The sequence below is a fragment of the Balaenoptera physalus genome (assembly GCF_965194825.1).
Source record: "Balaenoptera physalus genome assembly, chromosome: 10".
In the NCBI taxonomy this organism is placed as follows: Eukaryota; Metazoa; Chordata; class Mammalia; order Artiodactyla; family Balaenopteridae; genus Balaenoptera; species Balaenoptera physalus.
This window is the reverse complement of record NC_138889.1, coordinates 96,682,416-96,754,504: the sequence shown is the minus strand read 5'-3', so window position 1 is coordinate 96,754,504 and position 72,089 is coordinate 96,682,416. Positions and strand designations below refer to the sequence as shown.

Here is a 72,089-nt window from a genome sequence, read left to right as displayed (position 1 = left end):
CAGAGAAAGATTAAGGTCCAGCTGGGTCTTAATTGAACTAATGATGATAATAATAGTCAATAGCCATTGAGTGTTTATCAAGTGCTTGATAGCATGTGTGTTACAGTAATAGCTAACCCTTATGGAGTGGCTGCTGTCTGCCAGGATTGGTCCTATATGCCTTACATGCTTTAATTCACAACAACCTTATGTAAGGCAGATACCAGTATTAAGAGATGGAGAAACGAAGGCACAGACATGTTAAGTACCTGCCCAGGGTCACACAGCTGATGAGTAGAAGTTTTGGGGTGTCTATCCTGGTAGTCTGGCTCTGATAGATACACCACCAACTCCTACACCTAATTACCTCTTGGTTAATGTGTTGATTTCTTAGATGGTCTAAGTCGTCTGGAGTCTTGCAGTTCTTTATCAGGCACATTCAACCTCCTAATCCAATTTGTGTCTTGACAGGGGAGCTTCACATACTTATTAATGGTACCTGCTTTATAAGGTTGTTATGAGAATTAAACGAAATAATAGAGGCAAGTGCCTAGGACAGTGCCTGGCCCACAGTAAGTGCTCAGTTAGTATTGGCTCCCTTCCCTTGTACCATTTGAAGATCTTAATCATTTATGTTTCAAGAATGAGTGATCCTTGGTCACTGCAAGTTGCTCTCTGGAGGTCAGTTTTCTCCCTCTGATTGTATCCAAATATTGGAAACAGGGGTGTATTAGTTTCCTGGGGCTGTCATAACAAATTACCACAAACTTGGTGGCTTAACACAACAGAAATTTTTGCTTTCATAGTTCTGGAGGTCAGAAGTCTAAAATCAGGACCATGATCCCTCCAGAGTCTCTAGGGGAGATTTTGTTCCTTGTCTCTTCCAGTTTCTGGAGGCTTGTGGTTGCCTCACTCTAATCTCTGCCTCTCTCTTTTTTTTTTTTTTTAATAAATTTATTTATTTATTTATTTATTTGTGGCTGCATTGGGTCTTCGTTGCTGCGCACGGGCTTTCTCTAGTTGCGGCGAGCAGGGGCTACTCTTCATTGCGGTGCGCAGGCTTCTCATTGCAGTGGCTTCTCTTGTTGCAGAGCACAAGCTCTAGGTGTGCAGGCTTCAGTAGTTGTGGCACGTGAGCTCAGTAGTTGTGGCTTGTGGGCTCTAGAGCACAGGCTCAGTAGTTGTGGCGCACAGGCTTAGTTGCTCCGTGGCGTGTGGGATCTTCCCGTACCAGGAATCGAACCCATGTCCCCTGCATTGGCCGGCGGATTGTTAACCACTGCGCCACCAGGGAAGTCCCTCTGCCTCTCTCTTTACAAGGCTTTCTGCTGTCTATCAAATCTCCCCTGTGTGTCTCCTATAAGGACACAGTATCCTGGGATTTAGGGCCCACCCAGATAATCCAGGATGATCTCATCAGAGGTCGTTAACTTAATTACATCTACAAAAGAGATGTTTTTCCCAAATAAGGTCACATTCACAGTTTCTGGGGATTAGGAAGTGAAAGTATCATTTTGGGGATCACCATTCAATCTACTACAAGGGGTTAAGAACAGATGCTTGGGACCCTGACAGCCCTGGTTCTGGCTGTGCTGCTTACTCAATGGGTAAGAGATTCTCAAGGTGATGGTCTGTAAAAGTGCTTTTTCTTCCTGTATATCAAAGGATAGTTGTTCCTCTTCTTTGTGTCCTAATGCTGAGAAGATGACAACCAAAACTGACCCCCTTTCCCTCAGACTGCAATGGGCTTGTATTAGCCAGGGTTCTCCAGAGAAACAGTACCAACAGAAAATAAATACATTTGGAGAGAGACATTATAAGGAATTGGCTCATGCAGTTATGGAGGCTGGCAAGTCCAAATTTGAAGTGTGGGCTGGCAGGTGGAGACCCAGGAGAGCTGATGGGACAGTTTCAGTTTGAAGGCAGTCTGCTGGAGATTTCTTTCTTACTTGTGGGAGGACTGGGTTTTCTGTTCTATTCAGACCTTCAACTGATTGGATTAGGCCCACCCACATTTTAGAGGGCAATCTGCCTTATTCTACTGATTAAAATGTAAATCTAATTCAAAAAACACCCTTGTGGAAATGCCCAGAATAAAGTTTGACCAAATATCTGGGCACCTCCTGGCCCAGTGAAGTTGACACATCAAAATTAACCATCATGGGGCTAAACCATTTCATCCTGCAAACACTGGTTGAGAACTTACTGTGTCACAAAGCCCAAGAACCCAGACTGGGTTCCTAAGCATTAAGTGGGAAAACAGCCATAAGGAAAGTTGGATTGTTTACCTGGAAACAAGCTCCAGGTGGGAAACCCAGGGAGGAAAAGCTCACTTCCTCCCACTGTCTGCTGCCCAGTGGAATGCAGTAGCCCCAGATGTTGACCAATATGGACCCAGCTACAGAAGAGCAGTTGGGAGAGAGAGACACTGCTAGTGGTTAATAGCACTGGATTGGAAACCTGACAGAGGGGACCAACCAAATTTTTACCCCTGTGACTTTGAGCAAGTTACTAAACTGCCCCAAACCTCAGTGTTCCCATCTTAAAATGGGAATAACAATAGCGTCACATCAAAGGACTGTTGTGAGGTTAAAATGAGAGCACATTGCCCAGAGCCTATCACATAGTGACTTGCTAATAGTAATAATAATAATAATAATAATAATTGCTACCAAGATTCGAGTGCTTCTCTGTGACATGCCCCTGGGCATCCCCATTTTAAAGATGAAACAGCTGAGGCTCAGGTTAAGTAAGACCAAGAAAGGTTAATAGCAGCAATTATTATTAAAGCTTCTTGGCCAATCACTCAGAATTTTAATCCTCCAGTCTCCTTTTCTATCTGCAGAAAAGAGTAATTTCTACATTAATGTATTGTGAAGATTTAAAGGATATAAGTTAAAAGTACACTGAGGGGGATCAACTTGTTTTATTTGAAGGAATTTGGGCCCAGGTTTAAGTTATTAACAGCTGGCATCACTTATTTCATGCCTTTGAAAAAGCCTCACTTTTGTAGAGCCACTTTATTGTGCAAAGTGCTTAAGCTCTGGAAATTTGCTCTAGATTTCTTAAGTAACTAGGGAGTTTGTAAAACTGAAAGAAATAATTGAGAATGCCTCCCTAAACTAAAGAAAGTCTGTTTCATCTGAAGTATGGCACCTCCTGCAAAAAGCTTTGTATGCACTCTATACAGTGCAAAAATGTTTCATAAATACAGTCCACTCTTAATCATCAGGACGTTTAAGAGTTTGTGAATAACAGCGATAAAGGTGCAGTGGAGGCTGAAGCTGGTCCCACCTTCCCAGCTTGGATTGATTGCCAACCCTTTAGGGTTTCTGTGGGTGGAGAGCCCAGGAGGGAGGGAGGGAGAGAGAGAGCAGCTGAGATGATGTAGCAGTCACGGCTGATGATAATGGTAATGAGAGGCACAAAAGTGCTAGCTAACATATTGAGCACTTTCTCTCTGCTTTTCCTTGTGGGATCTCCCTCTCTCCCTTCTGGCTTGTGAAGAAAAGGTTTAATTCTGTGCCACATCAGAGAGGTCAGGAGGTTACATAAATTTCCCAGAGTTGCTCAGCTTGATTGGTAACAGAAGTGGGATTTGAACCCAGATCCATCTGACTTCAAAACCTGAGCTCTTGGACTCTACAGCTTTATATATCTTTCCCGCCATCCTCCATTGCAGCAACCAACTGAAGCCAGTGAAGAAAAGTCTTCCCTCCCTTAGCTTTCCCTTCACAGACAATGAGCAGATTCTGTGCTTCTTTATTCCCTTTCCCCATTCATTAATCAAAACAGGTAGAAATGACTACTGTGTGCAAAGTGATGCAGTTGGTATTGGCTTAATTTTGTCCAGAGAAAGAGAAGCAGTGGAAGAGAATGACCCCAGAATTCATTCACAACCTCTAAGGCAAAGAGATGTTGAAAAAAAGTACCAACGGTTTTTATGTTTATTTTTTATTACAAATGTAATAGATGTTCACTGAAGAAAATGGAAATAGCAAAGAAAGCACAAAGAAGGAAATATAATTCTCCTACTAGCCTGCCCTGAGAGACAAACTCTGTTAACATTTTGGCATGTTTGCTGAAAAAAAAATTTTTTTTTCTTATTTATAGGTAAAAATACAAATCCTAGTGTATATAAAACACTGGATTTTTTGCTATGTGAAAAGAAAAAAATAATCATCCTATTTTTTTTAATGTCATTTAATCAGGTAGTTTGTGACTGGCGGCTGAAAGCGTTCTGATTTCCCGCCTGACGGATCCAACCGCTGTTACCTCTCAGTTCATGCTCCTCAACATGTTGGTTCATTCCTGGCTGCACTAGGCACTTGGTGGGGGCGGGGCTTGGATAAAACAGTAAACACGGCAAGCGCTGCTCCTGTGGTCCTGGAGCTTACGATCAAATAAACCGAGGAAAACAATACAAAAATTAAAAGTATTAACAACTTGCCATGGATGGTGATAGGTGCTGTGACCTAGCAGGACAGAGGTGGATAACAGTGCCTGGGGAGAATCTCTGTGAGGACAAAATATTTGCATTAAGACCTGAAGGATGAGAGGGAGCCGGTCATTGGAAGAGGGGGCCACAAGGGGGAGCTGTTTGCATGGCCAACTTAACTCCTCAATGCCTCAGTTTCTTCATCTGTAAGATGAAAATAACAAGAGTATAGAATTTAAAGGTAATATTATGAGGATTTAATACACTCATTGTGTAAAGTGCTACATGGTGGTTACTTTGGAAGTGTTGGCTATTGTTGCAGTGGGGCTGAGGCTGGGGCTGGTGAGGCCTACAAATCCCCAGGGGCTTGCCGTTCTCCTTTATGGCCCTCTCTGCCCCCGGTCCTTGCGTGCGGTGGCCCGAGCTGTCTCTACTCTGCCCAGTGTCAACCCGTGTCTTGAAATTCGGCCTCTTCCCAGCTTCCACCAAAACAAACAAAATTTTAAAAAAGCCACAAAACCCACAGCAAACAAGTGAACAAGAAACAAAAGCATATTCATAAATGACCAAAACAATTCCGTTCTTACTAAGCATTCATAAACGTTTGAAGTCCACTTTACTGAAGACTTGTAGAGGTCACGAGGAGGAGGAGTCACATTAGCATGCAGATTTCCAGCATCCTGTGGGTTTCCCCTTCCCTTTCTTTTCTGTCTCTCTCTCTCTGGAGTTTCTTTCCCCATCTGACACATAGATGTTTAGCTTATCTCTTGTTGCTCGAGCGCGTCAGAAAGGCTCCTTCTTTGCACTGAGAGCATGTCAGAGTACTTCACCCAAACAGATGCGGTGCTGTTTCTAAGAAATCTGGTTTTGTTAGGCTGGGTTTTGTTATGCTGCAGTAACAAACATCTCCATAATCTCAGTGGCTTAAAACAAGAAAGGTTGATTTCTTGCCCATACCAAGTTTTTTGTAGGTTTGGGTGACTTTTTAGGGCAGCCATCCTGCATGTGATGGCTCAGGTTGCACTTTTTATCTACGTGTGCTGTCAAAAGTGAAGGGTGAGGAGTAGTGTTGAGCACTGGCAGTTTCATACTTCCACCTGGTCTCTTCTGCTCAAAGTTCATTGGCCAGAGCGAGTCATACGGCTACACTTAACTACAGGTGGCAGAGAAGTACAAACTTTCCTTGTGCCCCAAAAGAGAGGGAAACAGGATGCTAGCAGAACGTGTGAATGGTGAAAAATTGATCTTGACCTCATTACATTGACACAAAGTGAGGTACTGGTAGAGCCAGGATGAGAATCTAGAACTCTGGCCCTCGAGTCCAGGACCCTTCCCTCTGGAGGTGGCGCTACTATAAGGACAAGTAAATGCCTATGAAGAGCTTGAGGTCTGAAGCAAGACTGAAATCAACACCACACACACTACACATCTGTTAGGAGGATTGAAATGGAAGTAGTCTTGTTTAGGCTTCAGAGGCAATATTAGTCCTCTAACCGATTCGTGACCTTGCCTGGACTAAGTGCCTGCTGGTGAGCTGCCGCCAGCAAGTCTGGCAGCACTTAAGATGAAGAAGGGAGTGGATTGTGGAATTTCTTGAGCCTCAGGGACCTAGACAGTTCCCGGGGGTCTAGAAATTCTTATGATACACAAAATGAGATATACAGCATTGTTAAAGAAACCCAGAGCTGCGTATTTGCACGCAAACGGATGATATCAGTTTGCAGCCTGGTATTATAAGCGGGACTCCCCCTAAACTGCAATTTGAAGTCTCACCCGCGGAGTGTATGCACTGCCCAGGACCTTTCCCAACTGGGACTCCAGATTGCTGTTTTCGGGACTTCCCAGCGCTGTTTAAGTCTGGCTGTAGGTGTTGGCCCAATCTGAGGGTGTACATGCTTTTACTTTTCTTTCCCTTTTCATTTCTATTTCTTTCTTTTTAATGATTTTCTATTAAAGTTAAGTTGAAATTGTCTACTTGTGTGATGAGGGGTGTCTTTTTGTTAAGGAATCCTTCGAACCTATAACGAAAGTAAAACTTTCGGCAAAACAGCATCGTGGTCGCAAATGGAGGAGCTCCCACTTCTTTCACGTGTGTTTTCATTTCATAAACTGGACACAATAAAGATACAATTACTTTGGGTTCCTTTTTGGGAGGCATGTCATCTGCATTGAACTGAATATTCTTAGAATACATTAAAATGTTTACATACTAGGTAAAACATCAAAGCGCAATATGTCTTCACTGCAAGAGAATCAATACAAATTTAGCTTTTGTGAAAAATATATCACCGACTCACTTTCAGATAAATCGTTGGACAAATGCAATCATTCAGATCAGGCCTGGTGTAAGGTAGGGGCTCATTAAATCTTTGCTGAATGAGTGAATGAATAAACACTATTCTTCAGCCAGACCTATTGCACTTACTTATTCAACCAAAAAATATTGAAAGCCAATGTGATACATGGTTGCCTTGGTGGCTCCTGATGACCCACCCCTTCCAGGGTTCATGATCGCAGTATTCATACCCTTCCACTTTAACCCTGGGCTTCCTCAGGTGACTTGCTTTGCCCAGTGGAACATCAACAAACATGATGCAGGCAGAGGCTTGATAAGCACTTGTGTGCTGGGGCTTGTGCCACCACCACATGGGGAAACGTGGTCTAGTCTCCTTGAGGATGGAGACCCCCGGGAGACAGAGGCTCAGTGTTCCCAGCCATCTCAGCTGAGCTCCTCCTCCAGCTCACCCTTCAGCTGAATGTGGTTGCCCGAGGGAGATGGGAAAAACCAGCACAAACTGCATTATTGTGAGATATGAAAAATTGTTGTCAGGCCAGGGGTCATCCAGCTTTTTCTGGAAAAGGCCAGATAGTAAATATTTTAGGTTTTTGGGGTCATACAATTTCTGTCACGATGACTCAATTCTACCATTATTGTGTGAAAGCGGCCAGAGATGACATAGAAACGAATAGGTGTGGCTGTCTTCCAAACAAACTTTATTTTCAAAAACAGGTCGCGAGCTGAATTGGTCCACGCTCTGAGGTTTCCTGGCCCTGTTTTAGGCCACTAAGTTTGGGGGACAGTTTGTTTTGTTGCAGTAAATAATGGAAATGACCTGCCTTTGTCTCTTCCAAGTTCCAGGTGTCCTCATTCCCGAGAACATTCCACCGTGTGACTTCATTCCCGATGGCTCCCTGAGGTGGAAAGCCCTCCTTTCTCAGACCTGGCCCTAGGAAAATTAGAAAGTCATCGGCGTGTGTTTTTAGCTTCTCATCAAAAGGTTCTAGAAGGGCCAGAAAGAAATGGTTGTGGAAGTGCTCCTTTCACGGGGAGTGAAGGGTGACTACTCCTAAGCTTTGGGTGGGTGGGGGCCACCCTCTCCTCCTGCCCTGGGACCCTGAGGCTCCGTGGAGTCGGAGCAGGATGACGTCACACTGCATAAGGGGCAGTGAGGGTGGTAAAATGGAAGACTCCTAGCCTGATAGTCTTATTATATCACCAGAAAGGCTCAGCTGTCCCCATACAATGGTGGCTTCTGACTGACCCATCTACATATTATTGCCCAGAAGTCTCAGATTTCCTGGGATTTCTACCAGAATTCCTAGAACTCTAAGTAATGGTTTTCAAAAATCAGAGTGATTGCATAAGGGACTTCCCTGGTGGCGCAGTGGTTAAGAATCTGCTTACCAACGCAGGCGGCCTGGGTTTGATCCCTGGTCCGGGAAGATCCCACGTGCCACGGAGCAACTAAGCCCGTGCACCACAACTACTGAGCCTGCACTCTAGAGCCCGCGAGCCACAATTACTGAGCCCACGTGCCACAACTACCGAAGCCCGCGTGCCTAAAGCCTGTGCTCTGCAACAAGAGAAGCTCCCCACTCGCCGCAACTAGAGAAAGCCCGCATGCAGCAATGAAGACCCAACACAGCCAAAAATAAATAAATAAATGTACAGATAAGAAAAAGGAACGATTGCATAATCATCGAGGAAATAGAGAGCCCTGCCCTGTTACCTTGTGGAGAAGGGTGCCGATTCTGGAATCAAGCTGCCGAGTAGCAAATCCTGCCTCCCATCCACTCCCATCCATTTGGTTGATGCCCTTGGGCAAATCGTTTAATACTCTAAGCCCAAGTTTCCTCAATTATAAAATGGTGATAATAATAGCATTCACCTTTATGATTTTTGTGACAATTGAATGACATAAACCATGTAAAGTATCACAGTGCCTGGCACATACTAAATATTCAGCAAACTGTTGCTATTATTAACTCACTGTCAGTCAATTCTGTAGTTTCTTAATTCCTTTGATTTTTATAGATTATTTATATTTTTACATAAAGTGTTCTCACTTCCATATCTCATTGATTTGCCTAAAAAATATATAGCACAGTAATAATTAATGTCAATTTAAAGGGGAGGAAAGTGAGATTGAGGTGTTAGGATTTTTGGGTTGTTTTTGTCCCAGTTATCTTTATTCTTGCCCAATGAAGCTGGTAAGAGACAAGTATACTTGTTCCAGTTTACAGATGGGGAAGAAAGAGGCAGGGAGTTGGGGGACTGTAAGAAAGAACTAACATTAAAGTGTCATGGGGCAATTCCCCAGGAAGCAGACTCTGAGAAGATTTGCATGAAGCTAGTTCATTGGGAAGTGCTTTCTGAATGACGGCTGTAGGGAAGTGTAGGAAGCAGAAATGGGCAGAGGGGGAAGTTGGGGTGTGATTCAGCTGCCTCAGTCATCCCACGGAGAGTTCTGAAGCTGGAATAACCCTGCAGAGTTGACCCAAATGAGGCGAATGGTTTGGACCTTTTAAAGACCAGTTTAACCCACAAACTGACCATTCATTGGGTGTGGACCACCCTGGTAAGGGATGTGACCTTGGTCAGGGCTGCTGTCTTCAGTCTAGAACAATTTCCAGAGGGAGACTCAGGTGTGAGCTCTCAGTTATCACCACTCAGTGCTGGTGGTTTTGGGGGGGTCTGGGTGGCACCCCAGAGCACCCACAACATACAGCTTCTACTGGGGACCAGGCACTGTGCCATGAGCTTTCACATACATCTTGCTATTCAAACCTGACTGCAAACCGGCAGAATAACTAATGAAGAAAGCTATGATATGTTTAGTGGTTTCTATATGCCAGGTGGTTTACAGACTTTCATTCATGCCATTTTCTTAACAACTCGTCAAGGTTGGAGTTATTTGTTGCATCTGGTGGAAGAGAAATCGGCAGTTCAGAAAAGCCAAATTGGTGCTCAAGACATGAACCCAGCTCTCTCACATGGGAGCTGGCGCTCCTCCCACGCTGGGCAGTACAGGCCAATTTTACTGATGCGGCAGTTGCGGTTTAATGAGGTTAAATGACTTCTATGAAGTTCAGAGCTAGTGGAGGGCAGAGTTGGGGCTTGAACTCAGGTGTGGGACTATCTTTCCCAGGCACCAAGTTGTACACTGGGAGAGATGAGAAAGACCATGACGTGGTGGGAAAAAAAGGCAGCTCAGATGAAGCTTAACTTCTCGGAGCTCCATTAACTTCGTCCCTAATGCTTCAAGGGCTTTCGAGACATTTCCTGATAGTAGCAGCTTATGGGTTTTGAGCATTTTACTGGGGCTGGCTGAGAAGGCTTTAGAAAACTACCTGTCTGTTTTGCTTTTTTCCTCCTCTTCTACTCCTATATCAGCCTCTAGAGCCTGGACATGAAGAAGTAGGCAGGAGGAGGCTAGAAGATCTTCTTTCTTGGGAATATTAAATTAGAAATGAAGTCTTGTGCCTTTGGCTGTGCTGTTTGCTGTACTTGGCCTTCAGTTGGAGGCCACTAGATGGCGCTCACCCTCCATTCCTGAAACCTGTCTGCCCGGGGCTTGATTATCTTCCTCCCTTCCCTCTGCACTTTAGTAACCCTATTGATATATGACAGCGTTATTCACGTGCCCAATGCACAGCGAGGCCAAACAGACCGAAATGTCGGAGTCTGGAGCAGAGAAAGGACCATACAAAGAGAGCTGGTGGCTCATGCTCAAAAGACACAAACTCTCCAATGGGTTTCAGGGGAGAAGATTTTACAGGCAAAACTTATGGGGAGGGCTGCAGAGCTGGTAGCCCTCCTCTGATAGGCTGATGGTGAGGTAACAGGGTGGCGCTCCAGGAATTTCCGTGTCAGCCTTCTGGTTCCAACCAGTCTGAGGTCTGGGGTCTTGTGCTCAGCCTGAACTTAGCAACCTCCGTCCAGGTGGGGGGGGGGCTTAGTTCCTGTGGAAGAACTCAGAGGTAAGTATCAAAATGTTAGGTACAACCCGGGAGGAGGAACCAGGCCCAGACCCCTAATTAGTAACTGTTTGCATCTGCCCTTTGGAACTCAGGGAAGGTCTAGGAGGCTGAAAGCCTTTTTCCTGCAAACAAGAAACCAGGAACCCGGAAAGGCTTTTATGCCCTGGAGTTCCCCACAGGATCCTGCCTGGTTTTAACTGTTATTGAGAAGTTACTCCGTGCCTAGCAAGTTACTATGCTAAGCGCTTTACAGAAATTGTCTCATTTAATCCTTACTAGGACTCTAAGGTAGGCGTTTTTATCATTAATTTACAAATGAGGATACATAACTTGCCCAAGAAACAAAGCTAGTGCTGGCTGGGTCAAGGCAGGATTTAAACTAGGTCAGCTGACTTAGAGCTTTGACCTTGTCGGGGAGGGAAAAAACCTCCTCTCCCCTTCTCGGTTCTTCTGGATGGCCTAAGAATTAGATTGACATGAGACAGATTAACAGGAGGGAAAATCAAATTTAATTACATACATACAGGAGTTCCATAAGAATATGGGTCCTAAGAACAAGTTAGTCAATTGAAGCTGGTATGCCATCTGAGGGAAGGAGAAGGGGGTAGAGGTTAGGACTGCAAAGGGAAGGAAGGCAATTTACAGGAAAATGAACAAGAGCAAATGTTTGATAAAGAAATGTTTGCTGGGCCATGCAGAGTCCATGAGGCGGAGAGGACTTTGATCCAACAGGCCTCGCTAACTTTCCCCCGGATGACCACACCTGGCTCATATTATACTTTAGTTACCCACGGTGATAGTTCTTTTTCCTGAAACAGGCCCTTTATCTAAATTCTTCTGAACAGTTAAGGGGAGGAGGTAAAAGGGCTTCCTGAGCCTTTGCTTCTTAAAAACTGTCAGTCTAAATTAATCCTCAAGCCAAAGAGACACATTTTGGGGTGGCAGGTTTTGTTCCCTTCTAACCTCTACCCATTCTACTGTCTCCCCAGCCATCCCATAATGATGACGACTGAGTGCTTACTATGGGTTAGACATTGTGGTAAGTGGTTCATAAAGTTTGCTTCATTTGAAACTCATAATGTTCTCACCAAAAAAAAAAAAAAGATAAATACATGAGGTGATAAATGTGGAGAAATCCACATTTCAATGGTGGGAAACCTTTTGAAACAGGAGGGAAGGGGGCAGGGCACAACCTTTAAAAGAATGACACAGCCATAGGACATGACAAAAACTGGTTAGAACCAACTAGGCCCAAGATGGCGGATGATTAGACTTCCAGTGGACCTTGAGCCTCGTTATATGCTCATTGTAATACATTAGCATATGCTAAATGTCACACCCACAGGCACCACAACGGTTCTGAGGCTAACCATCAAAGGTCAAAAAGTGCGTGGTGGCCCAATCCCTGGAAATCTCCACCCCTTCCCCAAAATAGTTGGAATAATCCTCCCACTGGTTAGCCTACGAAATTACCCAGCCCATAGAAACTAACCACGCCATACTTTGGGGCCTCTCACCTTTTGAGATGGCCTGCCCTGTGTCTGTGGAGTGTTTCTCTCCCAGGGCCGTTCTTATCTTTTGAGACGGACCCCGCATTCTGTCTATGGAATGTGTATCTCTCTAAATAAATCCACTTCTTACCTATCACTTTGTCTCTATCTGAATTCTTTCTGCGATGAGACATAAAGAACCTGAGCTTCATTAAGTCCTGAGACCAGGTGTGTGATCTCAGTTAAAAGACTGTGGGTTTGGACTTCCCTGATGGTGCAGTGGTTAAGAATCCTCTGGTCAATGCAGGGGACACGGGTTCAAGCCCTGGCCCAGGAAGATCTCACATGCCTCAGAGCAACTAAGCCCATGCGCCACAACTACTGAGCCTGCGTTCTAGAGCCCGCGTGCCACAACTACTGAGGCCCGCGTGCCTAGAGCCCATGCTCCACAACAAGAGAAGCCACCGCAGTGAGAAGCCTGCACGCTGCAACAAAGAGTAGCCCCTGCTCGCCGCAACTAGAGAAAGCCCGTGAGAAGCAACGAAGACCCAACGCAGCCAAAAATAAATTAAAATTTAAAAAAAAAAGACTGTGGGTTCGAGTCCCAAATCTGAGCTATGTGGTTTCACTTTCACACTATATATGTATACAAATCATAACACTGTACACTTTAAATATCTTACCTTTTTATTTGTCAATTATGCCTATAAAAAAACAACCTCTTAAGACCCTAGGAGGTAAGTACTATTATTCTCCCTCATTTTAAAAGTGAGAAGACTGAGGGACAGAAAGGCTAAATTATTGCCAAGTTGCAGCTAATAAATAGTGGGAGTCAGACTAGAATGCAGATTTCCTAGGCTATGAATCCCAGGAAGGCTTACCTTCTGAGGGATGACGAAAAATGAGAATATTGGTCCACTCGGATTCAGTGGGGCCCTAGGATTCAGGAGCCACCTGAAGATTCTCTCTGTCGTCACCTTCTGTCTCTTGGAAGAGAGCTCTTCTCAGTGAGCTTACACTGCTGGGAGGCAGCCCAGGCTTTGAGTCAAATCCAGCCTCAACTCCCGGCTCTGTGTGACTTCAACTTCCCTTCGGCATAACTTCTTTCCGCTTCTGCTGCCTCAGCTGTAAAAGTGCAGGTATCACAGTTCCGGTCCTGAAGTGTTGCTCTGAATCCAGAGTCCAGGAGGGAAAGGGGCTTTCAAGAAATGGTGTCCCCTTCCCCTCCCTCTCAGAGCCCCCATGTGTAAGGAGCCCCAGGAGGAGAATTGGGCACGACTTTTCCTAAGTGGGTCAGGCTCAGAGGCCCTTTAAGATTGACACCACCCTTTCTGGAGATGCTGAGAGAAGCAATTCTTGAATCCATTTATTTGTGGATTTGCTCACTGCCTCTCTCTCCTTCTAGACCAGCATCCTCCAATAGAACTTTCTGCAATAATGGCAATGTGCTATACCTGCACTGCCCAATGCAGTGGCCAAGAGTCACAAGTGTCTTTTGAGTACTTGGCTTGTGGCTAAAGTGAGGAAATACATTTTAACTTTTATTTGGTTTCAGTTACTTTACATAGAAATAGCCACATGTAGCTAGTGGCTACCTGATTGAATGGCAAAGCTCTAGAGAGTGCAGGGTTCACTGCTGCACTGCCCAGAGGCTGGCGTAGCATGTGCCCTTAGAAAATATTGATTGGATAAATATCTTTTAAATGAATGAATGCGGATAATTCACTTTGAATCTTCCTAAACTACACCAGTAGGAAGAAATCCCTGTGCATGTAGGAAGGCTTGGCATCTGTGACAGCCGGAGGACTGGTGAACACCATTTTCAGGAAAGAGAGAGAAGAAGAGGAGACCATCAGATTTGCAGGCATTGGACTTCCCTGGTGACGCAGTGGTTAAGAATCCGCCTGCCAATGCAGGGGACACAGGATTGAGCCCTAGTCCAGGAAGATCCCACATGCCGCGGAGCAACTAAGTCCATGTGCCACAACTACTGAGCCTGTGCTCTAGAGCCTGCGAGCCACAACTACTGAGCCTGCATGCCACAACTACTGAAGCCCGCACGCCTAGAGCCCGTGCTCCGCAACAAGAGAAGCCTGCACACATGAAGAGTAGCTCCCGCTCGCCGCAACTAGAGAAAGCCCGTGTGCAGCAACGAAGACCCAATGCAGCCAAAAATAAATAAATAAATTTATTTATTTATTTTAAAAACCCAAGATTTTCAGGCATCATCTAAGGGAGAGAGTCTGAAACAACAGACCGTGGTCTATGTCTGGGGGAAGTTGAGGAACACTTATCTCCTCTCCAGTTTGTTGTATTTTATTTCTCCTTCAGCGATTAGGAATCAAGCCCTGAAAGTGGAAAGGAAACTGTGGGCTTGATGGCAGAGACCCCCAAGGAAGGAAGGAAGGAACTGGAGAGATTGTATCACTCATCACAGCAACCCTGAGGGAAAGAGACCCCAGGAGGTAGACCAGGAGGCAGGAAGACGGCAGTGCCTTTGGGCTTGTGCGGGAAGGAAGGGAACAGAGGTGTCACCCTGGGGAGTTAACAGTCTGGGACTCATTCAACTCAGTTATCATCATAATCCCTACTCTGAAGTTAAAATCGGAGAACCGAGACTACTAATTCTTTATTTTCCTGCCTATGGAGTCTCTCTGGCCTAAGGCTCCAGCTGTTTCTCTCTTTCTCTTACAGGCCTAGTGTAAATTCATCATCATCATCAATATTTAGTGAGCAGGTCCTGAGACCCATGGTCTCAATGGATTCCATCAGTTAATCCTTCAACAGAGCTCTGAGAGGGATGATCTTAGGTAACATTAGGTAACACTTATTGACCATTTATTATGTGCCAAGCTCTGCTCTAACTCTTTAAATGTTCACAACCGCCCTGCTCCCCATGGGTAGGTGTAATTATCATCATCATCATTCCTCAATTTACAAATTAGGATCCTGTGACCTAGAAGTGTGGAGTAGCTTGCCCGAGACTGTAAAGCTAGTAAGCAGCACAGTTGGTATTCAAACCCCAGGCAACTGGGCTTTAGGAATTACATCATACTGCCAGGCTCTGAGAGTTACCTTATATGTATTAATTCTTTTAATCTTCACAGTAAGCCTATGAGATGGAGATAATTATTATCATACCCATTTTATAGGTGAGGAAACTGATGCTTAACAAATTTAGGTAGCTTGTCCCAAATTATACAGTTCGTTAGGGCTGGGGCCAGGATTTGAACCTAGGTAGTTGGACTTCAGTGGTCACTCTCAGCGCCACTAGGGTGGATCTACTGGGTTGAATGATACCCCCCCGCCCCACACCCCCATTCAAGTCCTTCCCAGAACCTCAGAATGTAACCTTATTTAGAAATAGAGTTATTGCCGATGTAATTGGTTAAGATGAGGTTATACTGCAGTGGGAGGGGGGCTACATCCAACGTGACTGGTAATCTTATAGGAAGAGAAGAGACACACAAGGCACCCAGGGGAGACAGTCATGTGATGATGGAGGCAGACATTGGAGTGATGCATCTATTGGGTTGGCCAAAAAGTTCGTTCGGGTTTTCCATGGTACTAAAACCCGAACGAACTTTTTGGCCAACCCAATACAAACCAAGGAATGCCAAGGATTTCTGGCAAACACTGGAAGCTAGGACAAGGCCAGGAAGTATCCTCCCCTAGAGCCTTCACAGGGAGCATGGCCCTGCTGATGCCTTGATTTCATACTTCTAGCCTCCAGAACTCTGACAGAATAAAGTTCTAAGTCACTCAGTTTGTGGTACTTTGTTACAGCAGCCCTAGAAAACTAGTGCAGTGGGATACACATTCCAGGATGGAGAAAGTACGATTCTGTAGCTTGCTGACTAAAGAAGCCTCAACTTTGGAGTGTTTCCAAAAACTAAGGTTAAGGATATAATTTGGTGATGATGGGGGAAGAGGTAAGAGAGTAAAAGGGGGATCCTGACTCCCCACTTTAGTGACTGTGCATCCCCCACACAACCAGGAAGGCAGAGAGCTGGTTGGTCTGTGCCTGCCCTTAGTTATCTGTTAGGTTCAGACTTTGGAGCAAATACCTAATGCCTGGTGAACTTAAACAAACTTTTTAACTTCTCTAAGCCTCTGTTTCCTCCTCTGCAAAGGTGGTGATAACAGTATTCTTTAACTTGAGAGATGCTATGAGGATTAAATGAGATAATACAAATTATGTCCCTGGGTACCCATAGTAAGCCCTCAGTGAATTATAGCTGTTATTCTTCCCAGAATTGGCAAAAAGACTGAGGAAAGAGATGGCATCAGGCCTAGGTGGCTTATGTTCTGGGATGAACTCCATGATTGGAGGGTTGAACCTGCAGTCTCCAAGGTCTTTTCTGGTTTTATAATTCCCCTCCTTTTCCTGGCCCTTCTCGGTTTAAGAGCTGGGATCCGTGAAATATTTTACTATACATACTCTTACTTTTCTTTCCTCATCCAGTAGGTGGCGATAAGTCTCCATCATTTTTCTTCATCCAGCATTTACTCTTCAGCCCTTACGTGGGCTGTGTTGTGGGATGGGACCATTGGGAGTGGTGGAAACAATTGAGATTGAGGGGGCTCCCTTGGGAAAAATTCAGCACCCCTCAGGGCACCAATAGGCATTCATTCCCAGGGGGACTTCTCTAGAGCTCTTCTGATAGGGTTTATCCCCAACACAGTAAGCACAGATACAAAATTTATAACAAAGACCTTCTGTTTTGTTCCCAGAACGAGGATACATTATCTCCCTAAATTCCAGAAGGGATGCAGTCCTAAGGGTCAAGATGTGAACCCCATCTGACTGGTAAATCTCATGTCTCAGTGCATTTTGGACCCACAGTGTGGGCATCACTTGGGAGCTTCTTAGAAATGCAGAATGTCAGGCTTCATCCCAGACCCACTGAATCAGAATCTGCAGTTTAACCAGCCACCCAGGTGACACATGTACTCCTTAAAGTTTGAGAAGTTCTGGCCTATAGGATCTCAGAAGGAAACGATTCCTCCTGCCAGACCCATAATTAGTTCTCTTTAATTCAGCGGAGAATGATAAGTTCTCATCGTTACCATGTGTCATATTTACAAAGAGCGTTATTATTCCTAGAGTGTATTTATACACATATATTGTCCTGTTTGATTGCTTTACTTTTCCAGCAATACTTTAGCTCAATCCCACTGACAGCTGAGGAAAGGAGGCTCAGAGGTGCATGGATACCCAGGAGTAGAACTGAGAAGTGAGCTCAGGTTTTCCAAAGTCCATAGTGATTGGATTTCAAAGCTGTAATAGAAATAATAGCTCACCTTTAGCGTTCACTATGTACCAGCCTGTATGCTAAATGCTAAGTGTATTATTTCATATAATCCTCCTGGCAATTCTAAGGAGAGGGTACTCTTATTGTCACCATTTCACGAATGAAAAAACTGAAGAGTAGAGAGGTCGACCAACTGGCCCAAGGCCACACAGCTGCTAAAGAAATAACTGATTTAGAAGCCAGTATGACTCCAAGCCTCAGAGCTTAAACACGCAGTTTATAATCTCCCTGAGGGCTCTGTGAATTTCTTGTATATATGTCATTTTGAAACACTTGCCTATGATTATAATGTACATTTGAGTAAATCATTATTTTGAGCTTAAAATTAATAACTATACCAGAACAGTTTCTTCCCCAATATTTAGTACCCTCTTTTAGTACCTATATTAGTTTCCTAGGGCAGCCGTAACAAAGTATCATGAACTAACTGGATGGCTTAAAACAACAGAGATGTATTCTCTCCCAGTTCTGGGGGCTAGAAGTATGCAATTAAGACATCCGCAGCGCGATGCTCCCTCTGAAATCTGTAGGGGAGGATCCTTCCTCGCTTCTTCCTAGCCTCCGGTGGTTTGCCGGTAGTCCTTGGAGTTCTGTGGCTTGCTGCTGCATAACCCTAATCTCTGCCTCTGTCTTCACATGGCGTTCTTTCCTCATGTGTCTTCTTTTAAGGACATCAGTCATGTTGGATTAAGAGAACTTCCTACTCTACAATGACCTCATTTTAACTCATTATATCTACAATGACCCTATACCCAAGTAAGGTCACTTTTTGAGGTACTGGGGGTTAGGACTTCAACATCTTTTTTGGAGGGGACACAATTCAACCTATAACAGTACCTCATAAAGTAGAACAGTGGCCAGGTGTGTGGGTTCCAGAACCAGAGTGCCAGGGTTCATATCCTGGCTCTGTCATATTAGCTGGGTGATTGAGAGTAAGTTACTTAGACTATCTGAGCTTCATTTTTCCCCTCTGTAAATCAGGAGAATCTCATGGGATTGTCATGAGTTAATACACCTAAAGCACCTGCCTGGAAAGGTGTTGTAGTATAAACCATTGGTGCCCCTCCCAGATCCTTTACTAGGTTGTGCACCCATTCTGATCCATGGCTAACAACTCCAGCCTGTGAACTTCTGTGGAGAATTGTCTTTGGCTGACAGGAACCACCTTGTTGGAGATGCCTGGGAGGTTGACCTCTCTCCCTTCCCCCCTTCCCAGTTTACTGACCTAGCCTAGACTTCATCTGAGACCACATCCTTGCTCAGCTCTTTCCTCTTGCCTCACTCCCATGCAGGTCCTTCCTGAGCACGTGGCCTCAACAAGTCACATGCATCTGAGTCCCTGCCTCAGGCTCTGCTTCTAGGGAACCCAACTTGACCCAAGTACCCAGGATGAAAGCATTAGATTGATGTTGTTATTATCATTTTCAAGGAGCCAGGACTTAACCTCCCAGTCTTCCTGCCTTTTCCACGATTTCATACTGCGATTATGTCTTATTTTTCCTGCCATTAATCTTGTAATGCCAAGGATGGCAAAACATTCCCCACACACACTGACTGATTTCTGGGTTGAGATCATCCCAGCTACATGCAGGGGAGGCTGCTTCTTCACGGCTCCTGGCCACCTCTGAGAGTGGAATGCTTCTCTTCACTTTATCTCAATGCTGGATTTCTACAGGCTCTTCTTTACTTCACTATGACAGCCTATTCCTTAGTGCTCACTCCTCCAACATGTGTATAGAGAACAAGTCTGCTTTGTAATGGGATCAGGATTAGTAACTGTTGTTGGTTCAGGCTAACACAGTTCTAACTGTCTGTCCCCAGGTTGGCTGGGTACATGTTAGCCCTGCCCACATTATCATCATCATTATAATCACAGCTACCACTTAGAGAATGACTGTGCCAGTCAGGATATAGTATACAGTAAGTCCCCTACATACGGACATTCAAGTTGCAAACTTTCAAAGATGTGAACGTGGAGCTTACTAATCAAGACCTGGTGGAATTGGAGGCCCAGAGAAAGGACGAAGAGAGACAAGAGGAAGAAAAAGTAACTGAAGAACCGAAGAGATCCACAACACAGGAAATAGCAAGGGGATTTTTCTTTATTTGAGGAGGCACTGATAGTTTTTGAGGCACAGGACCCAAACGTAGAACGGTACATGAAGGTTGCAGCTGCTGTTCAGAATGCAATCCAGTGCTACCGTGTCATCCATGATGAGAAAAAAAGAGCCACTACCCAGATATCACTGGATCGTTTTTTCAAGATGGTAGATAGAATTGAATCCAGCAAGGAACCAGAACCTGTGCCATCAACGTCAGGCGTGAGTGAAATTGCAGTTTGCCCTCCGTCCCTTATTGCTGATGATCCTTCAGCTCTACCATCTCCCACCTCCTCTCCCTCCTCCAGTCAGTGACTCTTCTTGCCTGTTCACTTGATGCCAGCCCTTGTATGCCAGCTACTGTAATATACCACTGTACTTTTCAAGGTACTGTACTGTAAGATTAAAAATGGGTTTTTTTGGTTTGTTTTTTATATATTATTTGTGTGCAAAGTATTATAAACCTATTACAGTACAGTACTATATAGCTGATTGTGTTAGTTGGGTACCTAGGCTAACTTTATTGGACTCATGAACAAATTGGACTTACATACGCACTCTTGGAACGGAACTCTTCGTATGTAGGGGACTTACTTGTGTATCACAATAACATGGATACTAGTTCTAACCCTCAAAATCTCTTCGGAGAGTGACATCTCGTTTTAATAATGAGGAGCAGAAGGTCAGAGAAGTTAGGTCACTTACCTGTGGTCATGCAACGGTTGAGTCAGACTTTGAAGCACAATCATGTGAGGGAACCAAGTGCAACTCTCAAGTTCCTTGTTGAAACTACATTCTCTATAAGCACTCAAGCCACGAACCACTGCTTTTCTCTCTGTGAATTGCTCCTTTTTTGTTTCTTTTTTTATTCAGATATAGTTGAAGTGCACTTTTTTTTTTTTTTAATTTATTTATTTATTTATTTATTTTTGGCTGTGTTGGGTCTTCGTTTCTGTGAGAGGGCTTTCTCTAGTTGCGGCAAGCAGGGGCCACTCTTCATCGCGGTGCGCGGGCCTCTCACTATCGCGGCCTCTCTTGTTGTGGAGCACAGGCTCCAGACGTGCAGGCTCAGTAGTTGTGGCTCACGGGCCTAGTTGCTCCGCGGCATGTGGGATCTTCCCAGACCAGGGCTCGAACCCGTGTCCCCTGCATTAGCAGGCAGATTCTAGCAGGGCCACCAGGTAAGCCCTGAATTGCACTTTTAACAGCTGGTGTCCTAGTCCCTTTCCAGCAAGGTGAATTGATATTTTAACTCCTTGGATCTTTCTTTTCCTTTCCTCTCCAGCCTGATCTTGGAGTTTCCTCCAACCTTTTTACTTCTACTTGCCATCTGAAGCTTCTTTAAGCTTATGCACCACCACCACAGCTCCCCCTCCCATTCCTCAAGCCCCAGGAAAATTCACACATATTATTTACCCATTTCCTTTTGTCCCCAAGATTTCAGTTTCTCTAGCATTCCACTTATGTCACTCAAGTTCCATTAATCATAAAATCTGCATTTTCAGACCTACATTTCAGTCAAAGCACATGAGATTCTTGCTTGTCATAGACATTGAAAAGGGGGGTATAGTGGCCATGTCATTTATCATAATTTATTTATAATGATGCCTTGGGAAGACTTCATTAATTAAGTTCCCAAACAAAGCCTCCTTCCTTCTCCTTCCTAGTAGCCCAACCGTTCATTAGAATTAGATTATTTTGAAATCACCCCTTGGTAACAACCTGTGGCGGATACCTGAGTTACTTAACAAATCACGGGAACCCTATGAAATTGCACAGGAAAGGTTTTGCAAGTGAAAATACTCACTAATGAATCCACCAATTACAACAGTTCCCATCAGACATCCTTTCCAGATCAGCTCTGGTCTCCTTCCTCTTGTATTACCCAGTGTCTCTGTGGGTGGGTGTCAGGCTCTTGATGTTTTATGAAGGGTGAATATCTGATAACTGCAAAGCAAATTCAATATAAGTCAATTGCAAAGTGAAACTGGAAATACTGTAAAAGGTGTAGGATTTGATAAAGTCAATGGAATTGAGGTTGGAAGGACATCTGAGTTGCACGTATGCTGTTTGGCGAAACAAGACTGGGAAGAACCCTTAAAAATTAAAGCAGTCGACAAGGATAAGGACATCTGAGCTTCTTCAAGAGACAGTGATTAGAATATCCAGTGCTTAAGAGAGTCCCTTGGGAAAAATGAGGAAGACTTTAAATATTTTTCAAAAATGATTCTCTCATTTGCTCTTGCTGTGAAAGTTAAATACGAAATCAAGAACGCCCTACTGTGCAGTCATACAATTGTGTGGAAAAATTACGCCAGAGGAATCAGCACATGATTTATTCTTGGTTCTGGAATAATAATGACCTAAATTTTATCAAATATAAGCAAAAATAAATCAATTTTTATAACTTTCATTTCAGTTTTTAATACAGAGCCCCCGATAAACCTGTTTTTCACTATTTACTATGACATTTTGCTCTCCTTTAAGTAGGTCCATTCCCTGGAGTCAGTTACCCTAGGAGATCAAGGGCCGTCTAGGTACCAGAGTCCCTGCCCACAGGGAGCTTATGGTCTAATTGGCAAGGCTTCCCTAACACACTGGGGACAGGGCAGTGATGAGTGAGAGGGTTCCCTTTGCCAGGTTGCAACATCAGTTTAACTGGGGACCGAGGGGGTGCAAAAAGGAAGGAGGAAATGTCTTCCACTTCCAGTCAAGATCTGCAGAATCTTTAGCCTTGTCCCGGCCCCGCCTGCTGCTGTCAGGAACATGTTGACAAGGCTCTTTTGTTGGCTTCCTGAGGGAGCTCGTGAAAAGCACATAGGGAATTAAGCAGAACACCGGGGCTCTCACTGTTCCTGAATGAGACAGAATTAGAAAATGGCTTCAAACTGAAAACTTAATTTTCAATTAGTGTACATTGGGGAAGGAGCGGGAGGGATTAAGGGATGGCAGCTTGTTTGGTTAACACGCTTTTTAGAAGACATGCTTGCGAGCTATTAGTGGGCTTCCTCTTTCCCTCCCCCCCGCCGCTCTCGTGCTGCTCCCTCTGTCATTTGGCAGTCCCTGTGGCTGGCCTGCGTCCCCGACTGACTCAGATGCAGATGGCAGCAGCGGTAGCCACAGGAAATGGGATGCAGGCTGTCACCTCTGAGGCTGGCTCGTGTGTGTCATCCTCGCTGTGGACCCTGTGAGGCCACAGGTGAGTTTGTCACTTCTAAAGATGCATGGGCTCCTGATGGCTTTAAAAAACACATTCAGGGGAAAAAAATTTTTTTTTCTCTCTCTCCAACATGTTGGATCCTAGTATGAGGCTCACCAATGGGCAAATCTACTCAGTGTGGCTTCAAACTGTGGGATGTGGGATGAGAGAGAGGGGCTGAAGGTGGGAAGGGTGAAGTCTGCAAGAGTGGGTGTGAAAAGGGGGGGAGGGGGCGTGGGATGAATTGGGAGATTGGGATTGACATATAGACACTACTATGTATAAACTAGATAACTATAGACACTACCGTATATAAACTAGATAACTATAGACGCTACCGTGTATAAACTAGATAACTATAGACGCTACCATGTATAAACTAGATAACTATAGACGCTACCATGTATAAACTAGATAACTATAGACGCTACCATGTATAAACTAGATAACTATAGACGTTACCATGTATAAACTAGGTAACTATAGACGCTACCATGTATAAACTAGGTAACTATAGACGCTACCATGTATAAACTAGGTAACTATAGACACTACTATATATAAACTAGATGACTAATGAGAACCTACTGTACAGCACAGGGAACTCCACTCAGTACTCTGTGGTGACCTAAATGGGAAGGAAATCTAAAAAATAGTGGATACATGTATATGTATAGCTGAGTCACTTTGCTGTACAGCAGAAACTCACACAACATTGTAAAGCAACTATATGCCAATTAAAAAAAAAAAGAGTGGGTAGGAAGTTGGGTGGAGGAGGTGGCAGAGGCTGCCCATCAGGGACAGGAGTGGCTTCATCTGTCCTCTGGCGCCTTCTTTCCCATCTTTAGACACAGTTCTCATCCTCTTCTCTCCCTTTCCCCCTTTTCCTAATCGGAAGCACTCTTCCAGACTCAGTGTTATGGCACACACAGCTGGTTCCCCTTGGTTAGCCCTTTCTCTTCCCAACACTTAGCTACCTGTGATGAGTTAGCCGTGGGGTCAGGGTCTCCACAACATGGCCTCCGTTAACCTGTGAACATGTAGCGCAGTGTGTTTACCAGCACCCTACCTGGAAATCATTAATTCAGCCAGCAGAGCAATAATTTCATTAGGGACTTCCTTCTGTCATTAGGAGGCTAGAGAAAGTGTGCTACAGTGATTAAACATGCCATTTCAGATGTCGCAAGCAAGGCTGTGATCTGCTTGGCAGGCGCCGTTCACCTTTTCATCTTCGTTCCCAGATACCGCGAAGCTGGCTGCAAGTGTTGGAAGCAAGTGGTTCATTTTTATAAGAGACATGGCCGCTGGCTCTGCAGATCTGTCACTAGGGTTTTCCTGACTTCTTCCTCGACCTTGGCTCACATCCTAGCCTCAAGCTCCTGGTGACATCTGCTCCCCACAGATGGGCCTGAACAAATTCCAAGTGCCTTTCCTTAAAGCCCTCTGCCTCGCTGAGTGTAACCCGAGGCTAATTTCCGCAACCCTCTCTCAAAGGTACCAGCATCTTCAACCACCACAGGTGGAATCCTTCCCAAGGTTAAACTCCTCTCCAGAGAGGCGATCACCACGCACTGTTTCTTCATTAGTCTTATTTCTCCAAGGAGCTGCTCTTCTTAATCCTCTTTCTCTGTCATCCAAGCTGTGGCCTTCCAGCCAGTTTCCAAGAAGTGCTGGATTTAATTGAAGAAAGGATGAGTGACAAAATTAGTGCTCAAATGCTAACACAAGCTTCCAGACTAACCAAAGGAGAATGGGAAGAAGTTTTGAAAAACAACTTCTGCTAGACAGACACCTGTTAATCCTGATACCCCAGAAGCAATTAACTTAGAGAAATGAAACTGAAAGTTAGGATTTGAGAGCTTGAAGGAGTCTTAGAAGTCTTGTAATCTAATACTTGTATTTTATAAATGCGGAAACCCTAACTTAAATAGGCTAAAGGGCCTGCCCATGTTACTAGCTAGAGAACGGTGGAGGTAGTTCTCCAGTCCAAGGCCTGATACTCTTCCTGTTTCCTGCTTTATTCACCGAACCATACAGCCTGTCTCTTCTTTCCCTCTGTGAAAGCAACTGAGAAAGTTTTTGGTGAAGGTGTCAAAACTCACCTACATATGATTTTTAAAGATGACATTATGCTTCTTCTCAGGATTTAGGAGCAATCTAAAGAGAGCTCTTTTGGTTGCAAGAGATGGAAATACAACTTGTCAGAAAGGAGAACTGATTAGCTCATGAAATCTAAGGGAGGCTGGCTAATCAAATCCTAGAAATATGGGGAATAGAAAAGACTAGAACAAGGGCTGGAGCGTCACTAGTCCTCTCTTTATTTGTCACTGTGTCACCTGCATTCTTTCTCACTAGAAACTGCTTCTTTTTCTTTGTTTCTTTTTTTTTTTCTTTTTTACAAAGGGAGGGGAAGCATTGCTGCCAGTGGTTCTAAGTTTTATATCTTACAGCTCCTACCGTGGGAAACAACTTAATCACACAATCTATGGCTCAATCCTTGGAAAGCGCCTGATTGGCTGGGGGTGATAGGAGGAGTCAGGTGGCTTCTCCTGAGCCAATCAATTGCAGCCAGGTGGTTAGGATATCATCATGGCCCTGTTTGAGTCTGGGGCCCAATCCAAGACCAATCATTAGTGGTCTTAGGGTTGTGATCTGTAAGAATGTGGCTACTCCTATATAAACCTCATGGTTAGAGTTTGTATGTGGGGAGGGTGGGCAGGGAATGACATTCCCACCGGAAAGCAAAAGCTGGGTAGACAAAATGATAGCCATTCCACTGTAAAGCATAAACCTGTCCCCTCTCATTTAATGAATTCTGTTTCACCTTGATGTTCATCTCTATGGAGATTCTGAGATGTCACAATTTAAGACACAAATTTCTGTTTTTTTAGCGTTGCCAACCACCTTTCCAAATATAAGGTAATAGAAGTTGGCAAAAATATAAGGCAAACAAAATGCTCGTTGAAAGCATCTCATTGGACTGGTCAAATTTGAAAAGGAGAAGCATAAAGTTATACCTTGCTACAGTTTAATTACTCCAATCCTTGAACTTAAAAATTACAAAATATTTTTTACTGTTGAGTTTGTTCATTATTTACTGCTGTACTCCCCAGTTCTGGTTATAAGCCCTTCCATTGGTCTATCTTAGAGTACCCTGAGGTCTCAAAATGACATTAACACCTTTATATCACTGGTGGGATTTGGGAAAGTTCATTTTTTTTTTCTTTTCATAATGACTCCTAGATTATAGCATTTATCATAAGGTGAATATAAGTTATTGCTGCTATGAAACTATAAATCTTCCATTCCTTCTCCAAGTTTGTACTTGTGGCTTTTGTAGCTTTCCTGATGCAAATGGACATTCTTCTGGTTCTAGTGATTATTTTATCCCTTTCATCAGTGAAAGTACAATTAGATCAGCAGTTAATAGAATAAGAATCATGATAACATCAACACTTATTGAGTGCTTCCAATGTGCCAGTTACTCTCAGTTTTATGTGTTTTAACTTACTTGATCCTCATAACAACCCCAGGAGTTTAGTAAAATAAATATTCCTCCCTTGTAGATGGAGATAGTAACCCAGATAGGTTAAAAGTCACTTGCTCAGGGTCCCACAGCTAGAAAGTGTCAGAGGTGGGATTTGAACCTGAGCCATCTGGATTTGTGGTATGTGCGTTAAACCTTCATGCAATTCCACCTCTTAAGTGGCTAGACACTATTATGGGACTTAAGGAGTTTGGAAAAACTTGTTCTACTTCCTCAAATACTTTACGTACCTGTTGAATAATGACTTTGATTTAATTCAAAGTATTTGTTTTACTATTAAAAATAGAAATAAACCTGGGAACAACATCCTATTAATTTTGATTAGTAACTTCCCTTAAATTTAACTAACATTTCTTAAGTGCCTACTATGTGCTGTAACTCATTTACCTGCTGCTACATTAGTACCACGAGGTGGGTGGTATAATCTCCATTTTAGTGAGGAAAAGAAGGCTTAGCTAGGTTACATGATTGCCAAAGTCACAGGGAAATAAAGTGGGCAAGTCAGGATTTGAATCAGGCCTGCCTCACTCTCGGCCTAGCGCTTGCTATCATACTTGTAAATAAAATGAATCTGTCAGATGTTTGCTGGCTGTCACCACAGGTTTAATAGGGAAGGAAGGTGGAAAGTCCATGACACTGGGTCCTTGCAGAGATCAAAAAGTGGGATCCCTTGAAAAATCTGAGGAGATTGGTGTATGAAGTACGAGAAGGGCAGATGTGAGAGGCTTCCTAGAAAGTTCCAGTTCCCTCATTTTGCTGCCCAGAGAGAAGGGAAATATTTACTTAGCTAAGATTTTTGGAAGGCTCTGGCAACTAGGGTGTCAATATTCTGTGTAGTCACAATTATGCTGTAACTACCAATTATGGGAAAACTCATCATTTTACTGTAATGTAATTACAGTAAACAGCACCAGTCATGTCACTGCAAAGACTGGGGCAGCCACTAATTATCCGCTGCGTCCAGACACCTCTGCCTGGATCAGAATAATTGGTGTGATGCAGTTTTGCATGTCAGGGTTGGCCCCAGTTTTCCTCAGGAAAGGGTTTCTTGCTTGATCTTCCCTTGTGTGTGCAATTCAGCTGTGTTTGTGACCTGGAAGCAGATGAGCTGCTAACATCCCCAATCTAGGTGTGTCTTTATTTGTCTCTCCTGTCACCGTTTCTCGGGACAGAGAATGAGAATGGATAACAAACATTAAGGGTCTCCCATATGCCAGGACTGTGCTAAATATTTTACATATGTTTTGTTATTAATTCCCAAAACAACTCTGTAAAGGAGATATTAAAATCCTCACTTAATAGAAGAGAAAACTATGGATCAGAGAGGTGAAGTAACTTGCCCAGAGCCATAGAAGTAGCAAGTCATAGAGCCCAGGTTCATTCTTTTTCCAAAGCCTGTGCTCTTTCCAGGCCTCCCCACTCCTTCCCAGTAGGTGACTAATAAAAATTTATTGAATGAAGTTGGAGGAGGCTACACATTTTTGCAAGTGAAGATGATCTTTTACTTTCTAGTCTTTTTCACCAACTTCTTCAGAATTAGATCCCTAGTTTGGTTAATTTCTAAAAAATTCTTCTTTCCTTCCTACATGATAATCCAATACTAATTCTTTCCAGTATTTGGAGAGTGCCTTCCAGTGGCACGTGTGTGTGTGATGTATACTTTTTTTTAAAAAGTTAGTCAGTTGTGAAGTTGATCTGAGTGAATATCCTTGGGGAAGACCCAGGTCTTAGAAGGAAAAACTGAGCTGCTGTGGGGTGCAGAGGCCCAAAGTTATGATAAAGCTCAAAAAGATCTTATTTTCTTCTTTTTTTGATGTTTGGATTTGGCAGTGATCTGATTTAAAAATCAGGGGAGTGCAGCAGATGGTATGATTTATAGTCACATATAAAATGCTTTTCCCAAGTGATTTGGAGGCCCTGGTGGGTTTTTAAGTTATAAGAGCTGTGATTATTTTATTGTATTTTATAGACACTTATGTAGTGTTTTGGTCATCCTTGACTGATTTCTTCCCCCCAAAAAAGCAGCAGAGGCAAGAATAATAGGCACCCCTATTTAAGAGATGGGGAAACTAGAATGGAAAAAACAGATTCACGGACTTCCCTGGTGACGCAGTGGATAAGAATCTGCCTGCCAATGAATGGGACATGGGTTTGAGCCCTGATCCGGGAAGATCCCACATGCCGCGGAGCAACTGAGCCCGTGTGCCACAACTACTGAGCCTGTGCTCTAGAGCCTGTGAGCCACAACTACTGAGCCTGTGTGCCACAACTACTGAAGCCTGTGCACCTAGAGCCTGTGCTCTGCAACAAGAGAAACCACGGCAATGAGAAACCTGCACACCGCAATGAAGAGGAGCCCCCGCTTGCTGCAACTAGAGAAAGCCCGCGTGCAGCAATGAACACCTAACGCAGCCGAAAGAAAGAAAGGAAGAGAGAAAGACAGGAAGAAAGGAAGGAAGGAAGGAAGGAAGGAAGGAAGGAAGGAAGGAAGGAAGAAAGAAAGAAAGAAAGAAAGAAAGAAAGAAAGAAAGAAAGAAAGAAAGAAAGAAAGAAAGAAAGAAAGAAAGAAAGAAAAAGAGTACCCAAGGTGCTTTAACAAACAAACAAACAAAAGAACAGATTCACCTCGGGAGGCATCAGCACAGGTCACCGCATCGTGAACTGGGGCCCTGAGAGCCCAGCAGGATGGAATTTAGCTCCCTCTCCACAGAAACAGATATTATTACAGTGGAGGTAAGCACCCGGCATGTACCTGCTGCAGGATTGGGAGCTTCCTGCTGACTGATGGGCTTCACCTTTTTTTTTTTTTTTTTTGAAAATTTATTTTTTTCTTACAATTATATGACTGAGGTCCCTGTATTCTTTTTTTTTTTTTAACGTTTCTTTAATTAATTAATTAATTTATATTTATTTTTGGCTGTGTTGGGTCTTCGTTTCTGTGTGAGGGCCTTCTCCAGTTGCGGCGAGCGGGGGCCACTCTTCATCGCGGTGCGCGGGCCTCTCTCTGTCGCGGCCTCTCCCGTTGTGGAGCACAGGCTCCAGACGTGCAGGCTCAGTAGTTGTGGTGCCCGGGCTTAGTTGCTCCGCGGCATGTGGGATCTTCCCAGACCAGGGCTCGAACCCGTGTCCCCTGCATTGGCAGGCAGACTCTTAACCACTGCGCCACCAGGGAAGCCCGGCTTCACCTTTTCAAATGAATTTTCTTTGCTTATATGAAGTCTCCTCAGAGAGGCATTTTATTGGCCTCTGTGGAGTCAGAGAAGTTAGACTTTTCTGTTTGGACCTTAGGATAGTTAAGTGAAGTGGCAACAGGACTCCTTAATTAATATCTAGAAGAGGGAATTGTTACTTTGGAAAATCCTTCAAGCAATTTCATGGAGAGGGTAAATCAGGTAAATGAGGGTGCTGTGAAGTACCTACCCTTCTACCAGGAGAGGCTGAGGAGGATGGGCTGAGCCGGAGGCTGGAGGAGAGAGCATTTCAGGAAAATCCAAAGCGTAAAGACGACCCCAATGGGAATGTTCTTGGCACTGCTGCGGACCCTGGAATAACCAGACATCTAGATAACAATGTAAAATTTTCAGAGTTAACAATTTCCTCTATATTTTGATCTTAATTCAAAAATTCTTATCTACTTTTTATTCTAACAATAATCAATGCTTATGATAAAATTCAAACAGTCACAGGGGATATAAAATAAAAGTGAAAGACTCCCTTCTTACCCCTTGTTCTTCTGTCACACCCTTTAGGACGAACACCTGTAAATAGTTTCTTATGTTATCCATCTAAGATCATTACAAAAAAAAAGGATATATTTATGAGTGTATAAATCACGCTCACATATTTCCACAGCTTGTTTTTTTTAACTTAACACTATATCTTGGGCATCGTTCTATATCATTAACTATAGATTTACCTTGTTCATTAAAAAATTATTACAAATGATTACTGTGCATGGATGTACCTTGATTTACTTCCATTCCTTACCAATGGGCATTTGGGTGGTGGTCAGGGTTATTTTTTTTTTAATATTTTAAAAAATAGTTGTTGTTATTGCAAACAATGTTAACCTGCACACTTTTTTGTACCAGTCCATTTTAGAAAGAAAAAGAGGAGGAGGTCACATCCATTAGGAGTTTTCAGCACGTTAGGTAGGAGTATCTTTTCCCCATGTTTAGATGCCTTCTTCTGTTTGGACTTCATTTTCTCCTAAATGTATTTTTCCGTACTATAACTTTATTTTGAGTGCATTTTGATGAAGCCAGTGGTGCAGAAAGGAGAATTCACCTTTCCCCGACTGGGCTCCCACTCACCTCCTTTCACCCATCGCCTGCCACCTGCTCTTCATCCCGCGTGACGTGTAATAAATCTCGATGGCACCATAGTTCATGTACTGACTGAATTTACTTTCAAATTATTGTTTATTACTTGTAGAAACTTGCCTTCACTGTTCAACTGATGTATCATTCTATCTGTGCAAATTGGTTATCACTGGTTAGGATGCCGTATGTTCTAATTTTTTCCATTAAAATTAATGAAAATATTGTTTTATTTAATGGTTTTTCACATAGAGGCAGGATCTTCAGGAGTAAATGAGAGTCATTCCGCAGGGGATGAGTGTGCTGGATCACGGCCTGCTGAGCATGTCAGGGAATATGACTCTCCGTTTTTATATCAGTGGCCCGTGTGCTAGCACGTAGTAGGCCTTCGGTAAATGTTTGTAGAATGAATAAACACATTCTCTTCACAAAACTGCAGGGGAAATGTTTTCAAATAGACATTGCAGAGATCGTATGGCACCATCTCTCATCTTCAAAGTGGATATGGCTTTGGGCATTTCCTTATTTGAATTGGCCAGAAGCAATGGAGCAATATTATTAAAAATGGACGTTAGAAATGCACATATTGGCTTTGCACTGGAATGGTTTAATGTTGCTCTATGGTTTACTCAGGATTCTTGGGAAGGGAGAAGCACTGGGTACCTCGATGGGTTGCTCCATGAGGCAGGTGAAAGAAATACTGGAGTGACTGTGGAGTAGGAGGGCTGGGGGAAGCGTGAGACCCTGGAGAACCGTTGTCAGGAGGGGCTAATCAAGGCTGCAGGGAGCAAGCACTGGAAAGCTGTGGAGCTTGAGAAGGGGAGCAAAGTCGAGGAGCAGGTCGGTGTGGGCCCCAGGAAGCAAGGAGCTGCTTCTGGATTTCTAGGGAGAAGGGAGAGGAGGGGTCAGAAAGGATGAACTTGTGGAGGTGTTGGGGGGGCCAATGGAAAGGCGGCTCAGCCCCAACAGGAGGCAAGGTCTGGGCTTTGCTTTTCTTTCTTTCTTTCTTTTTTTTTTTCTGTAATTTGTTTTTTAATTACTAATAAAATTGAGAATTTTTCTTCTTTTTTCTATATATTTTATTAAAATTTTTTTTTTAATTTTTAGATTTTTTCAAGGCAAAATATATCTATATCTATATATTTTTTATATTGGAGTATAGCCGATTAACAATGTTGTGCTAGTTTCAGGTGTACAGCAAAGCGACTCAGCCATACATATACATGTATCCATTCTCTCCCAGACTCCCCACCCCCTGCATCCAGGCTTGGGCTTTGCTTTTCTAATGAGAGAGAAAAGTGGACACAGAGGAAATTAGAGACACGTGGAGAGGTAGGGACACAAAGAGGACAGAGAGAGAGAGATGAGAGATACATAGACCAAGAGAGAGAGAAAGAGACAAAAGGAGTGGGGGGAGGGAGGGAGGGAGAGACAGAGAGAGGATGAGAATAAAAGAAAGACAGAAAAAGAAACCAAAAACGACAAAGACTGAGACAAAGAGACACAGGGAGCGTCAGAGAGGACGCCGCTTCCCTGATGAGAGCAGGATGTGATGGCACCAGGAAGTGAAGCCTATTAAGAACCTGATTAAACAGTGGGAGCCCCACCAGACTTCATCTCCTAAAGAGGTTGTGTCCTTGTCCTCTAGCTGCCCGTTGGCCCTCGGATCTCTGCACACAGTGGTTACATGCTCTCAGCCTCCGGCTGACTGACTGCATAGACCCAGGCTAAAGAGCCACAAGCCAAATAGAGGCACTTGAAAGAGGTAAAAGTGTGAGAGGCCAGGGAACTGGGACCTTGGTCATAAGAAGGAAACACACAAGCCATCCACCCACCCAGCCAGCCAACATTTGCTCCTTTGATGAGGTGACAGGACGTCCACAGCTGTGAAAATACCTCCAGAGCCCTGTGTGATGTTTCCCTGAATTTCTTTTTAAATTAAAACCCACTATTAAGGCAGAGAGTTTCCTTCTTTCTGGGTGTAGGTCAGGATGGGGATCTTCCTGTTAGATTTTAGGAGTTCAGATTCTTTCTTCTGCTTCAGCGGCTAACTGGCTGCCCTTTTCGCCACTCAGTAAGAATGACAAATCAGAAACGCTAACAGGGAAAATCTATTGCTTTACTTCATTAAAATGTGGCAGGACCCAGGGGTATGGAAGGCCCTGCCGCTCCCAGGTTCGGTGAGTGGGTAAAACATCCTGCCTCACCTGTCCTGCTGGTGACTTCATGACACTAGCCCAAAGCTCCTTCCATCCCAGCTGGAGACAGAGCTGCCCCGATTCTGGGGACAGTGGCACCAGCCCTCTCTCTAAATGGTTATGAAGAAATGTACCTCCCATTGCTCTGCCTCTTATGTCAGAGGAAGAATGGAAGATATTTGTAGGAATAAGCCATTTGTGGTTTTGTGAAAGTGAGCACTTCAGATGTGAAAGCTTATATTTTTTGGTGTATTCCTAAAAGTGGGTACAAACTGTTAGGTCTCATCTTTGGAGCTCAGCAGAAACCAAAAGGCCACAAAACACAGGCAAACATAAAACAAACATTTGTATTTGGGGCCTGAAAGTGGTGAAGGCTACTTTGTTTTGCACGGGCCAGAAATCATCTAAGGAAAGAGGCCTCACAGCCATTCACGTTTTTGTATCTTCAACTTCCATTATCAATGAAAAGACAGTAAACTCTTATCCTAAACAGAAGTGCAATTAGATCTAATAATGAAATCATCAAGTACTACTGAGGTGGAACTTGGCAGTAATTAGTTTTTTGATACATAAATACAATTTCCAAATGCAATTTGTCCCTAAGCCCAGGCTGCTGATTCAATTCACCGTGTCTGCTATTACAAGGGAATGTGCACGGAGTGTATTCCGATTCCTCAGGGCTGTGTCTCTCCAAGGAGAACAGAGAGAGTTGGCTGACATCTGAAATTACTAGTCAGACATGGAGAGGAGGTATTGTTTGTGTCTTCTGGGGATCAGGAGCATGGGGGTGTGTGCCCCCAGGATCTCATTGACACGCAAATCACTCTATCAGAAGGCAAGCTGATGCTCTCTGCCTGCCTTTTTTCTATGGCTGTCTGTCTCTTTCCCCTTTCTTTCTCTCCCTGATACCACTCCTTCATTCATCTATTTATGTGTTCCTTCATTCAATGATTGTCTACTGTACTGTGTTAGGTGCTGGGATACAGCAGTCAACAAAGGAGACACAGTTCCTGGCCTCAAGGGACTGTTAGTCTAGTACTCAACATTAAAGGAATACTTGTTAGTTATAATTGTTGTAGTGCTATGAAGGTTCCTGTGAGAAAGTAAAAGAGGTCTCTATCCTAGTCTGAGGGTTCAAGGACGATTTCCCTGAGGAACTGACAGCTGTGATCTGAAATATGAATAGGACTTAGGCAGAGAATCTAGAGAAAGCCATCCGGGAAGAGAGAAGTCCAAAAGGAAATTGAGTGCAGTAGAGAGATAGGGAGGATGCCAGGGAGGGAGGAGCAAGGAAAGGAGGAAACAAGCGGGCAGAGAGATGACCAGATCATTCAGGGCCCTGTAGCCCTTGTTCAAGGTTTTAAACTAGGAGTTCTTTGAACATTTTAAAAAGAGAGGAGCAACATGATTCTCCTTTTTAGTTGCCAGGCTCCTTTAAAGTTCAGTAATGACATCCCTCTTAATTTGCAAGATCTCTTTGATCACTCTTCAAGTCAGTTTCCACCGTCCCTCAGCATTTTCAGAGATTCCAGCTGGGAGGGAAGTTGAGTGAGTGACAGACGTTCCATCAGTGCCTTGTGACGTCAGAATTTCAACGTGCCGGTGCTTTGCAGCCCTAGCAGTCATAATCAAAAGTACTTTGGGCAAAGGTTAAAGATTCATGATGTGGATTCATCAGATAGGAAGAGTATCAGCTTCTAGATGAATGGATATGTTTACAAAGTATAGGCAGAGAATGATACTTCCCCTCCCCCCATTACTCTCTTCCTAACCCAAATCTACCTAAAAAGTACTCAGATCATTGCTTTTTCTTCCCTCTTAATAGAATATAATTGCTAGGTCAGTGGTTCTCAACAGGGGCAATTTTGCCCTGCAGGAGACATTTAGCAATGTCTGGAGATGTTTTTGGTTAGAGCTGGGGGAGATGTTACTGGCCTCTAGTGGGTAGAGGGCAAGGATGCTGCTTAAAATCTCCAATGCATAGGAAAGTTCTCCACAACAAAGAATTATTCGACCCAAATGTCAATAGTGCTAAGGTTGAGAACGCTGGCTTAGGTCAAGGTGATATTGGGGGTCTCTGAGGAATGAATAAAAAGCGCCATGAGAGAAAGCCAGCTTTAAACATGTGCTAGGCTCAGAGAGCACAGAACCACCTGAGATGCATGCCAGTCATGCAAGAACATTCTTAGTCCCCTAACATCTCCTAACTGCCCTGCTCCACCCTCCACCTCCCAACCCCACAGCACCCTTGTGGTGGAGTCAGAAACCGCAGTTATCAAGAAGAGGGAGTAGGCAGGACGCGCAGCTTGGAGGAGGTGATAAGGAAGACCACGACCTCCTTTTCACTAAAAATAGCTACTTTGCAGCAGGCACCAGCTGAAGAAGGAGAGATTTGTTGTCAAATTGAATTTGGAGTTTGGAATATTCCACAAGATGGGACATTAGAACTACTGAGTTGAGATCGTGTTTCCAACTTCATGAAACCCGAGGACTCTCTGGCGTGAGCAGAAATGTCTTGAGATCTACTCAACAATTTATCCAGAGCATTATAAAGGGATAGAGGGGTGAAAAATAAAATAAAGTTGCTGATTACATTCCCTGGGTCCTGCTTATTACATTCCCTGGGTCTTATATACCCATTACCTTAACAGTTACTGAATAGCCACTGTAAAAGCTGGGGCTGTCATAAATGTTATCTTATTTAATCATCAGAATTGAATAAAGCACACGCTTTTCTCTTAGTGTTTGAAGTCGCACGATTCTTCTTACTTTACAGAGAGGAAACCAGGGCTTAGAGATGTGAAGTAACTTGACCAGATTGCATATCAAGGAAGGGCTGGGTGGTGGTATTGGTGATGGGACAGAGCAGGAGGTGGTTTCAGTGATATACGTCTTGTTGAAACAGATTCATTTTCAGAATCCTGGAATCCTGCAGAGAGAGTGCAGAGATCCCCAAAGTTAGACATCACAATGTATTATTACATCTTCATGTCAGTGTGGTCAGCTAAGAGAGAGAGAACAAGAGTTTTTAATACGCTTCACATCAACTGGCTCCAAGAAATCATGTAGAGCCCATATTTTCAAGGTATGAGCATGTGGAGAGAGGAGTTAAGAGCTGAGTCCTAATCCAAACCAGTCCCTTTGTAGCTGATTAAGTCAGACAGACATATGTCCTTTCTCCTTGCGGGACCACTGAAAGGCTTCTTCATGGCACTTTTTATAAACCTGCATTACAGCCTGTGTCACCTTGTTTTATAATAATTATTTTTCATGTTTTTTTCCTTGCCAGGTAGGTAAGCTCTTCAATCTGAGTCTTTTGCTTTATTTATTTTCATATCTGGTAGCACCTAATACATAGTAGATATTGGAATAAATAATTTATTGATCTAAAATCCCTGCCTTTAAAGAACTTACCATGTACATTGGGGAAACAGGAAAAAGGATAGTATAAGTGGTATAATTTCTGTTTAAAGATACATATATATCAGTCCATGGACCAAAAATAGTATCTGAAGAACTCTGCACCAAATGGTCAACAGTGGTCACCTTTGTGAGGTCAGATTATGGGGGACTTTTTCTTTCTATGTAATGTATTTCTAGAAGATGTTATAGAAAGCAGAAGTATTTTAGTCATTTAGTGTTTTAGTGTTTAGTCGGGGAAAATAATAGGATATGAATAAGAGAACTGAAATTTTGTGTATAATGCAAAGTGTGTGTCATTAGGTTTAAAATGAGTGCAGCATGAAGCAAGGTAATAGGAGTTCAGAGGGAAATTCAGACCATGGACTGGGGTGGTCAGGGAAGCCTCCAGGTAAAGAACTTTGAATCTTACTCATTATTCTGGGCTTTGAAGTAGATTTCCAAAAAGCATCCAAGTCCTGATCTTCGCATTTGGTCTCAGGATCTTGTTGCTTTTAGAAAAGCCAATGCCATCTGTTTTTGGAAGATGGCATCCACATCCAGCTGTTAATTTGTACTTCTAAACCATTTTAAAAATTGATGGCTTTATAAAGGTTTGCAACTCCCTCTTAAGAGTTTAATATCATATTTATAAACTCAGTCCTTGTTGAGTTCCAGCATATGGCAAATAATTTACAGTGTTGTCCTGCTCAGAGCATAAATAATGTGGATCCACAGCTGTGCAGATAACTTTTCCTATCAGTGGATGATAAACTATATTTGGCCCCATTTGCATGTGGGAAATAGTCCAGATTTTAAAAGCTGCACTGGTGCAACTTGGAGGGAAATTCTACAGCAATGGATCTCTTACCTGGAAATTATCTCAATAGTAATAAGTACAGCCAGCCTCCTTGCTGCTAGTTATTATACCTAGGATGAGTGGGCTGGTCATGAAATTTATGGCCCTTTGGTCTGACTGCATGAACACTTCCCTGAGCAGTTGCTAAATAGTTTGGAAAGTGGGTCAGCCAGCCCAGGGGTCCTGAGGCAAGATCTGGAATGGCCGAATAATTGGACTAAGGTTTGGGTCTGGGTCAGTTGCTCCATGAGGATAATTTGCATAATAGGTATGTTTACGTCTTTCACTTGTGCCTCAACATCTTAGTGATTTCTCAGTGTATTTTAGGATCCTGGAAACTAGCTCTGCTCTTCCCAACAAACCAGGTGTGAGGTTCTTGCCTTTAGGGTCATGAGTCCTGCACAAGACTACTTGCATCTTGAGAGTCCTAGGTATTGATACACTGACTCCATTGACAGCCTTTGGGATGAAGTACCAAGGGTGTTTGATGCTAAATTTAAATTGCAAACCTAGTTGAAAATTTTTTTTTTTTATTTTTAAATTATTTATTTATTTATTTTTGGCTGCATTGGGTCTTCGTTGCTGCTCACGGGCTTTCTCTAGTTGCGGCAAGCAGGGGTTACTCTTTGTTGCAGTGCACAGGCTTCTCATTGTGGTGGCTTCTCTTGTTGCAGAGCATGGTCTCTAGGAGCGTGGGCTTCAGTAGTTGTGGCACATGGGCTCAGTAGTTGTGGCTCGCAGGTTCTAGCGCGCAGGCTCAGTAGTTGTGGCGCACGGGCTTAGTTGCTCCACGGCATGTGGGATCTTCCCGGAACAGGGCTCGAACCCTTGTCTCCTGCATTGGCAGGCGGATTCTTATCCACTGAGCCACGAGGGAAGTCCCCCTAGCTGAACATTTTATACACTGCTCTGTTCAGCTAGGGAGTCTGTTTTCACTATGATTTTTATTTGTTTTTGTCAAACATTGATTAATGAGTACCCACAACGTACTAAGGATGGTACTTGGTGCTAGGAATAAAATGTAAAAACAACAACAACAATAACTGTCTTTTGTTTATCCTGTTCTCTCAGCCTTGAATTCCCTCCCCACTCATGAACCTGGTACTTTGGTATCGTATCCAGGACAAATCTAAGCACTGCTTTTATTTTTAAATTGTGTCCTGTAGGGTCCTGGTTTCTGATGAAGCATCTCAGGAACCACCATAGAAGGCAGGAGAGAGAAACCAGGTATCTAGAGAAGATTCTGGGATGGCTTGTCCCAACCATCAACCAGGGCAGCTATAGCTCCTATTTTATATTTGGAGCCTGATAGATTAGATTTTTGGGGAGCAAATATTCATTCCCTTACCACCTCTGCCTTCTTGGGAGAAGAAGATTTACCCACACATTGAGGTTGGGCTTGGCTCTGTGATAAACACATATTATTGTGTGACCCTGATATGTTTATGGTTATTTATAATGCAGTAGCAACTGACTGATACCCACATTTAGTTAAGATCTCATTTGGAGTAAGGATTCATTCATTCATTCATTCATTCAAAAATATACCGAGTACCCTAGATGTACCACACAGAACACCATTGGAATAGGTGGATTTTAAAATCTGTTGGCTTTGCTTATTTTCTTGACTTCAGCTTTTTACATTTGATGTAAATGGGTTTATGGTCATTTATATATATATATATATAGAGAGAGAGAGAGAGAGAGACTATAAGAAATAAAATCAAGACACAATCTCATAGGAAAAATAGTACCAAAATATCAATTTGAGAAGTGACAAAGAACTGGCAACAAATAAATGTCAATTATGTCCCCCCAAAAAGGAAACCATATGCAAATACAGGTAGCTCAAAACTATCTGTTGCAGAAGAGCTTCCCCATGATGAGAAAAGTGGCCACCAGAATCTACATTTCTAGTTCTTGCTCTGGAAATTGTGTGCCAAAGGAGTCCCTGACAGTCTTAGAGGCAAAGGGAGGCTGATATCACAAAGCTAGCTTTCCTCTGCACTGTGTGATGAGAACCTATCTTTCAGGCCTGGGGAAAGTGCCAGAGCTGGTCTGAATGTATTTAGAATGAATCTTCTTAATGATCTGTCAAGTTCAGTGAAATTGCCAGACCTGGGCTTTAATAACTTCCTGGTTTTTAGTACCTGAGCCTATAAAGATGATATACAGGCCACAGAGGATGGAGAGTGGCCAGGGTTTGGTGAAAAGGCGGGGTCAGGGGAGTTGGAGCTGCCATCAGAATATGTGGTACGTGTAAACTTATCCATCTGGGTCTCTTGGTTGCACACCTGTTTTTGCAGATGGAGACAAGGGGATGGGGAGGGGAGAGGTGAAGCAACTACGGACTTAATTAGGAAATAGACAAAGCTTGAATATGGAAGCCCTCTGGCCTGCCTTTTTACAAAGCTTCCTGAATCCTGCCTTCTCTTGTTCCCATACTCACTCCATTCTCATCCTCTTTCCAATCTATCCTACTTTCTTCTCTCAAAGGCACTGCTCTATCAGTTGTCTTATAAGTCACAGTATCTTAGGACTCGGTGGTGTTTCAGAGTTATAAGGACCAGCAGTCCAGACCCTTCCTTTTATAGATAGGGAATCTGAGACCTCAAAATGGACTGACTTCAGTTACATTGCCCAGCTGGTCAGTCACAGACCCAGGACTGGGTCTCTTGACCTCAGGTGATGCTCTTGCCAGTACCCGAGTGGGAATTAATCTCTGTTAAAGGCTTGAGACATTATCATCACCCTGAGACTCTTGAAGAAAAAACATAATAATAGAGGTGCAAAAGGATGAAAGTACAATCAAGAAATTTCAGGTTCCAAATATAGGCAAGCAGAGAAGACATTTATGGAGTGAGGAGACCTCCAATATCTCTCAAATTAAGCTCTGTCCACTCTCTCCTATTCTGTCCGGAGAAGAGGGGATCTTTTTAGATGAGAGAGCCCCCAGATCTGCCTATTGTGAAGGAGGGGCCATCTGTTCAGAAGTTCAGCATGCACCAACACTTCGAGGGTTCTGAGCCATTATAGAAGTCCCATACTGGCAAATTCTACCATAGCAAATATGATTTGGGGAAATCATATTTTCAAAACTATTTTGAAATGTTAAGGGAGATTTCCCCCTTCATCTCCCATTCCGTATATTCCTAGTCACCCCCATCCTCCCATTCATTCAGATGAGGCATTTCATGCTTGTTGCCTTAGTGAACGGCTAACCCATCAGAATTCAGTTAAAACAAAGAGTCTAGGTCTTGGGGGCCTAAATAATGGATGAGGGCAAAATGTCTAGCCACAGCCTGGACAAGACCTTTTAGAACTGGAGAGAGGAAGACAGTTGGAGAGAAGAGAGGAAAATTTAGAAAATAACATTTCTTTGGGCTCTGCACCTTGTTCACACTTTGCTGAGCTCTGGGGGCAAAAAAAGTCCTATAGATAAGTTTGGCGTTCTGCCCAGAGAGACAAACTATGGTGTTATATTGTTTAACTAACGTTGCATAACAAAGTACCCCAAACTATGAGCATTTACTTAACTCATGCATCTGTGGATTGGCTGGGAACTGGATGAAGCTGATTTGTCTTAGCTTGGTGGCTCTGCTGATCTCAGCTGGGCTTGTTTACTCACATGTCTGGGTGTTGGCTGGGGATCAGATGATCTAAACTGGACTCAGTGGAGAAGCTTGGCTCTGCCCCATATGTTTCTCATCCTCCTCAGGCCAGTGGTCTAGCCTGGGTATATTCTTCTCAGAGTGTAAGAGAGTGAGTGGAAACATGCACAGCCTCTTCAAGCCTATGCTTGGAACTGACACACTGTCCTTTTTATCTCATTCAATTCAAGGAAAGTCATGGGACCAAATCACAAATAAAGTACAGAGAAATATGATCGACTAAAGGAACTGCAAAGTCACTTGGCAAAAGATGTGACTACTGGGAGATATGAAGAATTAGGTCAGTCATGCAGCTTGACCAGACTCCCCTTTTGTGAGTAGAACCCAAAGAGAGGGCAAGACCTCAGCATGTCACAGGAGCAAATAGTTGTATTATTTGTCTAGAAGATGGATGGGCTTTAAATAGTTTTACAATTTACTCACACCCCATAGGAATATTTTCTGTGATGTTGGCCATAGCATGGATGTGACACAAAGAGACTCTTAAATGGTTATAGCCTTGTAATGACTCACTGAATTAAGGGATGAGGACCTCATGGAATGAGGATAGTCACAATGTGTGCCCATATGATTGTATGACAACCAAAGACTGGTTGCCCTCTTGCTCCAAAGCCTTGGTACTATGACAACTTTCTGGAACTCAGATGGACTCTCTAGAAAAGAGGATGTGTACATGTGCACGTGTGTGTGGTTAGCTAGGGGGTTGGGGAGGCGCGGATCCCAAACTGGCTAAAATTAAATTTTTTTAAACGTTGACATACACTAGAACATCTCACGATTCACCAGTTTTTAAGGCTCACTGAATAATTCATTTGAGTGCTACAGCAACAAAGTCTTCCAAATAATATAGACCAGCACTATCCAGCAGAAATGTAATGTGAGCCACATGTGTAATTTTAAGTTTTCCAGCAGCCACATTAAAAATGTAAAAAGAGACAGGTGAAATTAATTTTAATAGTATATTTTTATTTAACTCAATATATCCAAAATAGTGTTTTTACCATTAATTGGAATTGGAGATTGAAATAGAAATTAAATTTAAAATCACATTTCTAGCATACCTGAGTTTCTGGTTTGCAATTGATCCCAGCTTTCCCTGCTCTTTAGTTTATCCACAAGTTCTGTTTTCTGATGAAGTCATTGCTTTCTTAGATCTCTTTATTTACAACATCAGCACTAGTAGTTGGCTTTCTTGTTACTAGGCAGTATTTTTCTTTTATAACTCCGTGAGAGTTACTGAATACAGAGCAGAAGTGGTGGCCTTGAGAGGCTGCGCTAGACGATCCATTAGGCTCACCCACTAAATGACTTGAGCCGGAACACCAGCTTTGTGACCCATGATTCAAATTCCGGCTGAATGGCCCTAAGAGTTATTCCACACTCTGGACTTTCTGGATTGCCCTCAAATATTAAATCCAGAAAATTCAAGCGTCTAATGTGCCATTTTTCTCCTTTGAGCCATCTCCCAAACCTCTTCACTTCCCCCATCCCCTTCACAATGAAGAAATTCAAGGGTAGGTTGGGAAGATTTCAATGAGTATTGAAATATTGTTCCTTTTTTCCCTTCTTAAGGATGTTCTCAGTGCTAACATCAACACAATTTCTAATGTGTTAATGCTAATATATCCTAATAAAGGAATCAAAAAATGGAATAAAACATTTCTTTGGACATTCTTTGTTTTCAAGTTTGTGAACAAGCTATCCTGTTTCACTCCTGGGATCACCAGGGTTGCCTTTTCTCCAACTCAGAAAGAAAAAGATATTGGTTTAGTTATAGATGGCGTCACTTACTATCAGGGGGTAGGTCTGCTGAATTTAGTAGTTTCCTTGGCCATGGCAAAACTCAGGGTAGGTAATGTACAGATAAAGGAAGAAGATGTGAACAATCAAACAGATCTTGTCTCTTTGTCCATTAGCTTATTCAAATCTTAAAAAGACCCTTTTAAGGGGGTCTTTAGGAGGGGGTCTTAAAAAGACACTTTTAACGTGATGGGAATCCCCTGGCGTTCCAGTGGTTGGGACTCTGTGCTTCCACTGCTGGGGGCCCGGGTTCGATCCCTGGTCAGGAAACTAGGATCCTGCAGGCCATGCAGTGCGGCCAAAAAACAAAAAACAACACAACAACAAAAACAGCAAAAAGGTGAAGGGACAAAATTCTCTTTTAACAGCAACATTTACTAACCATTCGCACACTCAGGCGAGTTTCCTTCTAATAGAGTTGGCTGCCTTAGAACTTTGTAGGGAGACGCCTACCTGCACAGGCTACGTGGACACCTGAGTAAGTCCTTGTGGTAATAGTCATCCATCATTCCTGTTGGGAGGTCACCAGGCAAGGCTGCTACAGGTGGAACAGTTTTCCCCTTTCTTAGAGACTGGCTTTGATGGCAGGACTCATATGCCTACTATGAGTTCTCTGTTGAGTAAAAGTGGGCCAGTTGCCTGGCAAAGACCTCAGTCCAACATGGCCACTGGGCTCTCAGACCACGCTCCTTGCATGTATATTGGGATGTGTAGTGGGAATGGAAGAGAGGCTTTCTGGAAAACTCTCCAGTATCAGATCAAGCCACAGCAAACCACTCCAGATTGAGGTGTTCCATTTCTCGCCTCCCTCCAAGTCCTCACGGTGCCCCAACAGGAAAAACACACACATTCTCTCTCTCTTGCAATTTCACGCACAATTGTGAACAACCCAAATCATGAGCACCTGGGGGAAAACCCCTCAATCTTAAAAACAAAACAAAAACAAAACAAACCTAAGACCATTCTCTTCTCCCCTAGAAGAAAAATATTTATTTCCTTCTGGAGGGAATAAATAGGGAGCAGTTAGGGACGGAGCGGATTGCTCTTTTCTCATGACTAGGTTGTGCCACTATTAATGAAACGAAAATAAAGGAAGGAAAGCCCCCAAAGTTGGGTTTTCATAGTGAAACACTTTGGGTGGTCGTATCCTGCTGTGTTCCTTTTATGGAACTAAAATTGAAGTTCTCTGGTTCCTTGTTTACCCGAGATCCCACAGGGAGTAAGTAGCAAAATGTGGATTAAAAATTGGGGATCTTCTGATTCTAACAGTCATGATATTTCCATTGTACCAGAGCATATAGCTTTCAGGTCTGGCTCTAACTAATAAGTGCAAATTGTGAGCAAAAGAGAAAAAAGGCCATTTAAATTTAACGCTGAGACTCGCTCGATACAGACACGGAGTGTGCTGTGCAGGAAGAAATAAATCTGCTTGTCCTCTTTGTTCCTTACTGATGCCCCCTCCTCCCACGTGAATGCTCACCCAGCGGTCAGGCCGCGGTTGGATTTGGGAGGGTTAAGGGGTGTTAACAAAAATGCTCAAGAAAAGATGGATTCCAATTTCATTAGCGCTCAGCCTGAAAACACTTTCCTTCCTTTGAGGGAAGCAAAGATCAAATGAAAGACAGTTGAGAGAGACACTTCACTTGTTTCCTGGAAGCTAATGGACCATGAGAGGAAGGATGTTCACACAACTCTAGATGCAGCCAAAGAAGGTGCGCTTATCTGCTGCTTGACGATTACAAATGTCTTTCTTTTATTATTTTATTTTATTTTAGGCCCTGCCGCACGGCATGTGGGATCTTAGTTCCCTGAACAGGGATTGAACCCGTGCCCTCTGCAGTGGAAGCAGAGAGTCCTAACCACTGGACCACCAGGGAAGTCCCAAAATGTCTTTCTTTTAAAACACACTTTGTCTGTGTGACCAAGTCAGGAATTTCAGAAGCCGGTTCCCTCCTTTTCTTCCAGCCTCCAGCTTTAGGCATGGGATTGATTGATTAATGGATTCATTTAATGGACAATAATTTATTAGCTCAGGAAGGAATTTCAGAAGTCAGTATGAGACCCTCCATCTCCCAACCTGGTTCTTATTAGAGTCAGGCTCAGGGCTGATTGACTGACATACTCATTCATTTATTCACTTGTTTTACAAATTGGCAAGTTTGTGTCCTTGGCATTGTACTAGGTTAATGCTTCCAAATATGTGGTTTGTATAACTCTTTTTTTGTTACTTCTTTTTTTGTTTTTTTTTTAAATTTTACTTATTTATTTATTTATTTTTGGCTGTGTTGGGTCTTCGTTTTTCTGTGCAAGGGCTTTCTCTAGTTGTGGCAAGCGGGGGCCACTCTTCATCGCGGTGCGCGGGCCTCTCACTATCGCGGCCTCTCTTGTTGCGGAGCACAGGCTCCAGACGTGCAGGCTCAGTAGTTGTGGCTCACGGGCCTAGTTGCTCCATGGCATGTGGGATCTTCCCAGACCAGGGCTCAAACCCATGTCCCCTGCATTAGCAGGCAGATTCTCAACCACTGCACCACCAGGGAAGCCCTGTATAACTCTTTTTTAACATAGCACTAAGCTGAACATTATTTATTAACAGGGTATTAACTGTGTTAGAAAATTGTAGAACTATCACATCAAATTTAGAATTCATGGTTATTATTTCTTAGAAGGTAGCAAAAATAGATAACTAAAAGAGGGTAAATTTAAAGAAAAAATTGAACAGTAATAGAGATGAGAGTACATGTCTGCCCATCAAATTGTGAGCCTTCACCATGTCTGTATTCTCCACGGTACCTAGCGTAGTGCCTGGCATAAAATAGGTGCTCAATAAATGTTTCTTGAGTAGACTGAGTTCCTATGCCTGGCAAACATACCGCTGAGCTGGAGGGTCTCTTTGTTTAGTAGATCTGACTTTCCTCTCTGGCTTGTCACTGATCTCAAATTTGGAGCTGGGAACATTAGCTTACATTTTCTGTAAGAAGCATCAGAAGTTTAAAAGCTAACAAAAATAATAGTGGTGGTGATGATGATAATGAGATTTATTGAATGCTTCCTATTTTCTAGGCATCGTTTTAGGTGGGAACACATATCTCTTAATTTCTCATCTTCACTATGACTCTGTGATATGGGTTTCTGTTTACAGATGGGAAAATAGAGACTTGTTGGGGAGAGGTGTTAATATCACTCAGCTGCCTGTGCCAGAGCAAGAAAAGGAATCCTTGTGTGTCTGACACCAAAGGTATTTGAATCTTCTGTGCAACACTGTCCATTGAGACTTTTTCTCAAATGTGGTTAACAAAGCCATCCAAATGCTAATTTGTGCATCACTTATCTGATTACAGATCAGGACTGACTGCATCAGAATGGCAGTTCAAAATGGCTGAATTACCTCCCTGCTATAGTTGGGAAGATAGGAAATTGTGCTCATGCAGCCATCAAGCCTTCCAATTATATTTTTTCACTTCATTCCACAAGAAAAAAGAAAAAAAAAATCCAGTCAGCCTTGAGCTCTCTTGGAAAAATCTTTGAACTGTGGATTTTACATTAAAGCTACATCTTGTAACTGAAGGGTGGGGCAATGGGAGAGGAAGGAGTTAGTGAAGATGCAAAGGTTTGTTAAAATGGGATCATGTGACCATCTGTTTGCCTGCAAGGTAAGAAAAAAGGTAATTTAGAACTCTGTCCTTCTCCAAATTGTAATGACTTTGTGCTTGCATTTCTCTGTTATCCCAAGAGAGGGATAGTAAAGGTTGTGATCTTTCAGTAGGGCTCTGCAGGACATCCCTTGTCTACTAACCACTTCAAATCATCTCAAGCCTTTTATTCCAGCCATTGTGTGACAACCTGTTCTGCAGGCTGAGACCTGCTTCATGTAGGGGCAACCCAAGTGCTCCCCTCTCGTACTTCTTGCCATGGACCCCTCTGACTTAATGATGTCAGCCTCCTATGGGAGGATGCAACTCTCAAATGCAAGGGAGTCAATGCTCCCATGGTGCCCCTCATGATGAATTCGAGACAGAAACTGATAAATAAAATACTCCTCTTTTACTTTCCTGGAGGATGGTTCTGATATGCACTTTGGTATGTGTCTAGGAAGGTTCTGGGGAAGCTAGTAACCAGTCGCCCATCGTGGTGGCCAACTCAAAACACATCTTTGTGTTGGTCTTCCCTTTTTTCCTATTTCACTCCCCCTGTCCCTTACTTCTTCCTGCTCTTAGGGATAATGTTTCCAAATAAACTATACACAGGTAATAAAACTTTGCTTTAGGCTCTTTCATGGGGCAACTCACACAAAGAAAGATTCTAAGAGTAATAATAATGAATAACTCAAATTTGCATAGCATTTTATAATCCACTAAGCTTTTCCACACAGTACCCCTTGTAGCTGCACAACAACGAATTATACATGCATATGCATACATGTGTGGTATGTAGGACATGGATTATTATGGTTCTCATGTCCTAGATGAGACAACTGAGATTCCAAGAGGTGAAGCACTTTACTCAAGGGCATCCAAAAGGCAACGGTAGAGCTAGAACCAGAATACTGTCTCTGGAGCTCTTAGTCCAGTGTTCTTTCTAATTTGACCTCATTCAGAGTCCTGGGACCATGTGTCTAGGATTTTGCAAACTGGAGCAGTATTCCAGAATTTTACTTTACTAGATTTCAATTGCCAGTATATTAAAGTTCACAGTATGTATCAATGAAATTAATCACCCAAATGATTAAACATTTGGGTGTTAAATGCAGTGATATATTTCCAGAAAGTTTTCTTGAGCAAGTGCTCAGTTCTTTCCCTTCTGTAGGCTCTGGTTTGAGGCCAGCCTGCTTCATAAGCAGCCTCCCTCCTCAGAAAAACAGTAGGAGGAAAGTATGATTCTAAATATAGCTACCATTTATTGAGAGCCAGCCAGGCTCTGAATGCTTTTTGTGGTTATCCTAATTAATTCTTAAAGATCCTGTGAGGCAGTACCATGAATATCTCCATTTTGAGATATGTGCACGGGGAAGTTAACTAACTTACAGGGTCACACAGCTAGTAAGTGGTGTAAGTCAGCGTTTGAACTCAGGCTGTCAGACTCCAGAGCCTGCTCTCTTAAATATTATACTGCCTGGGTGAAAAAGTGTGTTTAGTATTGCTCGTTTTGTCATTTTGTATTAAATGATAACCCTACTGGCCAGTTCTTCTGAGTCTGGGAGAGGTTCGTGAGAGAATACGTCTTTTGCTAGAATCCACTTCATTGACTCTGTTCTATAAAATATAGAATGTCATAACTAAACTGAAGTTATTCTGTCAAAAACACTAACACTTAACAAAGAACCAAAGAGGAGGGTTAGTTGAGAAATGCTCAAATGTATAGAGTTTCTTATAGGTGATAGTATCTGATTTTATGAGAAAATATAGACATTGTGTTAAGAAATTAGTTCATCTCCTTTGAATCCTCATTAATGTGTATTAGAAGTTATTTCTAAAAAGGCTAATCATTTCTGGCTTTAAAAATTAAGCATCAAACTTCTAACGAACTAAAGTTTAAAAATTAAATGTAATTTTAGATTACACTTGTAATCTAATTTTGGATTAAATTTGCGTTTTTCCATTGCATTACATTGGATACTCCACTGGATTACAATAGATAAGAATTGTAGGATAGAGAAAATAGTAGAAAGTATATATGTATGTATATATATATATATATATATATATATATATATATATAGGCATACCTTGGAGACATTGTGGGTTCAGTTCCAGACCACTGCAATAAAGTGAATATCACAATAAAGTGAGAATTTTTTGATTTTCCAGTGCATGTAAAAGTTATGTTTACACTATACTGTAGTATATTAAGTGTGCAATAGTATTATGTCTAAAAAAAAAATACACATACCTTAATTAAAAGTAATGTTGTTGGAAAAATGGTGCCGTAGACTTGCTCAGTGCAGGGTTGCCACAAACTTTTAATTTGTATGAAACACAGTATCTGTGAAGTGCAATAAAGCAATATATATATATATTTATATATATATATAAAAACTCCAGGCACATTCTAAGTATTGAAGATCAGTGATTCTCGAACTGAGTTGGGAAAGAGGTAGATCAGAATCACATGGTAGACGGTGGCTCAAGGTGATTATACCAATTTGTAATTTTTTTCAGTCACGTGAGGGAGTTTCTACAGCTTCTGTAATGCTGGTGTTACCCAGACTATATAATTTTTCAAATCTGATAAATATGAAATGGTTCTCATCTCCATTCTAATATGGAATGTCTTAAATTATGGAGTTTGTTTATAAAGTACCCTTTAATCTTGATAGCTTTATTGGTACTCCCACTTCTTTCCTTACATCCTGTCTGCCATTTAGGCTAAGCCGTGAGAGTTGGTGTCACATGAGAGAAGAGAGGAAGGGCTGCCTGGGCAGCAATGCCCACAAAGTAAGAATGAAGGGAGGTATGCTGTACAAGTAATTTCTACCCAATAAGAAGGGGAGGTAGAAGCCTTTCTTTTTTTCTTTTTTTTTTTTTTTAATTTATTCATTTATTTATTTATTTATGGCTGCATTGGGTCTTCATTGCTGTGCACGGGCTTTCCTCTAGTTGAGGCAAGTGGGGTCTACTCTTCATTGCAGTGCGTGGGCTTCTCATTGCGGTGGCTTCTCTTGTTGCGAAGCACGGGCTCTAGGCACACAGGCTTCAGTAGCTGTGGTCTGTAGGCTCAGCAGTTGTGGCTCGCGGGCTCTAGAGCGCAGGCTCAGTCGTTGTGGCGCACGGGCTTAGTTGCTCCACGGCATGTGGGATCTTCCCGGACCAGGGCTCGAACCCGTGTGCCCTGCATTGTCAGGCGGATTCTTAACCACTGCGCCACCAGGGAAGTCCCTAGAAGCCTTTCTTATAGAGATTAGAGGGGACAGAGCAGAGAGGACAGAAACTCCTCCACTCCACTACTTCCTCAATCATTAATGGCATGGGGTCACCTAATATGATGCTACTTAATATCCAATAAAGGAAAGCAAACTAATTATTATTTTTCTGTACATCTGATTTTCACTGTGTGAAAATGTTGACCCATATCTCCAGTACCAACATACCTGATTTCCATCTACTAAACCTCAGTGTCAGGTGCTATGCCAACAAAGCACTTCATCTCTATTATTTCCTTTAATCATCCAAAACTATCCTATGGGACGTGGGGCAATGTGATTTTTCCTCTTTTACATGTGAGGAAACTGAGGTTAGTGAGATAAAGGAGGCTGCCCAAAGGTGGAATTGCTATTTTAATCCAGGGGTGACTGATTCCAGACAGGCACACTTGACCACTGAATGATCGAGACTCCATTTGGAGCACCTGTTGGTAATGACCTCACAGGAGACTGGTGGGCATTAGGAAGATAGGATACATGTGAATTCCGGCCCTGGACTTTGCGGTCAGAAGAGCTAGTGGGACTTTGAGCAAGATGTACTACCTTTTAGCAAGTGCTCCTATCATGATCTCCTGGATTGCCATAGCTGCTCTTGACAGAGGCAGGCAGTGGACTCAGAAAGCCATTATCCTTGGTGCATATTGAAGCTTGTTTTTCAAACATCTCTTCCTGAGAGGGTGTGTCAGCTTCTGCTATGTAACAAATTACCCCCAAAACACAGTGGCTTAAAACAACAACCATTTATTTACCTTATAATTCTATTGGTTGGAAATTTGGGCTGGGCTCATCTAGGTGGCTTTTCTATTCCCTGCTGGGCTCACTCATTTATCTTAACTGCCAGACTGTCCTGTGGCTGCTTAATTAGGATGGCCTCAGTGGGGATAGCTTATCTCTGCTCCCTGTGGACTGTCATCCTACAGCAGACTTGCCCAGGCTAGTTCACCAGGCCTCTGGGCAAGATTCTGAGAGTTTGGCAGCTGCAAGGATTCTTAAGGTTTATGCTCTAGAACTTACACAGTCTGTTCTGTGGCATTCTATTGATCAAAGCAAGTTTCAAGGCCAGCCCTGATTGGAGAGGTGGGGAAATAGAGTCTACCTTTTGATAGAAGAATCTACAAAGTCACAATGCAAGGACTGTGGATACAGAGAGGGGAGTAATTGAGATCATGTTTTTCAAGCAATAGTCCACAGATTGGAGAAGTCTTGGGATAGTTTTTCAAGCCAGTGGAGGCTGGGTCTCTGTGAGCCTGGGAAAAACACTAGACTTCATTTTTTAGAATTTCAAAATATAGCTTTAGAGTTTACCAGTCTCCATGGTACTGAGGGAACTGCCCTTTTTGTCTCCAATTACCAATGCAATGCCCAATGCAAGTGCTTTACGGAGCTGTGTTCCCATGGACGTTCTCTTTAGTTCTAATATCATTTCTGTTGCTTCTCTCAACCCACAACTAATACTGTGAACTATTGCCAAAGGACAACACGCCCAAATCTTCATTACCTGTGTTTTGATTACATGTTTTGATTTATCTGTGGTGACGCAAGTGCTTGCTCTATTGGTATTTCCATATTCGCTCTGTTAAAAAACAAAATTCACCCGAAGATCTAATTGGTTTTATGAATGATTCATGAATCAGGCAGCATCCATATAGCAATTAGTAGGGTACTTGAGGGGTTGTACCAAAATGGAAGGGTTTATAGGAAGAAGGGGAGGGCAAGGGAGCTGTTAAGAAAAGGAAAGAAAGGGCTCTTTTAAGGCCAGGATATCTTTTTTGGGAAAGGGAATGCAAGGGTTTTATCATGCAGATTACCTCTTCTTCCTCTGGGGGATGGAGAAGGCTCAATTGATGTTACCTCATTGGTGCTGGCCAGAAAATTCCAAACTGGTTGATTAAGATTACGTTTCTGGGGAAGGTTGAAACTGCAGTTAGCTTAGGTGTTTTTAACTGTAGATTTGTTATCCTGGTATTTAGCACAAGTGATCCCATTTTGGGCCTTTTCTCTTTAACAGTTCCATTTGCCCTTATCGTACATACAGATTTTATGCAGGAAATGAAGCTATCTCTATTGTTGGAGAAGTCTGAGTCAGTGAAGTCTGGCTTACACTGCTCTTTTTTAATCAGCCTCATTGAGGCTCTGTTTAGTCCTTAGTGTGGGAAGAGATGTAGGAAAATACCATGGTCAGGCTGATTGTCCTGAGTCAGGATTTCGTATGGAAGATACATTAAAAATCCCTTTCCCCAAACACCACATACCTCTGAATTTACTGCAAATGTCAAGACGAATCTAAATGATTTTTCTAGATTACTCACTCTTTTGGAATGTCCCCATCTACTTTCTTTCCTTACATGAATTTTGAGAGTTGACTGCATAATTCATGCATGTTGGCATATTTATGGTTTTTGATAGAGCCCCTTGCATTCTTCATTGTGCTTTATGAAACTCTAATCTATTCAGATTATAAAACTTCTCTTCTCATTTTTGGAGGCAGCTTCCTGTAAGACTCAAAATGTAGCCAATATTAAAATGGTAATTCCCTAAAAATATACTGTGGGGCTTAAGAGTTAATCTTCTAATAATAAGAGCCTACTATGAGACAGGCACTTTTTCAGCACTTTAAATACATGAATACATAAATAAATTTTTCTCACTGTAACCCTTCCATGTAGTTTGATCATTCCTATTTCATATATGAGGAAACTAAGACTCATAGCAGTTAAGTAACTTACTTAAAAGAGCATGGAATCATTATGCCACTAAACCAGACTGGGGACCAAGGTCAGCCTGACTACAGAGCTAGTTCTTTGCATAATACAATGGGATTCTTAATGTGATAATGGCCTTTGACTGCTGAGTCACTGCTACTATCATTTGGAAGGAATGTACTACTTTTTCCTGGAAGCAGTAGGAATACTGATGCCCTCACTTCCCCATCTTTATGATTTCATGGCATGGCTACAAGATAGAAGTCATCTTCTAAAAACTCATATGAGATTGGAACGATAGACATTGCATACGCTTGGGGGAAAGGCACTGACCAAGTGAGGGATATGAAGTGGGTAGGAAGAATCAGAAAGGTGCTTCTCTGTTAATCTTGGAAGGGTGCAATTTCCCTAGAGCAGGAGGGATTTTGGTCCTTATTTAGCCTTGATTGGAAATGTCATGGCGTTGATGCCGGATGGTTACTTCTTATTTGCAAGGCTAATTTTATTGTAAGGAGAGCATAATGAGCAAAAGGTTACATTAAGATAATGGAGATTCCCTCGTTTTCCCACCTTTCTTTGCCTCCAGGACACTTGTAACCCCAAAATGTGTGGTTCCCTGTCAGTCCGGAGGTTCCTGCTTTTGTCTGCCCAAGGACCCTCGTTTACAAGACATATGGTTTCCTGCCATTTGGCCCATGCCCTCCGCTCTCTGCTCATATCTAGCCATCTGCCTGCTCTAACAAAATTAACTACTTGATGATTATGAGCACGTAGTAGCCCCCAGACCTTCTGGCGCCTAAGGATTGACAATGTTAATTGCCCTGTTACCCTCAACATCAATCAATGAGAGAATCGTGCATGAGTTGATCACATACCCTGGGAAATTCCTCCTCACCTTCCCTTTAAAAATGAATTGCTAAAACCCTTCGGGGAGTTCAGAGTTTTTTGGGGCATGAGTCACCCGTTCTCCTCGCATGGCCCTGCAGTAAATCTTTCTTTGCTCCAAAGTCCGTCGTTTCGGTTTGTTTGGCCTCACTGTGTGTCAGGGACACTTGTGTTTGGTAACAATATCAGCCCAATGTAGACAGTCCAGCTTCTCTCTGCCACGCTAATGCTTCCAGGAATGCCTTCACTCGAGAGGCACAAACTTGGCTTCTGTAGTTTAGTTCTAGTTGAAAATCATAGGTTTTGCGTCAAAGCTGTTTGGATCCGGAACGACATTTCCCAAGGGTGTTCCAGAGCTTCATTTCTCAACTGTAGTCCCAAGTCTGGAAAACTCTTGAAAAATAACACCATATTCTAGCTTATGAAGGGCTTGGGAAAATGCTGCACTTCACATACCTGATAAACTGTTTAATACTGGTCAGAAATCCAGAGCTCCATTTTGGACCTGTTACATTTGAATTGCTTAATATATATCTGAGTGGAGATGTCCAGGGAGCAAGTGAATCTGTGAGCCTGGCACTCAGGAGGGAGATGAGATTTAGGAGTAAATAAATATTAGGGAATTAGCAGCATATAGATACCGTCTTTTAAAAAAATTATTATGAGGGGGAGGGAGGGATAAATTAAGAGTTTGGGATTAATAGATACACACTACTATATATAAAACAGATAAATAGCAAGGCCCTACTGTATAGCACAGGGAACTATATTCAATACCTTGTAATAACCTATAATGGAAAAGAATATGAAAAAGAATATATATATATTATAACTGAATCACTTTGCTGTATAACCAAAACTAATACAACATTGTAAATCAACTATACTTCAATTAAAAAATTATTATGATAAGAACATCTAACATGGGATCTATTGTTTTAGCAAACTTTGAGTCTACAATCCATTCTTGTTGACTATAGGTACAATGTTGTACAGCAGGTCTCTAGAACTTATTCATCTTGGCTGAAATTTTATGCCTGTTGATTAATAACTCCCTATTCCCCCCTCCCCCTCAACTCCTGGTGACCATCATTCCAGCATTTGATTTTAGCATATAAATGTTTTCTAATGCAATGGGTCTCTCCTTCGTGTAAATACAGAGGAGAAGAGGGCTGAGCCTGAATCTGGAACACCTATGGGAAACAGATGGCTCAAAGTTATAATAAAGTCATATTAAATAATAGGGAAATCTTTAAAAAACACACATAAAGGGATTTATTAATTATGATTTAAAAACTTGAAAGTTGACCTAAATAATATTAATTTATATAAAACTGCAAAATATTAAGTGCTTTTAATATTGGACTTAATTTCAAAACAGTGACAGCTTTGTTGAAAATAATAATAATAATAATCTTAGATTAAATGTTTTTTATGCTTCTAATAGACCCTCATCTCAACAGTCCATAAGATGGAATACACAGACCTCTTTTATTTATGGGTTCTTCTGTTTGGGCTGTCTGTGGAACCTCCAGAATTTTAGGTCTGGATAGGTGGCTTTGGCTTGAGAGGTTGAAAGGAAGACACAGGAAAGTAGAGGAAAGAAATAAAAATGCAACCTTAAATGCGCAAGGGGACACATTCATAGTCACAGACACAAATGTAGAGGAAGTAGTGCGGAGATATAATAATTAATACATTCATCATTGAAGAAAGCAATATTAAAATACATTCATTGGGATCCACACTTGATGGGGGACAATTCAATTATAATGGGTCATAACTATTGAAGATAGTCATATCTTTTCCCTGATTTACAAAAACTGTGATTTTTAAGCAGTCCTATACAATGTTGGAAAAAATCTCACAACAAAAGATGTGAGCTGGGCTTTTCAGTTCTCTTCTCTCTATTTTTCAAATTCTTTCTCACATTACTTTTCCCAGGTTTCCAGATCCTTAATCTGCCTGATCTTCTCCACTAAAAAAAATTATACCAAATATATCATTCATTAATTTATTATTGGCTGATGATTAATTTATTCATGCAACAAATACTTATTGAATGCTTCCTATGTGCTAGACACAGTTCCAGCTCTGAGAATATAAGTATAACCAAAATATATAAAGATTTATGCTTTCATGGAATTTATATTCAAGTTGGAAGGGGGGAGAAGGAGTTAGAAAAATAATTAAATATAAAAATAAGGTGCACATGTGTCAGATGTTGGTAAGTGCTGTGGAAAAATATAAAGCAAGAAAGGGGGGTTGTGGTAGAGTTGAATTTTAAATAGGATCATCAGGGACGGTATCACTGACATTTGAGCAAAGACCAGGAGGTGAAGGAGAGAGTTGTGCGGATATCTTGGGGAAGGTACTCTATTATCTTTGCTTTAGAACTGGGGAGAAGGAAATCTTCAACTCATAGAAATAAAATGTTAATAATGGCATTTCAGATGTCAATTAGGAAGATGGTTTTGGTGCAAAGACCTTCTTGGAGTCCCGTGAATCATGCCATGCACGTCACTGCCAGCACTGCTAATGGGAAAGGCCAACCTAAGAGAGGGGTTTTGAGTAACTCTTCCAAAGGTGAAGGCTATACTACCTGGCAAGTGACAGCCAATGAATGGATCTGCGGTAAAAAGTTGAAGCCTCCCAGGAACATGGTAGGATGCCAGAAGACATTTAAACTTCCTCAAGAAGAGAAAAAAAAAAAAAATCTACTTTTTTTTACAGTCATTTTTCTAACTTTTAACTTGGCTTCAGCAATGTCTCTTTAGACCTTTGAATCTGTGCAGGGTCTGGGCATTATCTGGTTCCCTGTAAGTCTAATAATGATCCTATGTTCCCATGATTCAAACTTAAAAATAAAGGTTAGAAGTGTAACTAAGGGAGTCTCTCTGGGTTCATAGAGGAAGTGAGGAGGAACCATGAGTGGCTTCTAATATTTCTTATATGATATCCTTACTTCTGGATGTCCAGTCTTTTTTTTCATAAATTCTTGGTAATTATGTCTCTGACACCAAGGTGAGGGCTGGCATATTTCTTTGAACTATGTAGTGCTTGTAACTCTTAAGCTCTGTCTGTCAACACTCATTGTCTGAATGCCCCCACTTGTTTCCCAGAGTGCCATGCCATTTCCTTAGTTCACTCTTTCTTCCTCTAATCTCCAGGACAACTAGATGTCCCCAGTCAAGGGCACCATGGATGCCGTGCAGATTGTGCCATACATAAGGGAACCTAACCAAGAGTCAAGTGGGAACTAAACTTCACTCTCTGGTTTACTTGCCAAGGCATGTACCCTGTCATCGAGCAGTGTCCATCTGGGGAAAGAGATGTCCTTTTTTAATTTAGCTAGAAACAACTTATGTCAGTCAAGCCATGTTCCCTTGTGGCTGCAATCACCCAAAAGCGGTGCCTTTTCTAATTCACACAATGGAAACTTAGGGGCTAACAGTGGCCCAATTTCAGTTTTCAAGGCATATCTTCAATGAAAACCTCTCTCCCTCTATCCTTCTACATGCACAAGCAGACATACCCAAAAGATCTTGTGCATTTGTGTGGTTACACGCACATATACATCAAGAAAAATGTCGATCATTAAGAAAAACTCATTTTGTTCCTCAAATTTTGTTTCATCAAAGCTGTGGGCTGTAATTATACTGGAAACAAGTCAAGGTTGTTTTCCACCTAAAGCACTTCAGAATGAGTAACTATCAATGAAGTAAAAGTAGGCCTGGTTTACACTCCCATTTTAATGTTGTCCAAATTTTAGGATTATAGGGACGTAGAGAGCCTTGACAGGTTATCCCACCTCTAGGAAGTGCTCTACCTAAATCATTACAAACAGGGTGGATTACTTTGCACAGGGTCAGAAAAAAATGGCTTGGAGTCAGAAACAGTGGTTGAGTCTGAAAGCCAAGCTCCGAGTGGTAGACATGAGGCAGGTTTGTTATAGAAACAGCTGGATTTGCTCCCATGGCAGTGAAGTGGGCTGCCTTCCACTTTTGTGAACTAAGAATTGTACTTAACTCATTGCTTTGGAGTTAAGAGCAAGGGCTTTGGAGCTAGATTTCTAAGATTAGAATTTAAATTCTACCTCTTACCTGCTGTATTAACTTGAACAATTCCCTTAGCCGCTCTGTGATTCCATTTTCTCATTACCATTGTTGACCTCTTCTCCATCATCATCACCATAATCCTCATCCTCCTCATCACCATCATCTAATTCTTGCCCCTGTTCCTTCAGCAGTTTTCTTCTACAGCTGGACACTACGCTGCTTTTGTCTGTAGTTCTTTTCCTTTCTATATATCACTGTGCTTGCCAAGTTATTTCCAAGCACCAGATTGGTCTTTCCTCGGTGTCTGGGTTCCTCCTGAGTAGACATCCTGGATATCACCCGGATACAGGCTGTTTCAATTCAATTGAATCCAAAGTTAACAGACGGTGTTCCCTACAGGAGGAGAGAGGGGTTTAAGGTGTTCAGAAAAATAAATTGGATAAAAAGAAAATATTACTCCTAACAATCTTTGTGAACTTATTTGGATTAGATTTAAAGAAAATATATAGGCTTTATGCACATCATAAAAATGAGAGCTATCATTTTTTTGAACAGATACTATGCACTAAGTACAAGGCTGGATTTTTAAAAATACAAATATTTTAGCTATCTTGCTGGATAAATATTCTGATGAGGAAATATGAGGAAACTGAAATGCACAGTAATGAGAGACTTATAAAAGGCAGTGCTAGTTCATGCTCTTTCTCTGACACAATTTTCTCCAATATATTAGTTTGATCTTTTTTTCTGACCTCTGGATGCCCTAAACATGTGTATGAAGCATAACTCAGTCATAGATAATAAAGGCAGCTTTCTTCAGTTGACACATTTAATTATTTCTTACTATGAAAGTAATACATAATCAATATACAAAATTTTGAAACAACAGATTTGTGACTTGCCTAAGGTCAGGCTGGTCTAATAAGTGGCACAGTCAAGGCTTAACCTTCCCTGAGAATCTATGCTCTCAGCCACAGTTTTGTATGAAACCATTTCCCTGTGTTGGTCTCCTTTGGCTGACTCACATACAGGGTCAAATTCATTGTTATTTAACATACTGGCACATCTCAGTTCAGGGCATTTGTTCGTTTTGTACAGTTCCATCTGTCTTTAACGTAGGTTAACAGTATGGAACTTCTCTTGGCCAAATAGGCAGCCAATAGTAGTAGTATTGGGGGATAGTAGTAACACCTTCATGGTAGCAAATGTAACTGGAGAAGCCAGTGAGGCAAATGGAATGATGCATGATAAACTGTCTCCTTTCTGAGACTATCTAGTGATCTGAAAATGTACGTTTAGCTTGATGGCAATGCTGTCATATTATATGCAAATTAGTAAATTTTTGGCATACTGTTTGGCCAGGGGGGAGGTCCAAGGTCACCGCCTCCTTTACTTGTGTTTCCCCAAGCTCTACTTCTGCTGATGGGGGTGTTTGTTTGTTTTGTTGAGAATCATACTTTAAGACGATGCCTGCATAAATACATCATCACATTGGTTTCCTTGGTAAATATTGGTTTACTTCTCTTTTTAGTTTACAATTAAGTTCAAAGTAAGCCCTATAAAGTGATGGAGAAAGTATGTATCAGGATCTCAGCCCCTTCATTCATAATATTAAGGGTTAGGTTAGATGATAACTGAAGACTTTTCCATCTCTCAGATTCCTTAAACTTTCCATTAGTCACAACAGTGGAAGAAATTTCAGGACCCGGGATCACATTAACAATTTTTTTTTCCAGCAAATTTGGGTGTATTCCAGGAAATGTTGCTAATTCATTTCCTGCCAGCTGCAGAGAGTGGAATTTGTGATTTTCATCAATTGATGAGTGTCAGATAATATTCATGACAAACTGACATCAGAAGGGAAGCTGACTTTCAGTAAAGACATCAAAATGATAGGAGGTTAGGAACTGGACCCCATTTCTCATGCGTGAAGTGGAATAAAGTGAAATTAAGTTCTCTGCCACAAACATGTTCAGTGAAGTATAAAAAAATCTCCAGTTACAATTCTGGCTTATAAAAATAATATCACACTCCTTTCCTTTACTCTCGGAGCCTGAATGGAATGTAGACAGAATAATGACTGTCCACTTAGGCGCCACAGTGGTGCTCCTTTGAGGAGGTGTGGTAGGAAATGCACAGATGGTAGATGCAGAGAGCCTTCCTTAGATTCTTGATTACCCCTCTTACTGGTGTGTGAGCTTAATCATGTTATTTAATTTCTCTGAGCCTACATTTTCTCATCTATAAAATGAAAATAATAAAATGTTCCTCAGAGGTTTTTTGAAAATATTAAATTTTAACACACAGGTGATGGCTACTGCTCAAACAGTCTAGGTCCACAGCTTCATATTCAAAATTTTGCAATCTAAAAGTTGTAAAAATTATTTTCTTGAAACACCCTTGGTGGCAAAACCTCAACTGTCTGATCTGATTTCACTTGGTAGAAATTTTTACCTGATCATGTGAAGCTATTTACAGTCTTTACCTTACTCGAGGTGAATATTCATATATTTTACTGCATAAATATAAGTGTTTGATAATTTGTGCTGTCTCAGACCACTCTAGGGGGTATATAATGTACAATTTAATATCTTTTTAAAATTTAAAATTTCCTGAATTCTGAAACGTACATGGCCCCAAGGATTTCTGATTAGGGATTTTAGGCCTATGTTTATTTCCTGCTTTCAGAATGAATGAATATGGAAAAATTTTTGTATTGGCTTATTCTAGTTAATATCACATGTGGTCATTTTGGTAAAATAATCTCTAGGATTTTTTCCTATATTTTTTGAAGGAATATTTTCCTATTATCTGAACTAAGATTTATGAATATAACCACCTCAGAGGTCAGATTTGACAAAGACCTTAATACCTAGAACCCAGTGAGTCTTATGATAAGATAAAAAATATTCCACACTCTGGTTTAGTTTGACTAAGTTAACAAGGCCCTTTCACATTACCTATAGTAGTTGGTTAATAAACATTACTGAGAAGAGTTGAAATTCCAAAAAATATGCATGAACCTTATGATACTATGACAGTAGTTGGATGAATGAAATTTAACAGATTCTCAGCTTCTGTGAATATCTTTCAATTGGACATCTTTTCAAGAGAGTATAATTTCTGCAAGGCTTTTACATATTTGGCTCAGCTTTTGGTCTCTCTCTTTTTTTTATTTTAGAAAAGCTGCATTTGCTATTAAAAAAGGCAAATCAAGTATTCTCTTGATTCTTAAACTTCTTACTCACACCTAAATATTATTCTTACACTTAGTATTGAGTTTCTGTATTTATTGCTAGAAGTTGTGGCAGCCCAAGAAAGCTATAGATATGGATATACAAGCAAAGGTGGGAGCCAGGTTCCATCCATGGTATTGAAGCAGTCTTGTTCTGTTGCCAAGAGCAGAAGCCACAGGATCAAAACCAAAGGATCAATTGCCTGAAGTGCTCATAACTCATTTAAAACAAATTCCAGGTTTAATTGAGCCTGTATCAAATAGATTTTCCTGTATTAAGAGGAAGTTTTTGTAGTTTAAGATGTGCAAGAGAGAAGACTATCAGTAATACTCCATATCCATGGTGAACAGACCAGTATAATTCACAAGATACTAAAGAGAAATTATTTGTAGGCTACATAGCCACTGGGTAAAAATGAAAGTAATGTATTTAATTGTCCTTTGGAGGGCTCTTTTTTTTTTTTTTTTAAATTTTTATTTATTTGGAGGGCTCTTTACATTATTTTTACGAATGCAGTAGAAACATTGAAAAGCTGAAGAAAAAATAGGAAATTAACTTACATGAAAGTTGGCTTATTAATTGTCCTTTCATGTAGAAATGTGTTTTATTGTTGTTTAGAACAATGTAATTTCAGAAGTAGTGAAAGTGTCTTAATTCATAAAAGGAAGCAAACAGAAATGGGATCAGAGAAAATATATTTTGGACCTTAGAAGAGATGAGAGTTTTGGCATGTCAAGGTGCTTGCTTTTGGTTCTCAGACCACTTTTGGTGCCATTCTCTTCTAAGACAGAGAAATGTACATGGTTAAAGGCACCAGGGTGAAGTAATAGAAGTGTGTTTTAATACCTCTACTTTATTCACCTTTTTTCCCCACTATTGGAGTACTGTAACCATCCTCAATTCTCTTCTCTCCCCTTTATTAAGCCAGCCCTCCCAGGAATGTTTTGAATTTGAAAGATTCCCTTGAATTATGGAATTAAAGACCTTTTTGTGTTTAACACAATTGCAGAAACTACAGATTAGGGGTTTCCTGAGCAAGAGGATTATCTTGGTGCCCATGAAGTCATTCAGTTGACTTGCTAAGAGCATCTCAGTTATGATATGGAAATTTTTGAGCTAATCTTCTTTAGAAAAGTCTAGTAATGGCTGGAGTCCTGCACCCCCTCTTGCCTTCCCAACAATCTATGTTACAGTGAGCCAGAGGAACCTTTTAAAAATACAAGTCATATTTAATTCTCTCACCTAGTTAAAACTGTTCAATGCTTTCTTTTACTCTCAGGAAAAAGACAGAGGGTGGTAACATGGCTTACAAGGCTCTGTAATAACGTAGCCTCTGCGTACTACTCTCTAATCTCTGCAGTCCAGAAACACTGGCCTTGTTTTAGTTTTTTGAAAATTCCAGGATGGTAGAGATTATGTTTTATTTACTGCTGTATTTCTAGTGCCTAGCACTGTGCCGTGATTGACAAATATTTCTTAAATGAATGAATGAAAGAAGGAATGAGTGAAATGTTGGTGCCATTCTAGTTAGTCTTGGTGAAACTTCCCCATTTCTGCTATTGTCCCTTATTACACAAAAATATATTGAGTACTTACTATGTGCCAGGCACTGTTCTAGGCGCTGCTAAACGACACTTACAATGTACAATAACCGAGCTGTTGAGAATTAAGGATGGCCTCAGAATAGGTTACAGTTTCAGATAGATTTGGGGATCTAATATGCAGAACGGTGGAGAGTATAACTGTAAAACTCTACCTTTTTGCTGCTTTTAGACTAGACACAAGATTTAATTTCCAGGGAGGCAGAGATGCTTTATTATTTTTTAAAATTAATTAATTAATTAATTAATTTTGGCTGTGTTGCGTCTTCGTTGCAGTGCGCTGGCTTCTCATTGCTGTGGCTTCTCTTGTCGCGGAGCACGGGCTCTAGGCGCACGGGCTTCAGTAGTTGCAGCACGTGGGCTCGTAGTTGCAGCACGTGGGCCCTAGAGCGCATGGGCTTCAGTAGCTGTGGTTCGCAGGCTCTAGAGAGCAGACTCAGTAGTTGTGGTGCACAGGCTTAGTTGCTCCGTGGCATGTGGGATCTTCCGGGACCAGGGATCGAATCCGTGTCCTCTGCATTGGCAGGTGGGTTCTTAACCACTGCGCCCCCAGGGAAGTCCCAGAGATGATTTTTAAAACAAAAGTGAAGCACAATGTTTACTAATGTCTGCCATATTCATGCTTGAAGAGTAGCATATGAAGAGATGCAGATGTCTGTGCTACCTTGAGGTTCTTAAGTGAAGAGACCTGAGACTACCCTCACTCATTTCCTGCCCCCTAACTCTTTTACCTTGGGCATAAGAGGAATGAAATCATGGACTGTTATGAAAGCCTGTTCTAGGTCTGAAGACATTAGATGCTTTACTGTGTCATTTTATAAATGAAGTGCTCAAGTGTTCAAAGCTTCTTTGGCAAATAGTGGCAGAATTACCATCTCTTCTAGAGGGACCTGCTGTAGTGGAGCAGAGGGGTATTTGGAAGAAGCTAAATTAGAACTGACCTATTCTGCAGAGGGATTATCATTGAAGAACAATTCAATGTTTCTTTTGTATCTGTTACATGATTTGATCCAAATTGGCTTTTGGGGAAAGTTTTTTATTCCCTCTTTTTTTTTTTTTTTTTTTTGTATTAACAGCATGTACATGCAACAGATAAATGTTTAGAGTATATATACATATTTACTGTTTGATTTGCTTCTTTTTTTTTTCTAAAAGACAACTAATTTGAGTGTGACTACCCTGAATATTATTTTCTGCTAATAATGGTAATAAATTGTCCCAGGGTTGGTCATTCACGCCAGACTTGTAACTTTATAACACCAATTTAAAAGTAGAGTTTTGAAATTTTAGGGAAGAAAAGTAGGGCTTAGGGTATGAGTGTTCCCCCATTCCCCCAGGAAAGGATAATTTGCAAAGAAGTAACTTTATGATAAATCACCTCTTTTGTCTAATTCTTGAACTGCATGCAGTAGTCTCTCATCAAAGAGGCCTTCATTCTAGTGAGTTTTACAAAAAGAAGTCCAAGTTCCTCATCTGTATTAAGGGCTATAATTGTCTGAACCTTTTAGTCAATCTCAGATAATTTCACATTAGAGTCACAGTCTTTGAGGCTGTTCTCAGTTAAATTATCTTCTGTTTAAATATTATACTATCTCCACTTGACACATCAACAAACATTATGAGTCACAGAAATCATAAGTATGAGAGGCTTTTTAGCTCCCTTCCCCCTTTTTCTTCTTTCTTTTTTGGTCAGTGAAGATGCGTTTTATCATCTGGTTATTACATCTACGATTTAACGCAAGCTTCAAGATAATAATTTTCCCTTTGAATCATGTACAATTATTTCCCAGTGTTTCCTCAGAACAATTGTATAGAAACTTGCTCCATGTTAAACGAATTTCCAAACAAAAGTTTTTATTTGGAAAATTCTGCATAAGATACCACGACTCTTGAAAATTCATAACAGGTGAACAGATTGGTCTCCAAGAAGTGCTTCAGTAAAAAAAAAAAAAAAAAAAAAAATTCTTTAACGCAGGATTTCCTAAACTAAGTTGACTTTTGAACCACTTTCATTAATACCAAGTAGTATCCCACTATGGGAAGTTGCTCTTTCAGTCCAAGCTATTGAATATCGGTTCTCCTAATACTCATAAATCAGCTTGGGATTTAATTCTGGGAATGAGAGTGTATGTCAGCTCATGATATCTGTGACCCTATGGATGACTTCCACTGTGGTTTGTTTGGCTGATCTGATAGCTAATGTAGATATTCTATTCTTTCTGTAATGCTTCAGGTACAACTTTCTATTCCACTGAGGAGGACAACTTTCTTACACAGAAGAAAACATTTCTTTGGAAAAAAGCATAAAATTGTTCTCTTTTCCTGCTAAAATCCAAATATGTTATTAGGCTCATTTTGGGAGAAACATGGAACTTTGATTCTGACATTTGTTCATAAGCTTGTTAGGAATGAAGTGTTGTGATACCCTTGCCCAATAAATGTCAAAGAATAGTATATTATAACATATAACATAATAGTATATGTTATACTATTATACTACAAAATATATACTATAATAGTATATATAGTATAATAATATCATATAATATAGTGTAATGGTATAGTTATAACATAATCGTGGTACAGTTCTCAAGGAATAGTGTATGCACAGGGCATGATGACCCAGTGAAGGTCGGCTGGTTATAGTGGAGCTGGGGATCCATTAGCATGTGAACACTAGAGAAATTCTTTGAGACTGCTCTGGGTATGTTCTTACAAATTTGTAGCTTGGCTTCACAATAGGTTGAATATATTTACAAATCACTTGGTGAATTCATATAAAACATTATCCTTTTCCAAAAATTTTCATCTTTGTTTTTCATGTGTATCCCTTCCTGTCTTCACAATATACCCTTATTTAACCTCATTTTTGTTCCCAGCACTCCTTCCTCCGGCCTGATGAACTGTTTCTATAGTTTATGAAGGATGTAGAGTCACAATCAGCTTTCTATCAGAGTCTCAACTTCACTAGGTTTAAAGTACTCCTTGTGGTTTTAGTAAAATGGAAACAATTGTTGCTTGCGTAACTAATACAGATGAATCTGGTGCCACACCCTCCCTGGTCTTAGGTGCTGCTTGAGCTTTACCAGAGGAGGAAGTGGTCAGCCCCTACATCATGCTACTCAAAATGCTTCTTAGAAAGATGCTTGACTCCTGTGCCAGTAAAGCCACCGAGGAACTTAAATAAACTGGTTTGGGCCTCACGGAGGAAGTAATCTGCACTGTCAAGAAAGAGAGAGAATTGGCTTCCCTGGTGACGCAGTGGTTGAGAATCCGCCTGCCAATGCAGGGGACACGGGTTCGAGCCCTGGTCTGGGAAGATCCCACATGCCGCGGAGCAACTGGGCCCGTGAGCCACAACTACTGAGCCTGTGCGTCTGGAGCCTGTGCTCCGCAACAAGAGAGGCCGCGATAGTGAGAGGCCCGCGCACCGCGATGAAGAGTGGCCCCCGCTCGCCGCAACTAGAGAAAGCCCTCGCACGGAAACGAAGACCCAACACAGCCAAAAATAAATAAATAAATTAATTAATTAAAAAAAAAAAAAGAGAGAAAGAGAATGGCTTTCGCGCAGGAAGGAGCTTGGATGGCATAAGGAAGATAAATAGCCCTGAATGAATGGGTGAATAAAACCCTCGACAGTTTGAAATTCCTTTGGAGGAACCTGGGAGGTAAGCATTTTCTTTCTTCTCCCTTTATCTCTTGTCTGTCTCATATTTCAGTTTTATTGCCCCTCTTTCACTGCCCATGGTGCTGAATTATGATGAGACCCAGACTTAGTTTGACCTTAGCTATTTCCTGACCTCCACACCTTCTTTTAAGGTGGATAATGACGCAGTTTACTTCTTTCACTGCAGTCATGACTATTACTAAATTTTTTACAATAGTTACATCTAATTTCTTATTACGCTTCCCCTTCACCAATGCACTGGGCAATGTGTCTGGCAGGAAAAGTACAGGCAGTATCTCTGGCTAAAATAACATCAAAGGGCATAGCTAAGACCCAGTAAGTGTACTTATTTAATCAGGGAAGTATGCTGGGATGGTTCAGAATGCTCATGGATGGCCTTCTTCTCTGCAGAGACCAGCCTAGGCTGGACATGGGTTCCAATTCTCATTCTAAATTTACTAGTTGTATTGCCTAAAGGCAATTACCTAATCTTAGTTTGATTTGCTCATCTGTCATTTGAGGGACTAGCAATAGCTATCTCTTAGGATTGTTCTAAGTATATGAGATAACATAAAAAGTTTAACACAGAGCCTGGCATAGATGTTCAATTAATGCTGGTTTCCTTCCCTTCTTTGAGTAGCAGAGGATGCTGTCTTAATGCTCCTGAGAGACATTGGTAATTCTTGATTACAAGGTTAGGAGTCTAGGTTCTTTTCTTGTATTTTTCAAATGAAATTATTTCAAGTTACAGCAGATCTAAGATCTGCTATTTGGGTTTTCTAAAGAAAGCATATAGTAGTGAGGGAAAATTTTTATTTGAGAAAAAGCTCTATATCATCTGGGTTGAGAAACAAGGTAAGACAGCAGGTCAGGACTTCCCTGGCGGTCCAGTGGTTAGGACTCCATGCTTCCACTGTAGGGGGCACCGGTTCGATCCCTGGTCAGGGAACTAAGATCCTGTATGCCGCACATGGTGCGGCCAAAAATAAAAATAAAAAAAAGACAAAAAGACCTAGCAGGTCAAACAGTGGTGGCAGATACAAGCTGAATGACATCAGCATATGCTCAACAATGTGAGTGCATCTGAGATTGTAATGATCAGTCAGTCCCTGGTGGTGGTACTGGTGGTGTTTCTAAGAAGCAGCTACTCCAGTGACTGAGAGGGTTGAGATGGAGCTTGCACTTTGAACTAGGCCTAAATCAGTTTCTGTCTCCACCAAATAGGCTGACTTCTGGAGGAGCTCAAGTAGTTGGGAATATGGGTGCTGGGCGGAGGTGGGGGGCAGCTAGTCAAAGGCTGAGTTTCACAGACTGGGACAAATGCGCCTGTGTGTGGGTGTGTTGGAAGGACACATACTGTCTTATGCCTCAGACATTCTAGAAATCTTCAGCACTCACAGGAAATACACTGTCCTGGTTAAGGGCTCTAGCATTGGAGATGGACAGACTGGTGTTCAAATCTCAGCTCTACCACTTGTTTTGTCAAATGCACTGAGGAAATCCACCTCAGATTGGATTTTTAGATAAGACTATTTATTGTCTCACACATCAAGAAATACAGAGGCAAGGTAGGCTGCAAGCCTACTGTGTCAGGACTCTGGCTCCACCTCTGTGATCTCTTTGTTCTGTCCTTCCCAAGCAGTTGGCTTAATTTTCAAGAGGGTAGAAAGGTGGCAGCAGTGATTCTGGGTACCACATACTCTCCAGAAGAAAAAGGCAGACTAGTTTATTTCTCTATCTCTTCTGTAGGAGTGATAACAACTTTCCTAAAAGCCTCACAGAAAACTTCTCTTTTCATTTGACAGAATAGGCTTATATGCCCATTTCTAAACCAATCATGACAGGGGAACAAGATTACTGTGATGAACTTAGGCTAAAAATTTTCCAGTCTGGGGGCCTGAGATAAGGATCACACTGAAAAATTTGAGGGAGGAGTGGGTACCTGAACAAAGTTGTTTTTCTGTTAGAAAAGAAGAGATAGACAGCCAACAGTATACATTATAATTTGTTACCTCCTTTGAGTTTCAAATTTTCCATCAGTATCATATGCATATGTCACATTCAGAAAATATTAAATAAAATAATGTATGTAAAGCACTCAGCACAATACCTGTTTACAGAGTAAACATTTAGTAAAGTGGCAGATGAACTTGGCAATTGACATACCACAATTACTGGCTGCAAGATTGATTCAAAGCTCTTACTGCTTTACGTGACTCTTCCTGAGAAACTTTTGTTTGTTGGACGATTCTTAATCACAGTTTCAATTTCAGTGCTTGTGATTGGTCTATTTGTATTTTCTATTTCTTCCTGGTTCAGTCTTGGAAGGTTGTGCTTTTCTAAGAATTTGTCCATGTTTCCAGGTTGTCCATTTTATTGGCATAGAGTTACGTGTAGTAACGCATGATCCTTTGTATTTATGCAGTGTCAGTTGTTTCTTCTCCTTTTTCATTTGTAATTCTGTCGATTTGAGTCTTCTCCCTTTTTTTTGTTGAAGAGTCTGGCTAATGGTCTATCAATTTTGTTTATCTTCTCAAAGAACCAGCTTTTAGTTTTATTGATCTTTGCTCTTGTTTCCTTCATTTCTTTTCCATTTATTTCTGATCTGATCTTTATGATTTCTTTCCTTCTGCTAACGTTGGGGTTTTTTTGTTCTTCTTTCTCTAATTGCTTTAGGTGTAATGTTAGGTTGTTTATTTCAGATTTTTCTTGTTTCTTGAGGTAGGATTGTATTGCTCTAAACTTCCCTCTTAGAACTGCTTTTGCTTCATACCATAGGTTTTGGGTTGTTGCGATTTCATTGTCATTTGTTTCTAGGTATTTTTTGATTTCCTCTTTGATTTCTTCAGTGATCTATTGATTATTTAGTAGCATATTGTTTAGCCTCCATGTGTTTGTATTTTTTACAGTTTTTTTCCTGTAATCAATATCTAGTCTCATAGTGTTGTGGTCAGTAAAGGTACTTGATAAGATTTCAATTTTCTTAAATTTACCAAGGCTTCATTTGTGACCTAAGATATGATCTATCCTGGAGAATGTCCCCTGAATACTTGAGAAGAAAGTGTATTCTGTTGTTTTTGGATGGAATGTCCTATAAATATCTATTAAGCCCATCTTGTTTCATGTGTCATTTAAAGTTTGTGTTTCCTTATTTATTTTCATTTTGGATGATCTGTCCATTAGTGAAAGTGGGGTGTTAAAGTCCCCTGCTATTATTATGTTACTGTCGATTTCCCCTTTTATGGCTGTTAACCTTTGCCTTATGTATTGAGGTGCTCCTATGTTTGGTGCATAAATATTTGCAATTGTTATCTCTTCTTCTTGGATTGATCCCTTGATCATTATGTAGTGTCCTTCTTTGTCTCTTGTAATAGCCTTTATGTTAAAGTCTATTTTGTCTGATATGAGGGTTGCTACTCCAGCTTTCTTCTGATTTCCATTGTCATGGAATGTCTTTTTCCATCCCCTCACTTTTAGTCTGTATGTGTCCCTAGGTCTGAAGTGGGTCTCTTGTAGACAGCATATGTACAGGTCTTGTTTTTGTATCTATTCAGCCAGTCTATGTCTTTTGGTTGGAGCATTTAATCCATTTACATTTAAGGTAGTTATCTATATGTATGTTTCTATTACCATTTTCTTAATTGTTTTGGGTTTGTTATTGTAGGTCTTTTCCTTCTCTTGTGTTTCCTGCCTAGAGAAGTTTCTTTAGCATTTGTCATAAAGCTGGTTTGGTGGTGCTGAATTCTCTTAACTTTTGCTTATCTGTAAAGGTTTTAATTTCTCCATCAAATCTAAATGAGATCCTTGCTGGGTAGAGTATTCTTGGTTGTAGGTTCTTCCTTTTCTTCACTTTAAATATGCCCTGCCATTCCCTTCTGGCTTGCAGAGTTTCTGCTGAAAAATCAGCTGTTATGCTCATGGGGATTCGCTTTTATGTTATTTGTTGCTTTTCCCTTGCTGCTTTTTATATTTTTTCTTTGTATTTAATTTTTGATCGTTTCATTCATATGTGTCTCGGTGTGTTCCTCTTTGGGTTTATCCTGTATGGGACTCTCTGCGCTTCCTGGGCTTGATTGACTCTTTCCTTTCCCATGTTAGGGAAATTTCGACTATAATCTCTTCAAATATTTTCTCAGTCCCTTTCTTTTTCTCTTCTTCTTCTGGGACCCTTATAATTCTAATGTTGGTGCATTTAATGTTGTCCCAGATGTCTCTGAGACTGTCCTCAATTCTTCTCATTCTTTTTTCTTTATTTTGCTCTGCAGTAGTTATTTTCACTATTTTATCTTCCAGGTCACTTATCCGTTCTTCTGCCTCAGTTATTCTGCTATTGATTCCTTCTAGAGTATTTTTAATTTCAGTTATTGTGTTGTTCATCACTGTTTGTTTGCTCTTTAGTTCTTCTAGATCCTTGTTAAATGTTTCTTGTGTTTTGTCCATTCTGTTTCCAAGATTTTGGATCATCTTTACTATCATTACTTTACTCATTACTCTGAATTCTTTTTCAGGGAGGTTGCCTATTTTTTCTTCATTTTTTGGTCTTGCAGTTTTTTACCTTGCTGCTTCATCTGTAACAAATTTTTTTTTGTTGTTTCATTATTTTTTTTTTTTAATGGGTGGTGCTGTATTCCTGTCTTACTGGTTGTTTGGCCTGAGGTGTCCAGCACTGGAGTTTGCAGGCAGTTGGATAGAGCCAGGTCTTGGTGCTGAGATTAGGACCTCCCGGAGGCCTCACTCCAATTAATATTTCCTGGGGTTTGAGGTTCTCTGTTAGTCCAGTGGTTTGGACTCAGAGCTCCCACCACAGGAGCTTGGGCGCAACCTCCAGCCTGGGAACCAAGGCCCCACAAGCCGGCTCCTGGGGGTTCCTCCCATCCCCTTAGGTGTCTGTGGTTCCCCACTGGTGCCTGGTAGGTGCCCTAGCTGTGCCAAGACACGAATTCTGCATCCTCCTAGTCCACCATCTTTACTCCCCCTGCCAGTGACGTTTAGAATAGGATACAAACTTTGCACAGATAGCATGGAAGAGCAGGGAGCATGGTTTATATGCATTTGATTAGTTCTTTTATAGTTAATTACTCCTTTATGAAATGTGTGGAATGTGGATTCATTCCTGCCTAGTAAAAGGCAGAATGAATCCCTATTTACCATTTTATCTAGAGCAATTTTATCAGTACATAATGGGGACTGTGCTCTGATATTAACTGTCTCTTGAAGGACTTGGCTATTCTTACAATTAAAAGTCAACCCTTACTCCTTTTTAAAAAACAAGTAGGACAATTACTTTTTTAAAAAGCTTTGCAGAGTGGTAGAATATTGTGGTGGTTGAATCCATTAATTCTAGCAGAAGATTGCCTTGATTCAAATACCAGCTACTCTACTATCTGTGCCACTTTTGCTGCTGTTAAATCACTTCCCTCCACCATAAAATGGAGATAGTCATAATGATGATCTCTTGGGGCTGTTTGGAAAATTAAATGATTATTATATATAGTGCCTCAGAAAAAGCCTTGGGTCAAGGGAATCACTCCATTAGAGTTAGTTGTGATCAAGTGTTGGCAAAGATATGGAAAAATTGGAAGATTTACACACTGAGTATGAGAATGCAAAATGGTGCAGCTGCTATGAAATACAGTATGGAGGTTCATAAAAAAATTAAAAATAGAGCTACTGTTTGATCCAGAAATCCCATTTCTGGGTATATATACAAAAGAATTAAAATTAGGATCTCAAAGAGATATTAGCACTCCCTTGTTCATTGCGGCACTGTTTATATTAGCCAAGATGTGGAAACAACCTACATGTTCATCAAAAGATGAATGGGTAAAGAAATGCGCTAAATACATTCAATGGAATACTATTTGACCTTAAAAAAGCAAGGAAATTGAAATTCTGCAATATGGGACAACACGGATGGACCTTGAGAACATTATACTCAGTGAAATAAGTCAGACACAGAAAGACAAGTACCGCATAACTCCCCTTAAATGAAGTATCTAAAATGTAAAACTCACAAAATCAATGACTGGATGGTGATTACCAGGGGCTGAGGGAGAGGGAAGTGGGGAATTATTAATCAACAGGCATAAACTTTCAGTTAAGAAAGGTAACTAAGCTTTAGAGATATGCTGTACAACATTGTATATATGTTTATAGTCAACAATAATGTGTTACACATGAAATTTGTTAAGAGAATAGATTTCATGGTAAGTGTTCTTGCCACAAAAAAAAGAGTAAAAGTTATCTTAAACCCTATTTGTCAAATATAGTAACAGTGGAACATTTAAGGGAAGGCAGAGATATCCACTAAATGCATGTATTTTTAAAAAAGACTCCACCAAACAAATCAATGTTAATATCCTCCATCATAGAGGGAAAATAATTTCTATGAAGCATTTTCAAAAAGTCTGATCATTTAACTTCAACTCATTACTGTTTTTGTTGTAACAA

At 41.5% G+C, this 72,089-nt stretch overlaps 1 long non-coding RNA gene across 1 annotated transcript; it reads left to right on the top strand.

The window, feature by feature from the left end:
- Nucleotides 1–14,260: 14,260 nt before the first annotated feature.
- LOC309636904 lies at nt 14,261–70,112 on the top strand. Its single transcript, XR_014250301.1, has 3 exons — nt 14,261–16,978; nt 45,714–46,224; nt 65,041–70,112. It is a non-coding gene; the product is annotated as an uncharacterized lncRNA (long non-coding RNA).
- Nucleotides 70,113–72,089: the final 1,977 nt, after the last annotated feature.